The following is a 72,089-nucleotide window of genomic DNA, read 5'->3' as shown; positions in this document are numbered from 1 at the left end:
CAAATTCCTGCCATGATTCTTAGCATCCACAACAACATAAAGACATTAAAGCATAAAAAAAGACAGATAACAAAGCAAAACAAACTCAATTCCATCAAAAGGAGTTTGCTAATTTTGAAAAATTCCAACAATCTTTATGCAAATTTTTCCTACTTGAATTAAGTTAAGACTTCCAAAGTCCTTATTTCTTTTTCTGGTATGATCGATTGTCCTTAATTCTTTCCATTCTACCATTCACATTAACATTTTATTCTATAGTTTGTTTTAGGTTTTCAAAATTTATTGTTTTCTTTTCCTTCTTCCTTCTCACTCTTCTCTCCCTGTATTACTCTCCTCTTACGAAAATAGCAGCAGTACATTCACTATATTTTGTTTTCTGTCTTCCTTTCTGGCTACACACTGAAGAGTAGACTCATGTCTCTTTTGCTCATCATTATATCTCTATTGTTCCCATTATATCTCTAATGTTCAGAATAGTAGCTGATACATGGGAGACATCCAATACATATTTGTTGAATAGTTTATATGATTAATGCTTGATATTTCCAATTTAGAGCTTTACATTTTATTGATTAATTAAAATACATTTATATTTGATGCTGTGACAGTTCTTCTAAAGAGAAGAAAATATTACTTATGTGAAAGTGTCTATTTTCAAGGGAATCCTCCTAGATGGTCTCTCAGAAAAACATTTATTGAGAAATGGAGGTGATTCAACACTATTGGTATTTTAGAAGTGATAGAATTTTGTATTTCAGAGTATTAGAAAATATTGTTATGCATGTCAGTTTCTACTTTACTTAAGTATTTAATACACTGGTTATGGAAATTCAGATCCCGTGTGTAAGTGGGTTTAAGTGTTCATTCATATAATGTTCTCATGCTAAAAGTTAAGAAGATCTGGTCGTTAAATAAACTGAGGGCCCTATTATATTGGAAAATAATAGTTCATAACAGCATTAAGGTCAGATTCACGCTATAAATAACTTCATTCACAGTGATCCATTAAGAGTAGAGTGGGAATTTTATGATGATATCTATATCCTCTGCTGATCACTGGGTTTTGAAGATAGATCTTTAGACATTTGCTGACAACTTCTGTACAATCAGAATGACACCTTAAGATTTTGGGAAGGACTACTATTTTAAATAAATATAAATATTTTCAAAACAGTACATTAGTATCTAATGTGTTTTTGTGCCTTAAGTTATTTAAATAACTTGATTTTCTAAACAAATGATATGATATAATTGTTTTTAAAATGTTTAAAATTATATCCTATAATAGTGATAATTGTAATGAGTATTTTTAAACTTTTACTTCACTTCGATTTGGGTTCATTATTTTGGTCAGTGATTTTACTTTCAATAGTGTTTGCAAATGTTACAAACTCAGAAGAAATTGAGGTTTATGTATTCCTAAATAAATCAGACCTATCAGCATGTTTTTTAAATTAAAAAAAAAAAAAACAATTATTGTGGGTGAATTGCTTTTCCTAAAAACAGTATAATTCATATTTTTCTATCTAACAATCTATAGTCTTCCTGTGTAAATAATACTTCATTGAGAGGCATTCTAAAAAAAGGCTAGAGAGAAGTACAATTGCAGTACAAAGCAGTATTTATTTGCATCAAATGAATAAGGCAGATAGCATCTTTAGGAATCTAATTACCCACAAAACAGGAGTACAGAGTGGTATGTATGTCAGAGAGGTTGTCCTGAAACAGAGTTTTAAAGGTTAAGGTTAAAACAAATATGTAACTCAACATTTTTAAGTTGGTTTACTTAAGCTGTTAAATATTCACAGGGGTATTTTATCCTTCAACCATAAATCTATGCCAAGTAGAGTCCATAAAACTGCTTTGGGAAGTTCCTACTTGTCACCACAATGCATTCTTAGAAACCTTACTATAGAGCAGATTGTTATAAAATTTTTATATTTCCTTATAGGAACAGTGTTATAATTTGACATTATATGGTAGACCAAGCATCAAATAAATCATAGACATGACTGAAAATATGTCACGAAGTGAGATATACAAGTATAAATTTGTATAATAATTTTAAATGATAAATTTATGCTCCATGTTCTATGCAATGGAAATAAATGTAACTTATACTGTGATATTTCACAGGCCCCAGTGAATCATAAAAATCAAATATATGAAATACAGTCCTACTGCATTATAAATTCGCACTTGTGACAGGATTTAGTTAATTTAATTTTCCACTACTGCTTTGTACTTGGAAGATTGTACAAAATCGAGGTCTTTCTTTCCCTCCTTTTAACATCATTTTTTCATTCTATTACTGCGCCCCCACACGACAGTCACTACATTAACTGTAAATTGTAGTACAGATGCTGCTCAACTTCTGATGGGGTTACATTCAGATAAACTAATTGTAAGTTAAAAATATTATAAACCAAAAATTCATTTAACACACTTCACCTATCGAACATCATAGCCTAGCCTTCCTTAACTATGCTCAGAACATTTAGCCTACGGTTGGGCTAAATAATTTAACATAAAACCTATTTTATAAAGAAGTATTGAATATCTCACATAATTTATTGAATACAGTGTCCCAAAAATGGTGGCAACACAGTACACTGTAGAGTATCAGTTGTTTACCCTCACGATTGTGCACCTGACTGGGGCTATGGTTCTCTGTAGCTGCCCAGCATCACAAGAGACTCCTGTACCACATACTGCTAGCACAGGAAGAGATCAAATTCAAAATCTGAGGTAAGGTTTTTACTGAATGTGTATTGCTTTCACACCATTGTAGAGTCAAAAAATCATAAGTCGAACCATCATAAATCAGGGACTGTCCTCTCACTTAGAGAATCATTAAACAATGAAACTGACATGTGTCTTAGAGCAAAATGTGGCAAACAAGATGGACATTTGGAAATCCTTCTCCTAAATGGAAGAGGCTGTGCATGTGCTCTTTCTGATGTAAATTTGTATGCTGCTTGTGTGTTCATTGGCTTTTTGAACAGTAATGACATGGAAAAAAAAACTTTACGATAAAAATAATATGTGAACATATATTCATATCTCTCTCTGTTCAAGAAGGTGCCATTGCCAGATGTTAAGCAGAAAAAGGTAAGCTAAAGAAGTGTTGACTTAAAATATGAGAAATACTGGCATTCCAGTAATAGTTAAGAGATTTGCTGAGAACACCATAAAGGCTATTAAAATCAGGAAGTAGACTTGGTTGGAGGCTCTGAAGTACATGCAAAATTTCAGTGCAGCACTATAGGTGTTATACATACTGCAACTTTTAAAAGAAGCTCATTTTGAGGAAAGTTTTGTGTTTTTGAAAGAAATTTTTAAAAAGCTTAGTCTCAAATTATTTTATTAATTTAACTTAAATATTTCTGTGTGAGATAATGTTCGTTAAACAGAAAAGTAAAGGAATAGTTTATCAAAATGCTCTAGGTCTCATAGATAACACTGGAAACCAATCCTAATATTTCTGAGTATCTTTAATTACTATAAATAATTAATGTATTCACCTCAGGCTTCAGGTATATTTCAAGAACCCTTTAGTTTCTTTTAACGTGTGGTTGATATACTCTTATTTTTCATTAGCTCTTTCTACCTCTAATACATTCAAATGGAGTAACTATATTCTTCGATATTTTCTGACATCTATTTCCAGTCTCTCATTATCTTTAATTTCATTTAACTGAAGCAATTTGGCCAATAAGGATGCTCAAATTTCACCTATCCCATAAATTAAACACACAGACAGAAACTAAGTGATACTTTTAAGAAATCATCTTTTCACAGACACCAGTTCCCGTGTTTGGTACAAACCATCACGGGACATGTGCTGCCTCTGCCTTCAATTCCCACAGGAGGGGAGCATCATCCCTCTATGAGCTGGCTTTCTGTTGGAATTGCTTTCTCGAGTTTTGTTGTTTTTTTAAATTCATCAATTAAAGTCAATCACCAAGTCAACTGCCCTTTCACATCCCTCTTTCTTTCTCTCTTCTGGAACATTGACACTGTCCACACTTTTTTGAAATTCTGTAATCTTCTCTCCCAAAGTATTTTCACACTCTGCTTTCCATGCTGTCTCTCTCAACTTTTTCTTACTCTCTAACATGGGAATTCCATAAATTTCTTCACTTGTTTCTCTCTTCAGCCAATCATCATTAATGACTTAAGTACACACCCTGATTCTGGTTTCTTTGCAGAAATAGGCCCCAGAATGTCTTTTCTTAGGCTGACTTCTCCAAGACATACTCTGATGCCTGCTGGGAGTTTCCATCTAGTTATCTTCCTATAGCTTTCTGCCAGAGATTCACTTGCTTTCTTCTCAATATCTCAGTCTAAATCTTACCTGTTTTCTAAAACTCAGTTGAGATACCAACTCCACTGTAAAAACCTCTAGTTTAAATAAACTTTCCCTCAGTTGTGCTACATTGTACCTGTTTCTAGAATAAAACTTTTCTTCTTACACTTGCTTAGTAAAGGTGTTATAGCACTATAACATTATTGTTATATTTACTGAAGGAAAAAAAAAAACATTAGAACCATTTTATTTGTGTGCGTGCATGTGTGTGTATATGTCTAAAACTAAAATATAACTATTCAGTTATATATATATAAAACTATTCAGTTATATATATATATATAACCGTTTCTTATTACATTCCAACTTTTAGCATAAAACCATTAAATTTAATAAATTCCATTCAAAGATTCATTCAATAAATCTTAGTTTTCTCTTTTTCCTGAGTACTTTAGAAATTTCTGAAGAATTTCTACAATAATGCTTTCCTAAAGTTCTAGACCAGTTATAAATAAAATGGACCAGAATTTTTTACCTTTGTGAAAATGCTAATAGTGTTAAGATACAGTGACCTTAAAAACTCACAATATTATAAGATTGGCTTTAATTTGGAAGTATATATACCATCTGAAAAGGATTTTATTTAGTGCAGATGTTTGGTCTATAGATTTAAAGCTAAATCTCAGAATTCTAAATATTAAAATGTAAGCAAGGCACATTCCTTTAATACAAGAAGACCAACTCTCATGATCCATACACTTCACAGAAATTCTGTTATTAATGTTGCTACAGAATTTACATTTTAATAGCATCATAAGAATCAGAGTATGCACGAAGGTAGTCTCCATAAAAAATAGGTAACTTTATGTGGAAAAATATGGGGCTGTGTTTCAGTTCTCCCGGTTAAATTTATATCTTAGTTCTCTGATTCCATTTCATTGTTGTGAAAAAAAATAACAAAACACACATTGTGTTTGCTGCTAATTCAAATCTTCTTTCCTGTTTTCTTTACCATGTTAATTCATTATTTCAAAATGGTACAATATCATATACATCACTATTAATTGCCAAGATGGCATCTATATGTAAGTTCAAAATAAAGGCATCCTATCTTAATATGCTTTAATTCCAATTCTAATGATATTAATTTTCTTTTAACATACACATTATTGATATCACATTCTTGTAATAAATATGTAAATACATTATGTCCCCAAACAAATGACACCTCCTTAAATGTGACACACTTGTGCTAAGAGTATTTAAGAAATTTCCGAAGAAATTTCCACTTTTTCCAAGAATGGTTTTTAAGGTTCTAGCCCAAATATCAGAAATTTTTTTTTCCAGCAAAATGGCAGCTGGTGAATATTTTAAGATTTTCAGGCTTTACAGACATCTCTCTTGTGGCTACTAAACCATTGTATCTTAAGGGTAGTCATACACTAGGCAACATGCAAATGAATGGGTGTGACTGTGTTCTAACAAAACTTTATTTACTAAAAAGGCAAAAACAAAGCAGAGAGGGAATGATTTAGCCCATAAGCCATAGTTACTAACCCCTTGTTTGGTTCATATTATGTCATTTCTTCATTAATACTTGGAGGAATTATATTAGTTATATTGTTAGGCCCTGATCCAGACAAACTTGCATGGTAAGGCATGTTTCATTTAATTCTCTCTTTCCACTCAGTTTATGCTTCAGTCAGGCTGAAGTTAGAAAAAAATTACTTTCTGAAGGCCTTTTCTTCTTGACTATATGTATCTCTACATTTTTACCCCTTATCTCTGGTCGAAACAGCTAATTTTTCTTCCTTTCTGGCAGAAAATACATTCCCCCCCCCCCATTGGCATTTACTGTTTAGACACTAATTTTTTTACTTCCCATTTTTGTGAAAAAGTTTTATAAATCTGTTTTATGTAAGATGCCCCAAACCTTATTTTCTAAGCTTATCTTTAAAAAAAAAAATCAAATTAAATGTCTTAAGGCGCTGTTTCTTGTATTGGGGAGTACACAGTACCCATGCTATGCCTTTTGAGGCTTTGCCAGGACCCTATATTCTCATGGTCTAGCACCTTACGAATTTTTGCTCAAGCAAAATTACCAACCCTATTAGTTCCAGTGCTACTATTCTACAAAGCACCATTAACTCAAGTTTGAGGCCTGAAGCAATCTTTATAAGAAGGCTTTGGACCAAGGTAGATGGTCAACCATACATTATAGAACAGAAGTTAATTTAACTTTCATAATAATAATAAAAAAATCACCATCCTGCAGTTTCCCAGCCCTAGGCAGGGATGTATACCAAATTCCATCAATGTGAAAATAAAATTTATTTTGTCATTGTTAATAATGTTCTTTTCCCCAGGGTATTTGCTGCATCTTATTCTTCCATCAGAAAGGGTTATTTCTTTATTTTAGTCTTATTATGGATAAGGATTTAATGAATTAAAAAAAGGAAGTCAAACCAGTAATTTTCAATACGTATGAAACTACTACATGCAGAGGATCATAGTATCAAATAAAATTTGTTTTAAAAAAGATTTGTATATACCACCTACAGAGTATTATTGATTGCATAGATGTAAACAAAGGCATAATAGATATCTAATTAGCAATGACAACTTTCAAAGAATAAAATCAAAGGGAATACAATCTTAAGTGAAAATCAAAGCAAGATATTTTTTATTAGAATTTTTTGGTATTGTACTGGAAGGAATTCAAGGACTCATAAAAAACACAAAACAAGTCTGTAGTAGTTATCTCAGCATGACAGCATCCCTTAATGGACCTGAGGCAACATATGTACCAGCAGATCGGCCACCAGCCACCGTGATTTGGAATCATTTTTATGCGACACAACTCCTCCTCTTATTTTTTATTCTCTACAAGTGGTTATTAATCCAGACCATGTCACATGACTTGCTCAGCTGAATGTTTCTTTACATCTTTCATAGATTTGTACTCAGTTGCAGAAAATTTGTTCCCAAGTTTGAAGCACTGTTCATTCCCCAGGAAACAAAAAAGAAAAAAATGAAAAATACACAAACAGGAATTGTAAAAAATATGCCTGAAAAAAGTTTACGTCATTTACAATTACTATACAAACACCGATAATATAATAACATAACTTTTTATCTCGTATCTTTTCTGAAGCGAATATTAATGCTATTGGAAAACAATCAAGGTCTTTACTGATAAAAATTATTCTCATATCCAAGAATATAAATCTCAGACAAATGTATAGAATTAAGCAAAGTCTGGAAGAAACTTCCAAAAATGTAACTTTTTCAGGAACTTTCGCATCTTCCCATGTTCTGGCAGAGAATATTCAGTTGTCATTATTCTTCCTAGAAGTAGTAAAGAATATTCCGAAACTCAGACACTTTACAACAGGACACTGCTGGCATCTCCTTCTAAAAAGACATCATTGGCTTTGTAATTAATTGTTAAACTGTGAGAATAATGTGGATGCTAATGAAAAATGATTTCCATTTTCATGGACTAACTAGAGTGCTGTTACCAATAAGTAAAAAGTGACTCATCTTGCTTGTAACCAAAAGGCTGTCACAGCAAAATCCCAGATGTTAATTTATTGAACAAATACTTATTAGGTGGCTAGTATGTATCAAGCATTACTAAGGCTGTTGAGATGTATCAGTTAAAAAATGCATCAAAAACACTCTGTTGAAAGCTTCATAAACAAGCGAATGGTTGAATGTCAGTTTGTACATTATTCCTTACACTGTCAAACTTGTATGTTCTTCACTAAAGAATGAGAATTCCTTGTTTAGTTTATTGTCTGCTTTATATTTTGTGAATAACTATTTTTCAGTAATGTGGAGACGATTGACATTGATATAAATATTTCTACTACATAATTCATTCTATATGATTAAATGAAGTATATTTACATAGTCTTGCCTTATAAATTTCCAGATTAAATTTTAAAATGTTTATCGTTAAAGTGTATATTTTTTTTCTTTCAGCTGTCCATGTATGGGAACAAGAATTTTTTAAATTGGAAAATCCTTCTCTCTATATTTTCTATAAATATTTTAAGGACTCCATTTATCAGTAATATGTTATGCTTAATAGCCTAGCCTGATCATTGAATATATGTGTAATTTTACTGATTAAAATTGCTTTAGGTCAGAAATTCTTCCTTTCTGAAAATGTATTAAAGAATTTCTAATTAATAAATTCCAAAATTTGTTTCATATTCTGACAGAATTTTGCCAACAAAATAAATTGAGCAAAGGGCTGAAACAACCATGACTCCATGAAGCTCAGATGACACTTCTGCAAAACGAGCTTCAATTCAGTTACATTTATGAGTACGAATCAGTTTTCTGGCCTTTGGCTCCAGATGATGGACTCCTATAATTAGACTTTAAAGTAGTGAATGTGATTAAATCTGCAGGCCTTTGATTCTCCTCATCAAAATACATTATACACATTTCGAACCTCTCTCTATTTGCCTTCAAGCTTTTATGCTTCTCTCTTTATGTAATCTCAGAACAGTTTAATAGGACATCTATTTTGAATCCCATAAATATAAATACCTTGGGGAATTTTTTTAGAAATGGGATAAGAATTAGTATTTTGGTTCTTACTTTTTTTTTTAATAGGCCATTTAGGATACTTTCAAAAACTTCTAAGGTTTAAAAAGTAGACATAGAGGAGAAAAACTTTAGAGAAAGCTTACACTCTAAGAGGAAGTTCTTTTGGCATCAAGAGGTAAAGAAGGCAAATTGTCCTGCCAAAATTAGAAAGGGACAAAGCCAATAAAATATCTTTTTGTTATATATAGCCCCAGGCAGATTATAGTTGCTTAGGAGATCTTCATTTAGTTATAATTATAGTTATATGATATTATAATTATAGTTAATTATGTAATGATTATATAATTTACTATGATAATGAAAATGCCTCAGAGCTGGTGAACAAGTAATCACCAATATAAGATTTTCCAGGAGGTGTCTCCATTTCAAACATGTTCTTTTTATTTTCATGTAATATTAATTTTGCAAGAATGTGTGCTTCATAAAAGCAAAGGCAAATGTAATAAAAATAAAATTGCACATTCTACTCATGTATATGCTCTTAAAAACTTTTTGTGGTAAAATGTATTGACATAAAATTTACCATTATAATCATTTTTAAATGTACATTTTGATACAAATATATTCATATTTTTGTACAATTATCATTAATATTAATCTCCAGAACTTTTTTCATCTTCCCAAACTAATAATATATATATGTGTGTGTGTGTGTATATATATATGTAAGTTTCTCCTACTTGGAGATTGTACATATGTAAGTTTCTCCTATTTGGAGATTGTTGAATTTTTGGTAGGCAGATTCATGTTTTTCTTCACATATGAGAAGTTTTTGGACATCATTTGTTCAAACATTCTTTGTGTCTGCTTCTCTCCTTCCTCTATTTCTGGCACTCCCGTTACATGTATTTTGCTACACCTGATAGTTTCCCACAGATCTCTAAGTCTCTTCATTAGTCTGCCTTAATTTTTGTTCACTTCCTTGGATACTTCCTGCTGATCATTTTCAACAAATGCTCCTAGGAAAAGATGTTTTCAGTGAGCAAACTTTAAGTTAGGTCAAATAAAGACAAGCCGTATGTATGGGTGTTTCCAGGAACTGTCAGATAATCATAACACTCTGCAGATGAGGCTTTTGGGTAGCTCCCACACGTGCCACCCTTACTTCCAGTGGCTACTATACTAGGCTGCTGGTTTTCCTGAGCACTGTAATTGCAGGGCTATTGATTTTCAAGGCTCCCATTGAGCTGGTGTATAGATATAGAACAAATTAAAACATCACAATGTTTGTTCATTCATTTTTTTCTTGAATAAACACTTCTTGGATTATTGAAGGCTTTTGGTTAATTTTTAGGGCTGCGATAAAATTGATTTTGACAATTTTTGTAGTGTATGTTTTTTAAAATAACTTGGCGCACAAATCTTGTGATGTTTTAGTCATCATTAACAATATAAACTCTCAGTTTCTGATTAAATTTTAAATCTTAGGTAATGTAATTTTGGTTATTCAAAAGTTATAAAAGCGACATTTCCTATGCAACCTTTACTGAGAAAGAAAAAAGGGCAGATTTAGTAACACTAACAAATATAAAATTGACTCCTTTTATAGACATGGTAAGGATCACCATTTCTTAAAAAGTCATTGCAATTCTTTTTTTCATTATCAAAACCAGTGACAGAAATGCACAGTTTACATTTATATAAACAGAAAATCTTCAACTTATACTATTGTTTTTAGCAAACAGAAACAATGTAAGCTTTCATTACTGGGTGAGGATTTTTAACATTGGTAATAGCAAGCATATTGTGAGCATTGTTGCACTCAAAGTATTTTTCATAAAAAGAGTCTAGGGATTAAAAATGGAAAGATTAAAGCAGTTCAGGTAATTTAATTTAAATGTATTTATGATGGTATTATATCAAAGAGATTGTTTACTCAGCACAGTGCTAAAGTTGTTTCTTGTTTCAGAGAGAAAGAATTTACTCACCCTTAAGATTTACAGTCCCAGATATAGTAAAATACAGAAGAGAACTCAAAAATGGTTTTAATAGTCTGGATGCAATGTAGGGACCAAAATTTAATCTGGCTAGCCACGAAGCCTGATTTCCTGAGAAGTTTCTGCTTTCTCATACATGTCGATTCATCTCAGGAGTAAAAACAAGAGACAACATCAGCTTAAGGAAGTCTCAAGTTTCGTAAGTACTTTATAGTATAAGAAGAAGGGGCTGAGAGGTAGTGGAAAAGTCTACATAATGAAAAAATGCAATGGATTGGAGTCAAAAGATCAAATTTGGCTTCTAGCTCTGTTATAATTAGCTATGGGCTTAGGTTAGTGAGAAATATTTGTTTTTATAAGCCAGAAGTCTCAACTCTCAAAATTGAATAACAATAATAAAATGGCTAATATGTGAATGAGAGTATATGAGAGAGTTGGACTCTCATATGCCTTTATAAATAGTGTAAGAACTGTTTTTATGTCAGCAAAATTAATGTTCTCTTCAGAAAGCTTTATCTATTAACTGTGTTTGATTTTCAAAAAAATTTTCTAAATTACAGCTGACATACAATATTAGTTTCAGGTGTACAACATAGTCATTCAACATTTGTATACTTTAGGATGTGATCACCACAATAAGGCTAGTAACCAACAGCCACTGTACAGTTATTACAATATTGCAACTGTATTCTCTATGCTGTACTTATATTCCTATGGCTAATTTTGTAATCGGAGCCTTGTACTTCTTAATCCCCTTGATCTTTTCACCCTTACCCACTTCTCCTTCCTTCCATTCTACTCTGACAACTCATAGATACAGAGAACAAACTGTTTGATTTTGTTTTTCTCTCTTCCAACTTTCAGATGATGATTATATATTTTAATTTTTGCACACAAGAAATTTCCATTATAATAAGGATTTGGTATGTTAAAATGCATGTCCTCATATGTCTTAGATTATTTACATTACCACACGAAGCTCAGCTCAGAAAGTCTCTTCTGTGCAGGACAATGCTGGTAGAATATTTTGGATGCTGCTAGGGTAATTGGACTCTTCCTGAGAGTACTCAGGTGATGGCTTTTCACTATAAAGAAAACATTCTCTTTCAGTGTCATCAGCAGCCCATTTGTGGCTTGGCGAGAAGAAAGAGGATGTTAGGGAAGATAGTAATAACTTAACTTGCGACCCGCTGTTATGGACCTGACAGCTGAACAGATGCTTTTTCTCTGTAGGAGACTGTTAACCTGTACCAGCAAGTCTGATTCTCACTGAACCCAGTACAATATTAATGGAAAGCCACAGGAAGAGGAGAAGAGGTGTGTCCCAGGCCATGCTAGGCTGCTACTACTACAGTTAATTACCTCCCAGTTCATGTTAGAAGTCTCTCTTTCTTGCCTCTTTGAATCAAACAAAATTGGATTTGTTCAGGTTGTGACTATAGAAAAATATTTTAGAGTTCGAAACGGGGAGGGGAGAGCAAACAAAGAAGTTATCTGTTTAACTTCAAACTATTAACTCTCAGATAATAACTTCAGATAATTAGGGAAATTTATGAATGTTGAAGACGGTATTTGATAAAAAAAATATATTTATTTTGTTTTCTAAATTATTTTTTAAAGAAAAACTTGTTTTAAATTATGATAAAATTATATTTAAATTTATTTAAGATTCAATTAGAGAAATATATAACATAAGGCCTTATATTTATTAAATTCATAGTTTATTTTTAAGGAGGGTGTCATAAAACTAACATAAATGAGAACTTGTTTGCTTTTAAACTTTTAAACTTGCTTTTAAACTTGTTAACTTCTATAAAATCTCTTAGATTTGAATTCTTCCTTTGTCAGGTTTGCTTTCTCTATTTCTCTCTCTACCGTAAATCTCTGCTGTCAATCATTCATCACTTCCAAATATGCCAGGTAGTGCGTGGGCAGCTGGGGATGCAACAGTGAGCGACGAAACATGGTCCCTGATTCTGGGGAACTTACCTCAGAGTAGAATAACAGACATGAATCAATTGAATGATAAAATGTAAAACTTTAACTGTGACTGTTGAGACCAAAGATAGGTGCTGACTGTTGAGACTAAGAGGCTGGTGATGTGGGCTGTTGAGATAAGCTGCTGACTGTCAGTTAATGAGAACACTAGAATCACCTGCTTCACATCCAACAACTGATGCTCTCTGTCATAGACTACAGGCTGTGAGAAGACAAGAAATGGGTCCTTTGCTACTTTTTGTACCATGCTATTATAGGGATCATGTATGAACATAGAGTAAATTTTCCTTGCGTAAGCGATGAGATATATATTTAGGTGCTCACATCAACATGTGGGTAATATGATAGTTAATAAAAATTTGCTCACTATTATAGTACTGAACTATCCTTAATACCATTTCTCATTTATTTTACTGGATTTTTACATTTTGAGGTACTATTAAAAGAATTTTACAATTTTCTTAAATTTTGTATTATGGGGTTAATAATAATTAGATGTCCTGATTTCTTGTTAGAAAGTTGGAATAGTTTTGGTTTTTCAACAGTGACACCTCAGGTAGTAGACTATATGTAAAGCATTCAATAAATTATTTAGTATAAACCCTTGGCATATTACTGAAATATGGTAATTTATTTGCTTTTCCAAAAATATGAGAGAATCAAATGTTAGATTTTTCTAGATTTACTTGAATTACAAGAAAATTTTTTACCTTTTGGTGAGGCTGTCACCTAACGGTGCTTCATAAAATTCTATTTAATAACAATTTAGCTTTTCACCCTATTTTAATATTTCTCTTCTGTATTTAATTTCAAGATATTTTTGTATTTTAACCATTTCTTTTGTAGGTAATGCAATGAAAGCCTTAACATATTTGGTTAAAAAGTTATTTTGGTTTAATTCACACAGTTCAGCTTCATCTATATGAGTACTTTTTAATTATTTTGATTTCACAGTCAAACTTTGAAAATTTTCTGTCCTTTTACTGTTACCACTATCTGGTTGTGGGTCATGCAATTCTATTTAATAATAATTGGTCTTTCCTCTCTATTGTAATGTTTGCTCTTTTCTGTATAATGTATAAAGAGATTAAAATCTTTTGAGACATTTTTTTCTATTTAGTATTATTTTTTCCATTGTGGGATATGGTAATAGTGTCTTGGACCTCAAAATATTTTGTGAAAAAATCATACTAGATTAATTCAGACAATTTAGCTCTGGTCCATTTAGACTTATATCTTAATTATTTTGTGATTTCAGAAATATTTTGAAACTAATGTGACCATAGCTTTTCCCCCAGAAAATATATAGGAGACAAATTCACATACATTTCTGTATTTACAGAAGGATCATTGAATTGACAACTTTAAGAAACCCTGTAGACTTGTTTGTGTATGTACCTATATTGTAGAGATAACTGGGCCATTAAGAAAATATTCAGGATATACAAGTATATTATTTGAATAATAGGGGCTTACCAAATGTAGAACTAGCAGAAATGTCTTGTCCATGGACACCTAGGGTTTTGGGGAGCATGAAATGGAAGCTGGTGACCTGGGGATATGTTGTTGAAGAAATGAGGAAGAGGATGTAGAGATTTAGTTAAGAGAACTAGAGTAAATGAGAAAAACCTCATCTTGAATGCAAATTACATTTTACAGAGGAAATCTATTTATGGCAAGACTGACGCTACTCATTTCTGAGTTATCTTAGGGAGATTTCTGAATTCTATTTAGGATAAAATTAAGTTGTTCTGAGATTTAACAGCTGACATACCATCTAGAAATATGGGAACTTTATGTTGAAAGTATATTCTTAAAAACAATCGAGGACTTCCTTACTAATTTACATAAAAATTATTTTCTGAAAATTTAGCCATATTTCTTTATCATTGGTAATGGGGATTAGTTTTTTCCTTTTTATAATTTCCAAGGTATATGTTTTAGGGCGCCAAAGTAGCTTATTCAATGGTAGGCTCTGGACCAATATAATCCAGATGTTAATTTTAAATCTCAAATATTAAGGGGAGTGTTTAAAAGTTAAATGGTTCAATTACTAGGAAAAGTCCTTTAAGATTTGGAAACTAATTATAATCTGTATTTCAAGGCTCTAGAGGAATATGCTACTAGAGTAGGAACTCTTAGGTATTCCATATCCTTTAGACTTCTGTTGGGCCAATCTATATTTAGATTTCATTACTTCTCTCTAATAGGTTCATGATCAATTTGACTGCTTAAATCTACTACTAGAAGTAAGAAGACAGCTCTCAATTAATTATGATCATTAACTTTAAAAACTCTCAAAATAGGCAAGGAAACAATGATAGATTTGTGTATATTTTATATTCTATGTGCAATGTTAACTTTTTATTGAAATTTTTGAACAAAAATAGTGAAAATAGTATAACAAACCCATATCTACCCATCGCCTAGCTTGAACAATTATTAATAATTTGCCATGTTAGGTATATTAATATCTGTTTTTAGATATTGTAACATTCTCTTGAATAGATAACAGTTGTTCAAAAATATGCAGATGATTGAATAAAACAAAATATACTAGTAATTTAGCATAAACTAAAATCTGTGTGATCACCACCAGGGGTAAAACCTAGAATGTTGTTAACACCCAGAAAACTCTTGCTCCTTCCTCGTAATTTTAACCTACCTGTTTGCCAAAGTTCACCAGTATCTTCAATTTCATGGTAATCGCTTCTTTGCTTTTGATGATACTTTTATCACTAAAGCATGCATTTTTAATTGCTACAGTTTTCTCTGTTTTATAAACTTTGAACAAGTGGAGTTGCAGCATAGATGTTCTTTTGTGTCCGGCATATTTATTCAATTTGTTTGGAATATTCATCCATTTTATTGTATAACACTTTTTCATTAATTTTTATGGTTGTATAGTGTGATGCACCACAATTTAATTATCCATTTCACTTATAATAAACATTTTCAGTGAGTTTTAGTTTTAAAATATGATAAATAATTCTGTATATATCCCATTGTGCACATATACATGAATTTCCCATTTCTGCTGAGTGAAATCATAGGGTCTTTTTCTGTGTGTGTGTTTTACCAGGCTTAGGTATCAGGTAATAATGGCCTCATAAAATGATTTAGGAAGTATTGCCTCTTCTTTGATTTTTTGGAAGAGTTTGAGAAGAGTAGCTATCAAATCTTTGAATGTTTTGTAGAATTCACTGGTGAAACCATCTGGACTTGTACTTTTCAGTAGATTTTTGATGACTATTTCAATTTTCACACTGCTGATGGGTCTATTGAGATTTTCCAGTTCTTCTTGATTTAGTCTATGAAGGTTGTATATTTTTAAGAACTAGTCCATTTCTTCTGGGTTATTAAATTTGGTGTTATATACTTTTTCATAGTATTCTTGCATGATCCTTTGCATTTCTGCAGTGTCTCATAATTTCTGCTCTTTCATTTCTCCTCTTTCATCCCTGATTTTATTTGTGTCCTTTCTCTTTTTTCTTTAGCAAGTCTAGATAGGGAGCTTGTCAATTTTATTAACCTTCTTAAAGAATGAGCTCTTGTTGCATTTATTGTTTCTATTGTTTTTTGTTTGTTTGTTTTTAATTTCATTTAATTCTACTCTAATTTTGATTATTTCCTTCTGTTGATTTTAGGCTTCATTTTTTCTTCCTTTTTTAGTTTTTTTTAGATGAAATGTTAGGTGGTTTATTTGTGTTCATTCTTGTTTTTGGAGATAGGCCTGTAATGATATGAACTTTCCTCTTATGACTACTTTTGCCATGTCTCAAAAGTTTAAGTATATTGTACTTTCATTGTCGTTTGTTTCTATGTATCTCTTGATTGCTCTTTTTATTTCCTCTATGACTCAGTCATTCTTCAGGAGCACGCTGTTTAATCTCCATGTATTTGCAGTTCTTCCTGCTTTCTTTTTGCAGTTGATCTCCAGCTTCAAAGCATTATGTTCAGAGTATACGGTTAATATGATTTCAATCCTCATATTTGTTGAGACTTGTTTTGTGTCCTAGTATGTGATCAGTCCTTGAGAATGTTCCATGTGCACCAGAGAAGAATGTATAATCAGCTGTTTTGGGATGAATGGCTCTGTAAATGTTGATTATGTCCAGTTGTTCTAATGTGTCATTTAAGGATGTTACTTCCTTATTGATTTTTTGTTTGGATGATCTGTTCATATCCGACAGTGGGTTATTTAGGTCCCCTACTATGATAGTGTTTTGGTCTCTTTCTCCCTTTAGTTCTGTTAGTAATTGCTTTACATATTTTGGAGTTCCATGATTGGCAGTATAGATATGAATGTGTTATGTCTTATTGGAGTATGATTCCCTTTATTATGAAGTGTTCCACTGTATCTTTCTTTACCTTTTTGTTTTGAAGTCTATTTCATCTGATATTAGTATCACTACCCACACTTTTCTCTGAATGCCATTTACTTGAAATATCATTTTCTATCCTTTCACTTTGAGTCTGTATTTGTCTTTGGAACTGAGATGTGTCTCTTGAAGTCATTACAGGGTTGGGTTTTGTTTCTTTGATCTGATCTGCAGCTCTATGCCTTTTTATTGGTGAGCTTGGTCCATTTACATTTAGGGTGATTATTGAAATAGAAGGTTTTCCTATAGCCATTTTATCTTTTGTTTTCTGGTAGCTCAGTGTTTCCACACTGTTTCCTTGTCCTTGCATTTCTGTATTATTTTAATTTGGTGAGGTTTAGTAGTTTTTCCCTCTGGTCCTTCTTGTTTTATGTTAATGTGCAGTTACCATTAAGAATATGTAAAGGATAGTTTTATATGTACAGCAGTTCATTTTCTTCTGTGTGTGCCTTATCTCCATTTCCCTTTGCAAATTTGGATATTTAACGTCTCCCATTTCTGTTATTGTTGTCTCAAATTATCCCTACGTATGCTGCATATTCATTTCTAACTTGCAATAGAAATTCTCTCATTGTTTAAGCTTACAAAACCCTGTTCTTAATAAGGGTTGCAGTATCCTGCTTCTGTCTGCCTGCTAGTCATCTTATTCATAGTTATGTATTTTTTCATTATTTTGTTTCAGGTGGGCTAACCCTTTCAATATTTCCTGTAATGCATCCTCATAGTGGAGAATTCTCTCAAATTTTGTATGATTTTTATTTCTCCTTCATATCTAAAGGAGAGCTTTGCAGGATACAATATTCTTAGCAAATAATTCCTTTCACTTAATAGTTTGAATATTTTGTTCCACTCCTTTCTTGCTTGTAAGGTTTTGCTGAAAAGTTTGAAGATAGTCTAATGGTTTTTCCTTTATAGGTTGCTGTCTTCTTTTCCCTGGCTTCCTTGAGAATTCTTTCTTTGTCACTAATTTTTGATAATTTCATATAATATGTATTGAAAAAGGCCTTTTAGGGTTGAGATAATTGGATGTTCTGTTAGATTCTTAAATTCAAAGCTCTAGCTTATACCTTGGCTTTAGGAAATATTCATCAACATTGAATATGCTCTCTGATCCCTTCTCCTTCTCTTCTTCTTCTGGTGTACCCATTATTCTTATGTTGCCTTTCCTGATGGTCAGCTAGTTCTTGTACTTTCATTATTTTTTATTCTTAGTCTCTCTCTTCTTCCTTCTGAATTATTTCTAGGTATCACTGATTCTTTCCTCCATCTGGTCAGATCTATTTCCTAAGCTTGCTATTTCACTCTTCATCTCTTTTAGTGTGTTCTTCTCCAGAAGTTTTATTTGTTTCCTTTTTAAGGTTTCAATTTCCTTGCTAAAAACTCATTCTGCTGGCCTTTTTATAATTTTTCGAATTGTTGATCTGAATTATTTTGCCATCTCATTGAATTTTTACAGAAGTGCAATCCTAAATTCTCTGTTATTTAAATTATATATTTCTATGTCTTTAAGCTTATTTTCTGGAGATTTTTCTTTCTTTCTGAGCTGCCTTGTTACCCTGGTTGTTCCTAATGTATGATGGACTATTTCTCCACCTGTGCTTGAATGAGAGTGTATTTTGCTTCCCCTGCTCCCCGAAAGAAGATTTTTTAAATAGAGGTCTCTAGCCTTTTGCTAAGAAGTTATTAGTATTATTATTATTTTTATTTCCAGTAGGTGGCATCCAAGGCTCTTGAATATCTGCTTCGAGGTTAATGATGCCTTTTTCTTTTTGATAAATTAAATATTCAAGTCATGATTGGCTACCCTCAGTACTAACCCCAGTCAGTGGTACTAACAGTGGTTTTTGTTTCAGTACCAGTTGCGCAAATTCCCCTGGGGCTCCGCAGTGCTAGGTTTGGAAAGATATGAGGAGGAGAGAGGGCACACTCTGAGTTGGTACGTGTGGCCTGCTGCTAGAATCTGTGTCTCAGCCTCCTGCTTCACAACTGCAGCTGCTAAGACACACCTGTTGCCCCACTATACTTAGTTCCCACTCCACTTTCTGCCCTGATTACTGGGCTCGGCTGGATAGAACTCCACTGACCCCTCAGGCACGGCTGTTCTTGGAACCAGCAGTAGGTTCTCCCCTCTTCATCCTCCTGCAGAAAGCTCCAGTTGTGTGGGGCAGCTTCCTTGTTTCTCTAGTCTACTCCCTCGATTCCTGTGGTTCCAACTTCTGGAAGCTCTTATGAGCAGACCACTCACTCAGACGTGCTGTGTACAGGTCGAGTAGTGTTATTTGTTGAGTTTTAGTTGTTCAGCTTACTGTTATTTCAAGGGGAGAGATCTGGGGACATCCCTCACTCCGCATGCTTCTGATGTCACTATGAAATTGTAGGTCTTAACGTGCACAGATATGCATTTAGGAGAGGATGTCAATTATGGAAAAATAAATCAAGTTTGTTAGCCATATTTAAGATGTCTTACTTACACTTATTGATTTTTTTTTGTTTTTTTTGTGAAAAAAATTTTCCCAGCGTGGTTCCAGATATATCTATTTATTCTTTTATTTTTCTGTCTTACCCCCCAGCCCCTAATTTTCTGCCCTACCCCTGATTTTTCTCAGGAGTGCAGATTTATGGTCTCTAAAGATGACCCGTGATTGAATGTAAACTCCCCTGTGACTGTAGCTCTCAGGTGTTCTAAATTTTCCCAGTAGCCCACACGTGGCCTTTAGAAACATTTCCACTCTTAATTTGTTTTATTCTTGTGTTGTCCTGTAGGAAAGATTGTATAATGTTTTTGATTTTTTAAAAATTAATTTGCCAAGCACATTTCTTTGTTGTAATAGGATAATTTCATTTAGTATAACAAGAGCCATATTTTTGTTTAATATTTATTGTATATTATTCTTTTATTTTTCTTTTCTTTGTTTTTATAAGTATAGTTCAGTCGGCTTTCTTTTTTTTTTAATTTGGAATTTCTAAAGAATTCTTTCAGTCTACTAGAAATAACTTCTATTTTATAGTACATATAACTCACCATATATTTCTCTATTATCTTATGAAATTCTCTAATTCTATTTCTGTCTTTCATAATAAAATAACCAGACTGAATACTGGCTATTTTATTATACCTAGTCTCTTTATCTCCTCCAGTGAGAGTAGGATGTTTTTATTCTAAACTTTGTAATCTCAAAGCCCACTTAGGCATCTGGTTTTTCCTGAAATGGCTGTTACTTTTAATTCTCTGCTGTCATTAGATTTTCTCCCTTGCAGTATATTTCTTCAGAAATCCTTATTTAATATCTAAGCTTTGCGTTGGTCTTTATATGTACACACATATCTCAAGGCTTAATGATTTACTATTCCTTAATGTTTTCTCAGTTTCCTGTATACTGCACTATGGGTTCCAGTTTAGCTGTTTCTGTAGAATTATTTCTGGAATATTTTTCTTACATTTAGTATACAGATGGAAAGTGTTCAAAAGTTTCTTTTTTTTACTCTCAGGATTTAGTGATATTTTGACAACTGTGTTTGTAACATGTAGTCCTAACTACTCTGCAGTGTGTAGATACTACACCGTTCTAATATTTTCCAGTTTCCTAGGTGTGTATATGCCATGGATAGTTGTCTTTTAGTAATGCAGCACTTTTTTCTTTTGGGGTCCCCCCCACCGATATCTTGTAAGATTATATTCATAAATCCTATCCTTTTAGATCCAGAAATAAATGTGTGTATGCGTGTGTAGTGAGCTTGCATTTCCTCATTAGGTCTCTCTGTGTTATGGCAGTAGTGTTGCAATTGTGTCTCTTCAAAACTTTTTTTTTTAATAGATTCTGCCTTCTCTGTGAGTTCTGCTGCTTCTCGTTGAATAGGTTGTTAGTCTATTTAGCTCAGTAATTCTTCTAGAACTTCTCATTGTTCTCTGTTCTGCTAATGGGATTCATTAAGCAGCTGAAATCCTCTGGGAAGCCCGGAGCACAGGAGGCTCTGTTCTCCTTAATCAGCTATCATCTAGCCAGCAAGTTATCAGCTCCCTATATAGGCACCTTGTCAAAGTTCCCTGCTCTCTTTATCTGTAAGCTTTGGTATTTCTCTCAGCTAGAGAAACCAGTGAGTCCTCCAGGGGACACTTACGTGGTTAGTTCCAGTCACAGTTCAAGAGGGAATAATGGAGGTGAGCAAAACAGCAGAGTTCTCTACACAGTCTTCAATTTCATTTAAACTGTGGTTTGATTTGAAAAAAACATGATTTATATACAACTTTTTAGGCATCAGTTGATTCAAATGAAATATATCTGTAATCTGCTTGGTACATTATATTTATCAAATATATCATACTTTTATTACTTGGTAGAAATACTATTAAGTAAGAAGTTCATTCTCATTTCATGTCCTTAAATATTTACAGGATGCATTGCTGCCTATGCCAATCTATGATTAAATGTAAAAGAGAATTGCCTAATACTTGTCATTTAATAAAATTTAGATCTATGGACAAAGGAAATTGAAAAACACCAAATTAGATTACTAAAACTCTCCTTTATTAATGCTAGAATTGGAGAACTAAAATAAGACCTATACTTTAGTCTGTCTATGTTGTAATGAGTCTTTATATACTTCTGTCTTTATTATAGTTATGTTCATGAGTGATACTGTATTCTTGAATTATGTTGTATATAGAAGAACTTATTTACCACGTAATACAACCAAATACGTTACTAAATAAACAACTGAAAAAAAATTTAATGGCATCACATTTTTAAAGATAAATAAATATTTTTTTGATAAAAAATAAAATTGCATACATCTAACAATTTTGTTTTACTTCTGCATGTTCTTATTAGAATAATTCTTATGTTTCTTCTAGGATATTTTTTTAAGCAGAGGTGCTATTTGCAAATACAAGATATTATATGTGTCAGATTAATATGACTTCATGATACAACTTTTTGAAAACTATTTTAAGTGGAGTTATAGAAACAAATGTTTGCAATATTTGGGAAAAGTATACTTAAATGAGAATTACTTGAAAAAAATAACCTATTTTATAAAATCATTCTCATGACATGATAATTTTATAGAGACTTACACAGTTTCTTAAGTTAATTCTAAAGTAGAATCTTATTTTTTGTTAACTAAAAGGGCTTACTTTGGTAGGTACTTTTTCAGCTGATGGTTTGTCAGGTTTATAGATTAAAATATTCCTTTTATTTATATGAATTATATTGACTATTTCTCAAATGAGTTCTGTTTAACCAAAAAGTTACCAACTCTTTGCAATGCATAGTTTTCTAAATTGCTTTCTACACATACTTAATAGATGATACATTTAACAACAATAAACCATACTGGGATGATAATAAAGAAGCAGTATTGTAGAATATAAAATAAAATCTTGTTTTGAAAAATCAGACCTTTTATATATTTACCAATTTTTTTGTAGTGTCTTAATATGATCATATTTACTATTTGTAATAATTCTTTGAAGCCGTTACCCTGATTTACTAAAGAGAAAATTGAGGAACAACGAGGTAACCTAAGGAAAACTTGACAGAATTATACAGGTGGTAAGTGGCAAAAATGAACCCCTTCTGGGGGTCTATCTTCAAGGCCGTGTGTGCTGTGAGCATCCTTCCATGCTGCCTCCCCAGTCAAAGGCTGGCCCCTCATTTACTGAAAGTGGCAGCTCATGCACATTGCTTACCCTTTTCACGCTATGGTTACCTCAACTATAAAATAGAGATGATTTCCCATAAAATTTTTCTCATAGAAATGAAACAAAATGATGTATATTACTTAGCAGAGTACCTGCATTCTATTATTATCTATTACATCTTCTATTATCTAGTATTAGTTAATTTTGTTCAGCTGCAAGTTAAAAAAAGAAGTGAAATCTTTGGAAATATTGAATTATATTTGATCATAGTAAAACTTTTAAATATTGAGGTCAGAAGGGATTTTGGAAAAATAGACAAACTGCATCATATAAATGGCATTACATTTTCCACTTCATCTTTAATATTAGGCTTTCCCAAAAGGGGCAAGCATAAATCTTGGAAATTATACTGGTACATCTAAATGGCCTTCTTTAAATCTATTGTTGTATTTTTCTTTTTTAAATATACAAATCAATATCGATTTCAATATTTATACCAGAAATACATTTAAAAGCTTTTGTGCTGTCTGTAACAAACACCCTCTTCTACTTGTGTCACTATATGATGTTGGATGGAAGGCTTTCTAATTGTGTATGTTCCATTAGCCCCTTTAATTCTGTTTGTACTAGCTAAAGCTAGTAGTAAAAAATGTAAAAGCCGCTTTGATACGCAGTTATTAACTGGAGGGTACTCCAAACTTAGATTTAAAGCCGTGTATTGTATAAAGCTTCTGTCTAATAAAAAAATCCTCAATTACCTTAAGAGCTTGCCTTTACCATGCTATTACATTTACAGGGCTTACTCCTTTTACAAAATTTCAGCATCTATAGTGCTGAGATGATTTAAGCAATTATTTATGATGGTATTACCTCATACTCATTTTCTCCTCAGCAAAGTTGCATCTATGTCAAGACGAAGTAGTGTGAGCCAATTGAACTTGCTCCCCTTTCTTTGCTATAATCAATAAAATGCATTCCCTTGAGAGCACACTTATTTTTCTCCCTGGATTAGATGTAGTATCCTTTACCCTGCATGTAGAAAAAACAAAAAATAAAAAATAAACCAAAAAAAAAAAAAAAAGCCAAATTACATTCCAGGCCAGGATTCTATTTCCATGTTGCTAAATTTTATATTGTTTTATGATTAAGATTATCAACCATATGCAATTAGAGAGACACATATTTAGAAAGTGGGTTAATCAGTTGTTTTTTTGATAATGGGATATCAATCACTCAATATGAATTCTGGCAATACGAGGAGACAATGTACAAAATGCCCTACATCGCACATGCATTTCAACATTGAGATTTCTATTGTATAGTCTAAAGCTATTTTTCTCCAGAGTTTACCAGTCTCTCCTTTTCTGATAAAACTACTGAGAGACCACCAGCAAAAGTTAAAATCCAAATGAACTTTACTATATGTTTTGAAATTCTATGGCTTTTGGATAATAAATGTCTATTAATATAGCTGCTATGCATTTCCTTGTAAAGTTTTAGGAGTTAAAAATGAGGAGGGCAATTTAATTACATAGTTTATAGACATTTTTCACTACTCTATTCAAATATTTTAATCGAATCTTGCAGTTGGGTATCAAGTGTTAAGTATTATCCTTTATGACTAGGAATAGTAGACATCTAAATTTTATCCATTATGGCATTTAGTAAACTCACCACTTTGTGACAAATGTTTATTCTCTTAAAAAAGGCTAACTTTTGAAACCTCTGGGAGAGGTTGTCTACTTCCCATCTTTTTTTCTAATATAAAAGTTTATTACAATCTTTGGAGAAGAAGTAAAAACATTGCAGCTGAAATAAACCCAAGAATCTAAAAGTTTTATGGAAGTTCTAAACCTCACTGGGTACATGATATTGTTAAGGCCTGGGCAGTTACCAAGCTGACCTGAATACTTCTAACACGTTCATCCCCCAAACTGTTGAGTCACGTTCTCAGAAGGAAAACTGATTAGCTGTCTAAGCTCCCTGAAGCTCCCTGAAAAAACCTTGAAAAAGACTATAAATTAAGTTTAGAAGGTGCTGGAAAGACAGTAGAAATGTGTAGCTAAAAGTTGCACTTGGATTACAGAGGTTGGAAAGTTGAATAGTTGCTTGATATTTTTTTTATTATATAATGCTTAGAAAACTTTGAGATTAAAATGGAGATGAATCACTATAAAAATAAGTACCTCAAAAAAGTAAACATTTATTTATCGAAATCAGTTCTATATGGAAGACAAAGGGAAAATTAATTGCATAGACTGAGATCTAAACTGATATAAAATACAAGTTAGATTACATTTTTTAATCTACTATGGGATATGATTTAAAGACCACTTAGTGTAATCTAGAGATACCAGTGTAAAGATACTATTGAAATCTCTCCCATAAAGATTTTTGGATGAATATAAATGTAATTCATTAAAAAACACAATGTAAAATTTTCTCAATTGCTTTTCTTCATTAAGGTTATTGAACAACTATTTAACTCTGCACTTCCATATGTTTGTCTAGGTACAGAAATGCACTGCTTTATCAGTACTACCAAACCAAGACTGGGTACTTCTCTACATAGAATACCTAAACGTAATAGTGGATGACCTTATTTTTTCTCTACCATTAGTTCATGACTTCCACATGAATAATTTCTTTAACTAGTCTGAGATTTTTCACTTGTAAAATTTTCTCGTCTCTTTCATTTTCTTGCTTTCATAACTTCTGGAAAGTAAAATGTGTGTTCTAATCATTTCCAAAAATCTGCAAAAGAGGCTTCAGTAGTAAGATATTTTTCATTCCTAGTAGATACCAGGCAAATAATCGTTATTTTAACAAGAACATTGTGAGCCTTTTACCTAATGGACTGTTCCTTTTATATCCTTCATTATCCCTTCCTCCCTCCCTTCCTCCCTTCTACAGACATTTCATCCACCTCTTTCCAAATATTTTGCTGACACTTCTTTGGAAGTTTGGGCCTCGGTTGTAGAAATTATTGGAAAGAATGGATCTAAGTCCATGATCCTGACTCACAACACTCTATCAAAAATAAAATAACAGAATCAGCCATTCAAATTGGTGATTCCATAACACTTTGTATATATTTATATTCCAAGTCTAACTCTTTGCATTCTAGTAATATGTCTATTTCCCTGCCTTTTTAGTTAAAAAAAAAAAAAAGGCAAACCCCTGATATTTGGAGTTTTCCTATTCACCTTGTCATTTTTATTACATAGCAATTGACCAAACATTAATCACTGTTTGATTAATCTTTATTAGTAATATGAATGAGTGAATGAATCAATCAATAAACAGCTATTTCATTTGGATTTTAGGTAGATAAGAAATCAGTGAGTATATCTGGAAAGGACTTTTATCCATATAATTTACAACTGCTTCTTCTAGGGCTCACAGTAGAAAAGACATGAATTCCTGCAAGCTTGCTAAAATAAAAAGGATGTTGAAAGGATATGCTCCAGGAAACCAATTTGTCTGATTGACATATTGGTTCCTTCAGGGTCAGCATAAAATTAGTCCCTTGATTTATTATAAACTGCGATTATCAGAAATCTTCACTCTGTGGGTCTGCCCTCTGATGTAACAGTCTTGAGTTTCTTAAAAAAAAAAAAAAAAGATCAATGATCCTGAAGTAAATTGTAAGCAATGTTAAGGTGATTTTTTCCTGCTTCCATCATCTCACTTGTCTCTTCTAATACCTTGCTTGTGAAGAAACGAAACTCTTCTCTAAGGCTACAGGTTTTATCTAATTGGTGTTTAACCAACCTAAAATTCATATTCAGTTATAGGTTTGGTGTAGCACTTTTTGCAGTTTTTACTGATGCGATTGTATTTAGTTTGGATAAAAATAAGATGAAAATTAAAATAAAACATCAGTTTTTCTCTCAGTTTGAATAGCTGGGTGAGCAAAAGTCAACAGGTAATAAGCCTCCAATATGTGAGAATTGCAATGTGTAAAAATTACATAACAAAAATTAGTAAATTTGTTTTCAAATAATATATTCACCATTCATCGTCTGTTTGTCTTGCTCACCTTCTTTTTTACCTGTTCTTTTCCTGGTAAATATCTAGTCTCTTTCAGTTAAAAATGCTACAAATCTTCAAGATAAAGTTGCTATAGATATTTTACACCTATCCTTTCCTGAAACTTTATCTAAAATAATGAGCTAATTAATTTTTTACATTCCAGTTTACTATATTTATATAATCTCATGGTCTATTTCATTAATTAAAAACAACCCTGGCATATATTGCTTTCTTTTACTTTCAATAGGAGTTATCAACCAATTAACTTGCCTTACACACAGACATATACATGCCCTATCCATGCATGTACGTGCACACACACACACACACACACACACACACACACACACACACACACACACAGATTTTCAGATTTACTCTGTCCATATGTAGATTGAATTCTGTTTTTTAAATCTTTTTAAAGTTGAGCTACACTTGGATTTTTTAAACCTTTTTAAAGTTGAGCTACACTTTATCTTGGGTTTTTAAAATCTCTTTAAAGTTGAGCTACACTTTATCCCAGCATAAGAATTCACATGTTTTTGTGCCTATATAATTTTTTCTTTCTACTTTTAAATAAATTTGAATAATTAGAAATGTACTGGTAAAAAACTTCTTATGCTTTTAATTTAAAAAATAAAAAAATTCTGATAAAAATCATAAAGTTGTATTTTTTTTTGTCACACAACAACAAAAAATATCTATAAAATGATTAACACAGGCTTAGATAAAGGCCGAATCACAAAGTAAAAGTGAAAAAATTATAGTTCTGTAAGATTCAGTCAATTCAGTTATAATCTAAATATATATTTGATGAGTTCTAGATTATATATATTATATATATATAGCTTTTATTGGTGTTGCATGTGTACAAACTTAAGCATTCTACATATTTTAATAGAATATTAAAATATTTTGCTAGAAACAATTGTTCAACCTTCCACTCACTTCATGTGTTAATATTCTCCAAAAGCCCAGCTGCACTATTCAACTGAAAAATCACTTTTGTCTAGTCCTTTCAGAAGTGAAGATGAGGATAATTTCACTCTAGAGGATTCTTTCCATGAGTAATCGACACAGCCTCAGATCTCAACATGAGCTTCAAAAAAGCATCCTTACTAACCTAAGCCAATTGGATAACTGATAGGATCATTTACAATTTACTGGCAGAAGCATAAGAGTGAAAAGACCTCCCAACCATAATCTGTACACGAAATGAAGATAAATATTTTATTAGGATAAAAACGCACAAATAAGTTTATACCAGGGCAGCACTAGTCCCTTTGTCATGCACCTAAAGTGAATTGGAATATTGTGATTCATGGACTCTAAAGCCAAATAAGGTAGGCTTTTTATTCTTCCAAACATCTCTCCCTCATCTTTATATTATCATAAAGTTTAAGACCAATTATTGAGATTAAGAGTGCGAGTAGAGAAAGTATAGAAATGTAAATATTTATACTTTAATTAAGGATTCATGATATAATGCTCAGAGAAGGAAAGTTTTACCTATTGCTTTCAAGAATCAATATCAGCCCACATCAATCCCTTTACCCACTTTGCTTTTTGAAAAATCATTCTTAAGACTATGTGCAATTTATGTACATTTACCTGTTCTCTTGATTTTTGTCTTTCTCCACAAGGACAGGAACTTGGTCTCTTTTGCTCACTGGCGGATACTCAATAACTAAAATAGCACTTGCACTTTGGAGTTTGTTGAATAACATTTGTTGAATAAGTCAGCCAGGGAGTGAGCCCCAGAATAGTCATGGGAACAAAAGGAGTAGTGAATAGGGAGCTCAGAAGGAAGTTGACCAAAAAATTCCGATTCTTCTCCTCACAGACTTTTGCCATCTTAATAAATGTTAGAGACCAGATCTTTAGAGATATCTATGCCGGACTATGTCTAGAGTAAGATGTCCAAAGACAAAGGCGTGTATTATTAGAATATTCATGCCTCTGCCTCACTTTTGAGGCAGTTGAGGACTGTCATGTGTAATTCTTGCCTATTTCTACCTTTAGTAATGTAGATGTACACATTCATGTGCATGTTGATTTAAAGAGAATTTCGTGCTTGGAAAACAGTATCTTTGAATTTAGGAGGAGTTATAATAAAGCTGCGATGTTTATGCTATATAGCCCTCTTTTATGCCAAACTAATTATAAGGCAAAGGTTAATGTAGTATATTTAGAAAGAAAGAATAATGCTGAAATTTGCCATTGTCCTTCTAAAGCAGGTACAGTTTCAGGAAGAATTAACAGGAATTTTTTGTGTGCCAATTAATGATAGGAGGTAATTTAAAAAGTGTTCCCTTAACTATGCTTACACTTATTTAATTAGGACATTTTAACCTTATTTTAAATCCTGAGGAAAAAGCAATATTGAAGTGCTATAAGTTAGGTAGTTAGCATCTAAATCTTTAAAACTAATTAACCTAACGATGTGCAGTATTTTTTTTACTTTCTTTTGAACATATAATTTACAGTATGTTTATGTCAAAAACAATTTTATTTACTGTAACCTAGGAAAGTAACATAGTTTTGAGACAATATTTCTGAGAGAGATGAAATGCCTTTTTATCATCTTTTCATATATTCATCAAAATTGATTTGGCAAAATCAGCAGACTTTTGTTTTCCAGTTGGCACTGGCTATGCTGAATGTTTACCAAATGGATTTCATTTTAATGAGATTCTTTGGCCTTGCTGGTTAAGTGCCAGAGGCCTCGCTATGCAGCTAGGGTTGAACAGTGTCTGACATTGAGTCAGTTTGGACAATATAGTCACGTAGAATTTTTGGCCTGTAGTAGTTGTTAATGTCCACCTGAAATCATGGAGTAATGGCACATTTTCAAATTTACTTTTCTCTAAGGCACTTGCTCTAAAATGTAATCGGGAGTTCTGCCTTCATCTTTCTGCAACAACAAAAATAGTCAGGAATTGTCTGGCATAAACCTACATTCATATTGAGTTCGAAATGATCCGAGACAAATGATCTATGCTTTTTTTTTTTTAAATTTTAATCTTGGGTATCCTTTAATATTTACAGGAAGGTTGATTCAAAATTTATTCACAATGAAATTATTAATGTTAGACACACATTTTAAATGTGGTATCTCTCATTATATCTTTCAGTATCATAACTCATTATTTATTACCTTGCCTTATGTGTTTGGGCGAATCGCTTCAATTTTTTGAATCTCATTCTCCTCTTTTATAAAAAAATGAAGATTATATTAGAGGTCATCTATGTCTAGTTTATATTTAAAGATATCTGGAAATGGACATTTATGGTGCTAAAAGAAACTATCAAAATTAATTTTGTTTTGTCATATGTAGATAAACAGATCCTTAATCTTTAATGCTCCATCAAAGTGATACAGACATAATGTACGCTATACTAAATTTATAGTCTAAGAGAAATGTACATAAATGATGCCTTTCAAGAAAATTTCCTGAAATAAAATAAGATCAATTATCCACTAAATTTGTCTTTTAATAGTTCAGAATACTTTTGCTAACTTGAGAAGAGATATGTCGCCATACAAAAATAAAGGTTATGAATTCAAATTTTTTATAATTATTTGAAGAATTGTGACATAATATTTCCCATATATAGAATTAATTTAATATTTACTTAGACGTTTCTGAGTGTTTGGAGCACATTTGAATATGACATTTATTTAATTAAAATATTTAGAGTCATCTTGAATGACTTCATGTATAATCTGACTTCAACAGATAATTGCCAATTCTGTGCCTCCTTTTTAAAACTGCCTCCTAAATATAATTAATTAGTAAGCTTTTAAAAACTCCCACATCTCAAGGATGTTTTATAAAAAGGCAAAGTTAATGATTTAAAATGTAATTTATATTAAATCAAATTATTCCCCACTCTTGCAGAAAGAACTAATCTGCTTTAAAAATGGAAGAAACACAAAATTTAGTCACATGATAAACATTTCACTGGTAACCTTTATGCTGAATGATCTATTATGCCATTTAAGGTCATGATCTCTTATTTCATTTTTAGATAAAATGTCCAATTGCTCCTGTATCTGGAAGGATCTATTTAGAGGCAAACACTATCTAAATACTGTTCTGCAGAAATAGAAACATACAATGTCATGGTTCTTGGCAATGAACTGATGATACATTGCCCCAGCATTCAGAGACATCATTGCCATAAAACTTGTAACATTATAGTTCAGGGACTATTTAACCTTTAATACAAATCATTTTTATTACCCCAATAGAACTCAAAACATTTTCTTCTTTATATTTCTTTCTGGCACTGTGTACCAATTGCAATGTTTTCTGTCAGGGTGGAAAGAAAAGACGTTAGACCTCATCATGTGCATTATATCCAAAGAACTCCTTAAAAAATGAACACCCAGCTTCACGAGATAGAGCAACACAAAGATGTAACATTTGTCAGTGATGTCAGATTACTTATAAAATGAAATTCTCTTTCGGACTTCTGCTTTCTTTCTCTTATTTTTAAGATCACTTAGAGTTTGTTGTTGTCTTCTCTTCACACTGTCAGTCATGTGCTTTCAAGTAATTCTAATAGAACATTCTACAACATTGAATAGGAAAAATACCAGGATAAAAACTACTACTACAATGTTTATTTTTTTCATATTGTTGATTTGTTATTGTTTACTCTCAGGTTTATCTGGCAGAACTAATCAGAAAAAATATAACCAATTTATATTTAATTTTTAAAAATCTTTTGCTGGAATAGACTGAAGCTCATTTACATTAAAATACATTGCTTTTCAGAAAATTGGTTGTTCATCTTTTCCCAATTTATTTGCCTTGCAATGATGTTCCTTATTCTTTTCTTCTTTACAGCCTGCCAGAGACAAAATTTTCAGCAGGTTTATTGCAGGGAAAATGGGGAAACAAAAAGAAATACAATATAACAGAATAAAGTGCTTTAAATTCCAGTGGGAAAATAAAAATGATTTGTGTTAAAGGTTAAATAGTCCCTAAACCATAATGTTACAAGTTTTATAGGAATAATGTCTCTATATACTTGTGCAATGCATCATCAATCCACAGCCAAATACCACTGACATTGTATATTTTTTATCTCTGCAGAACAATATTTGGATACCACTTACCTCTGAGGCAGTTCTTCTGGAAATTATAAATATATTTCTTTCTAGGGATCAAAAGAATGCACATCAAAATGAAAGATGAAGTGTGGAATCTGAATTCACAGCTGTTTTATGCAATCAGGAAGGAGTGTAGGGTTTCTCATTTTAGTTCACTTCTCAAAGCTTTATAGATAGAAGCCTAAAATGATATATTTGAAAATTTTTAAAAAATATTCTTCTCTTCTCTGGCTGTGTAAATGATTGCAATCAATCAGATTTTCTTTGTTCAAGAAGAACCATGAAATTATAATATGAAATTTTTTTTTTCACATGTAATTTTAGTTATACTGTGGGCAATGACTGGCAGCTTAACAGTGTCCCACTGTGGCAAGAATATAATGTTATTTTGGATAAATATTTTTACTTAAAGTTAACTTACAATAAGTTAATATTTTAAGTCTCTTTTAAAAATACTTTTGAGGGTCACAAAACTATACTTGGAGCCATTATTTTACATTTATAAGAACTAATATAATTTTTAATGAAACTATTAAGATATATTCAAACCTTTCTAATAACAAAAACAGAAATATAAAGCAAAAATAAAATAATCTAGTTCATGTTAGTTTGTGATATGTAAGCATTTTCAGGGAAGTATTGATGCCTTTTCTAAAAGTACCACATTAGCTACAAAATAGCTTTTAAATATGGGAAAATAATTCTATTATTAAAAAATAAACACAATTGGTAGGGTAGGTTATAACCAAAACGATGAATTTTTCTGGCATTTGGAAAGAAAAAATGTGTGTATTCATCATAGGTTTTGCAAAAACATTATTCTCTGAAACCAACCTAAGCATATCCTGAATTTGCTTGAAGATTGGAAATGAATTTATTCCTAAACTGTAAATATATAGTATTTGATAAAATTTTTCTGTTCGAGTTGGCTTTTACACTGAAAAACTTTATCCTCAAAACAAATTTAGTATAAATGTCATGTGATCAAATATTATACAGATCTAAGACATTTTCTCCCCTGAGAAAAGCAGTTTTTCTCTCTGGATCATAAGATGAAAAATTTAAGTTAAAGATAAGGTAAAGTGTAAAAACAAAGCAGCATGCTGTTTAAGAAAATTTACAAAAATGAAACATTTTTAATCAAGGTTTACTTTTGCATAAAAACATCTATTTCCCATGATTGGAAAGAGTGCTGGTATTTTATGTATTCATTAACTCGAACTATTTTGGTTTGCCTACCATATGCCAGCTATGAATTATGTGCTGAATGATGAGTGGATAACAAGGCATTTGTGCTGTGTGGCTCATTGGTCTTTCCAGGTGTGTGTGTGTGTGTCTGTGTGTGTGTCTGTGTGTGTAAGAGTAACAAAAAAATAAACCTGAATTATATAGAGTTCAAATTGTGATAAACGCTATGTAGGAAATAAAAAAGTGAAGAGATGGAGTGTAATGAAGAAGACAAATATTAACAGGGTGTTTTCTCTGAAGGAAAGCCATCTGGTATAAGACTTGAGTCCTGAGAAGAAACCAGCCATGTACAGAGAATAGAGAAATGGGTTCCAAGTAGGGGAGAAATAGTGCAGACATTCCCTAAAAAGGAGAAAAGAGCTTGTTTGTCTCCAGGTGTCTGGAAGGAGGTCATACCGGCTACAGCGTTACAAATGTAGAGAGAGGCTCATGGCAGACAGTCCAGGCCAGACTGAGAGCCTTTTAGGTTCAGGTGTGGAGTTTGGATCTTATCTGATGTATAATGAGATGCTATTTAACAGTTTAAAGCAAATGATTATGTCTGTGTTTGAAGGTATTATATTCTGGCTATCTAAAGGAAATTATATAATTTATAGATATATAATAAAATGTACGTTCTAGAAAAATGAGCAAGCTTGGAAGCATAAATTGTGATAAATTGGAAAATGTAGATTTGACAGAAGAGCTCATTTATTGCTTGTTTGTTTTTAACATATTAACTTTAAAGCATCTGTGAGGCAGTGAATATCCTTTGGATTGGTGAGTCTATGGTAGAGAGCAGAGGTCTCAGAAGTGGAGAAAAGCTAGGTTTTACATATTTCTCTATATTAAGAGGGACAGAAATCACCAGATATGTAAGGATAAATCAAATATCTTGTAAGCATTTAAGGAGTCCAATGGTAGAAATTATTTGCTATATAATCATTTAGTGTTAGTTGAACTTGTAATATTTGAATTTAACAGAGCAGTAGGCATAGGACGCAGAAAACCAGAAGAGCACGGCACCGCCAAGGCCAAGTTGTCAGGGTTTCAATACCCAGTGGTTAGCTTGGTTAATGTTGAAAAATCATTTGGATTTGGCTACAAAGAGTCACTGTGACTTACAAGGAGCAGTCTCGGTGGAGCATGGGTCTAGGAATCATATTAGAGGTACAGAAAGGAATAAACAGGAAGTGGGGAAAGAGAAAGTGCCGCTGTGTGGGGACAAACAAAACAAGTAAGCAACACGCTTTCAGCAACCTTCCCTGTCTTCTCCTTAACCCTGTGAATTAAAGCCAAAAGGACTAAGATAGATCACTGTACTCATAAAAAAAAGTAAATTAAGGGAAGTTATGGATGACTCAAAGACACAAGTTATACCAAACACATAGTTTGGTGGCGGGATTTTGATGCACAATGGTCTCAACAGTTTGGAAAGACATAAAAATTGGTCAGCTTCTTTCGTGTCAGTTTTCCACATTTAATGACCAGGCCTCCTGCTATTGTTCTTGATATTTCAAGGTTTCTGCACATGAACATTCCAAAAATCTATCCTCATAATTCTCGCCCTTCTGAATGCTGATAATTTATCTTTATTCCACTTAAGAGAATACTGTCATAGCAGTAACAATAGTAATAATGGTTATCAGTTCTAGACTATCTACCATTTATCAGACAATAATCAATTTGGTTTATCTAATTTAATCTTCACAGCATAATGAGTTAAGATTTATCTCAATTTTGCAAATGAGGAAATTGAGATTCACAAAGTTAAATAAATTGCTTAAGCTCACATAGATCTTAAACCAAGTATTTATTCTTACCTCTAAAGTTTCACCTCTGAATCCCACAAATGCTCAGACTTGGATCAGTTCTCACTACTGTGTCTTCCTTCATATGTCAGGCTGATGAGTAAAACAGACAAAATCACACAGCTGGCTAGATGAGTCTATAATATACACTTTTTATACTGTAATGTTTTCTCTGAAATTTCACCACAGTGCTTTCCTTTCTTGGTCACATTCTCATTCTGTTCTGTCATGACTCAGATAATTCTCTGGCCTCGGCAAGCCTCTTGCCCAAATATCCACAGCAAACTGCCTCCTCCACAGCTAGTTCATCTTCTACTTTGCAGAGATAATTGAAGCCAGAGGATTTCAACTTGCTTTGATACCGATTTCTACAAACAAATGTGTTTTACCTATACCTATTCTTCTCTTCTTTATATTCCAGACTCAGAGAGAGAATGGCCCATGTAGAGTTTAAGTATTTTCCTTCCATGATATCTACTTGAAATCTTTCTTTGCATTCATTCTTTATTCAACAACTACAATTTGTGCTTCGAGGCCCTGCTTATGTTTTTCCTTTGTGAAATATTCTATGACACGAGTATTCTCTGCATGCTTCTCAAACATAGTCATTTTTCTATGGTGTTAAGGCTGTATCTTATATATACATCCATCATACTTATCCCTGCATGGGTATAAGAGGTGGTTTGCAAACCCAGCTGAATATCTGAAACAATAATTTCCTGATCTCCTTCCCCAGACAATCTAATTCTGCAAGACTGCACCAGGATTTAAAATTCTGTGTTTTATAAATATTGCTCTGTGTTATGATCATCCTGGGTTGAAAACCACTGAGTAGTGGAAAGAACATGCACTTGAGAGCAAAGAGAAATAGCGTTCAATTTCAGCTCTGAAACTTACCAGAGAAATGAATTTCTACAGATTTTTCAAATTCTCTGGCCTCCAGTAATGGATCTTTTTGTGTCTTCAAAATATATCAAGATTCTTACTAGCCCTTTCTGTGTCTACCAATCTCACAAGCCATCATCATCTTTCATATGGTTTTTAACACTCCCTAACTGATCTGATTCACACTTATACACCATGTTATGTATTTCTTACCCAGAACCTGTAGAGATTCCTTTATGGAAAAGTTATATAATGGAGTTCCTCTCCTTCAAATCTTCCAATGGCTTCTTTAACATGCAGAATATGATCCAAAATCTTCACAATGGCCCATGTGATTCTCTATTGATGTGCTGATGCAAATGTCCCTTTTCTTGCTACCTCTTTTAGTTTTTCTTGTACCTCCCTTTCACTTCTTCATTACACTTGCTGTCCCTTGAATACATTAAATAAGTAAAAGCCACAAAGCCTCTGGACTTGCTCTTCTCTCTGTCTAGACTGCTTGTCTCATATTCCCATGATTCTCTTCTTCCTTTCATTCAGACTTCTTATCAAAATCACTTCCTCTGAACAATGAGGTGATAGACAAAGGGAAAGGGGGTCCAGAGGGTTAAAAAAGTACAAATTAGTAGTTGATAGATGGTCACAGGGGTGGGGAACACGGCATAGAGAATGTAGTTAGCATTAATGTATTGGCTAAGTGGAGAACCAGAGAGAGATCGTTTTATAATTAGGGGAATCGTATAAACTATAAACTATAGTTTTATATAAATTATATAAATATCTAACCAATGTACTGTATACTTGAAACTAATAAAATTAAATTAAAAAAAAAATCACTTCCTCTGAGAGGTCTTCCCTGGCAATCTTAAGTAAAAGTATATGAATATCACACTCACTAATTACCACTTGAGATATTACATACTACAGGTTTTAAAAAATGTTACTGTTTTCATCACTTTCTCTGGCTGGATAGACAGAGAAACGTGGAATAAATTCAAGAAGGCAGAAATTTCTGGGCAAGGGGCGTATGAGTGTTTTAAATGATTCCCATTGGTTGATGGAAGCAACATTGGAGAAAACTAGCATTAAATCATGTTATAGCTTGCCCAATAGGGTCACTCAGTGATGCTAAGACTCTAGCAACAAGAAAACCAGAATGCCCTAATATTTAGTGCCTGTGGAAGTCATACCAGGAAGAGAGATACAATTTGCCTGGTTAACAGAGCCTCAATGTTTGCTCCTCTCTGTTTTATTTATGGAATGTTCAAGTTTTACTGATGAGAGAACAACTTTTATAGGGAATAAATTAAAACAGAACCTTTTTTCTCCATTGTTTAAATTTTTCCACATTGTCCAGCTCATTCCACATTAATATGCACTGTAATTAGATGGGGCACATTTTCTTGAATGTGAACTGGCCATAGTTAACCAGGGATACTATGGAGAAAAGCTATATAATATTTTCTCATTTCTAGTCTCTAAAACCATCTGGTTTCTGATACAGCTTGTCTTAAAGACAGAAAGTGTTTTTGAATGTAGTACCACTAAGCCTAAAATAATAACATAAATTATTTTGATTAAAAAAAGACCATGGCTCATTTTCCTCATAAGATTATGTCATAGTATTACTGCACATCTATTGTATTTTCTCCCAAATAAAAATGGGCTCTATGTGATTGCGTTCCTAGCATTGAATGGAAACATTTCAGCTTAGAAGCTTTGTTATTAGTTTCCCTTTGTAAAATGACTCTTGGTTAATTAGAATTTGTATCTGCCTATAAATATTTCATTGGAAATTTATTAAATAAGCTTTAAGCCTTGTCACTGAGGTGAATGGTGATTGTCTAATTTAAGCCTGAATTTTTATCTATAATAATGCCTTTGTCTGGTGACACAATTTTGTATGAGCTTAATGAGAGTGAGTTTAGCTTATTCCATTGCCTGTTTGTTGCATTGTCATGACAATATTTCACACATAACTATTTTCTTTTATTTCACTCTGTACCACTGTATTAGCCGTAGTACTGTTTAAATGACTTCTCCATTAAGTTCCACAGTGATCCATTGTACATTGAATTATGCCGCCACAAAACCAAACAAAAAAATCTAAAAATATGGCTTATTTTTACTTGTTTATATTTATTGGGTATTTATTTGTTTTAAATGTGAGATATTTAGGAGAGATGCATAGGAACTAGAGTTCTACCAGGAATTCAAAATATAGGACATAGTGAAGTGTGCTGAGAAACATTATCACATAGAAATAAATCCTTCAACATTTTAATGTCCTTAAATTTACTCTTTACTTTTGTACATATTGTCATGCTTTATCAAGTTTTTAGTTGAAATAAAATAGCTGTTTTTTCTCCATTGAAGCATCGTATGAAGCACACTGTGTGATTATAGGAAAATCACTCAGCGGGAGCAAGTGGTTCTGGATTCTTTCTAGTCTTGGCTAAAGCATTGACTTTCAGTAAGATCAATTTAATGTCATTTTATCTCAGAAGATCTGTTTTCTAACCTATAGGAGCTGAGATTTGGGAGTTCAATCATTCTTTAATTTTACATAAAGTCGTATATGTGATCACATTAATAACTTAATAGCTAATGGAAGGCCATACATCAAATTTTCAAAAGATATTAATTTACAATATCACTTAATGCATTGCCTTTTGTTTGTATATCATTGTATTTGCATATACTGTGCAAAAACACATAATTTCAAACTTGTATTCACACTCATATTAGTTGTTAAGGATGGAGAAGTATACAGTACACATACTGACTACAGTGTGACTATTTGATGGCCTGACATTTAATTTAACTTGATATTATTGGAAGAAAATAGGATTTGAAGATGAAAATATGCATTTAAATAAGATAATTATATTGCATGTTCCTCCCTAGTTTAAAATAATCATTTTGTCCAATGAAACAGATCCTTTAAAATATTTCTCGTTAAATATTTTGAGCTATTTCTCTTCTATTAAAAATAATCTATGAAATGTAATAGTGGCTATCTCTCTTGATTAAAAATGGATTGGTATCATGATATATTATTATACCTATACTCTTTTTATTTCTTTTTAACTGATTTCCTTCTAATTTATAGTTTAATCTTTACTAGGATAACAGAAACAAAGTCCTCAAGAACAGGTGCCTAATTGTTAAGGACCCTAATAATGCCACTTGCATTTCAAAAGACTTAAGTAAATCTACATGCCAAATTATTATTTTTTAAAGGTAAAAAAATGTTTATTGATACTTAGCATATCACAAAATATATATGATTTGAATATTGTTAAAAGGTCATGAAAATTAGGACTATGTTTATCTAGTTTGACAATTTATTTTTGTGTCATGATTGGGATCTTCAAAATTTTATAACCTAAACATTTTTCATAAAGAAATAAAATAACAGATTATCATAAGAGATTATTTTGTTATAGCTGCATATGAAAAATAAAATACATTGCAGCAGGAAGACTATGTTGGTGATGTACAAACAATCTAGGTTGATAGTAGGTGCTCGACCCTGAAAAATTTGTGCTAGGATTAGCAAACCTTTCCTACTCTTTGGATGACATTAGGGTCTTAGAGCTGAGATATAATCTTATTAAATTTCCAATGAAACATGTCTTTATGAAAGCAATTCTGTGTTTTCTCAATTTCTTGACACATTTTTATAGTACCATGAAGACATCTGTCTTTGAGAAGTCCTGGAAGACAGTAAAATAAAATCTCCTAAATTTCAACATGTCTCTATCTTTCCTTCCAACTGGAATTTACCAAGAGATATTTTGGATTGAATTACCATGAACTTTTAAAAATGCTATGTAAAAATAAAGTATGTTAGAATTTGATTGCAAACCAAAATTTTTTAATGCAAGCTGATTTTTACACCAGTGTTTCTCATGGTGGTGGTGGAGAAAGACAGTTTTACTGTCTGGAGGATATTTGACAATGTCCAGATACTTTCAGTTGTTCATCTGGGAAGTGGTTCTAGAATCTGGTGGGTAAGGCCAGGGATGCTGGTAAACATTCTATAATGCACACAGCCCCACACAACAAAGCATTATATGGCCCAAAATATCAATAGTGCTGAGGTACAGAGACCTTGTTTTAGACTAATCATTAAACTTTAAAGTAGAGGGTGATCAAAATATGTTGCTTGACTTGTAAAACTTTGAAGAAAAAAAAAACTGTATCCAACGATTTTACATTCTGACATCTGTGTTGCATGTGATTGGAGATTTTCTTTCTTCTAAATGTCTATTGTGTGTTTCAATCACTGCTGGGATAAGAGCTACTTGTTTCTACAGTAATTGTCATAGGAAAACTGCCAGATGGTAAAACTGAGAAGGACAGCATGAAAAAAGAAAAAAAAATCTATAAGTGTTTTCTTTCCCATTTTAATTTCTGTCTTTATAGGCCAAACTGATCTAATGTTTCAAATACTTCCTATCTTTCTTTGAGTAGAAGAAATGATGAGTCATTCATACAAATGGCACTCAGATATAGAGCAGAGATGACTTGTGAGACTTTTTTCATATACATGCTTATAATTTGTTTCTAGAGCCCTTTAACATTATTAAATGAGAGAAGATATTCTTTTGTCACTAAACCAAAATTTTGTTGGATCCCATGACTCTTACGTTTATTTCTAGGGATTCCTGTGGTAACTTTAAATCACAAAATGCAGTTTGAGATCAGCAACTCTGAATTTGATTTAAATCTCCATTATGATACATAGGATTGACTTGAGGCAGATTGCCTGCTGCCTAGGAATAGGAACAATCAGCTCCTTTTTTCTTTTCCATTCATTTTTTTTTTTTTTTCCCAAAGCCTTCTGAGTTTGTAATATGGGTAGTCATACAAAGTTTATATTTGACTGGTACTGCTCTAAGATGATTTTATATTCTCTAGATCTGGCAGATTGTTACAGCCCACTTTTAAGTTTTTGTTAGTTACTAGTTTAATCAAAGCTTTCATGATGTCTTTGGGGGATCCTTTCCTTGGAGTCTGCTCTGACATGGATTATGGGTTTCCTTCATCTGAGTATTACTCCCTGTAAGACCCTGGTTTTTAGGGTCCCCCTCCATGAAAAAACTCTTTGCTTGGGTCTCATTATATAAACAGATAATACTCTTAAGCAGGAGTCAAATTGACTTCAGGCTGCTTCTCTCTCCTCTCAAGTAACAGAATATTTGATTTATAGGAAACTCACAATAAGACGCAAATCAAGTCAAGGAAACACTTACTGAAATGTAAATCAAGGCAAGGGTGATTCTTTCCAGCCACTTCTCTCCCTAGGCTCCCCAACTGTCCAAATTTGGCAAGAAGTATTTGAACTCAGCACACCAGTAATTCTCTTCAAAAGAATCTCTCTGGATCTTCATTCTAAGTTACTGATATGTCTAGCCACTTTGAAAATCTGCATCTTTGTAAGTTTAACTTGGTTAACTGACATTTATTGTCGTTTGGAGCCTGAGTCAAAACCTCTAAGTGATCAGGCATGATTACCAGAAGAATTTAAGTTATAATTTGCTCATGACCCAAAATTTCATATTTGGTGAAATAATAAGTGAAGCCATATGGATACCATTTTACTCTTGAGTCCTTAATATAAAAAAAAAATGTAAAAAATATACAAGTAATTCTGTTACTGTTAGAGAGATTTACATCTTAAATTATGTTTGTGTCCTCAAAATGACAATGTCATGCTTCAAATTAAACATTGAGAAGGACAAGAATCTATGATTTCAATATCATACTACAGATAAAACAAAGGAAGGATCGTTATGTGATTTCCAATGAGTTGATGTGGGTGTGCGTATATATATTTTTTATTGTTAAATGATTTTAATTGTCCAATTTCTAATTTTGGTATAGAATATTAAGTAACTGGTGATAAAAAAAATCTAAGCTATCTTGAACAGAAATATTTTGGCAAGGCTAAGCTATCTAGCATACACAGCTTATATTATTCACATTTACCCTGCTGATCTGGAAGATAAAAATAAGATTTTACTGAAAGGGCTGCACTAGCTAGAACATAACACTGTTTGTAAGACCTATAATCTTGTTTACAGAGAAAAGTGATTCATAAAGGTAGAAAAGAGCATGAAAAAACATCCACCTCCAATTTTGTAGGAAGAGTATGAGGACTGCAGAAAGGGTGCTAAGTGAGATTAAGTAACTGCAACAACTGAACCAGAAAAAAAAATCTGTACTTCTCAGTTCACTCTTGAGAATAGAATATGGAGAAAATATGTCTGAGATAGTTTAGTGTGTCTTCAAGAAAAATTATATTTGTTTTTAAAATAGAAATATTTTTTTGCATTTTATATATATGTACATATGTATGTATGTGTGTGTGTGTGTGTGTGTGTGTGTGTGTGTGTGTGTATATATATATATATCATGGTATATACTTTTTTACTTTTTTTACTTTTTACTTGAATTTAATTCTGCAGCCTGTTTTGCATCAAGTGCTCAGGGTCTACACTCAGTTCTACAGTTTTTGTGATATTGTGAACTGCCATTTAGTAGTGCTTTTTTCTTAATTCTAGATAATGTAATTATTATTATGATGATGATTAGAAAAGATATTTTAGATTGATCTGTATTTTTACTAACTTCTTAGTTAACCTTTCCTTCTTGCATCTCAGCCTCTTGTTGAAATATTTTTTTTTCCTTTGAAGTTATGTCTTTTTATGCTCATTTATAGTAATATAGTGTTTGCAGTGGTAAAAAAAAAGTTTTTTTTTTCATGAAAGTGCATTTATTTTTCCTTCGGTCTTGAATAATTGCTTTGCAGAATAAAAATCCTACTTGCTCTTAAATCAGGGATTTAATTTGGTCATAGTTCTTTCTTGCAGAGAAGTTGTCTTGCTTCATCTGATGGCAATGAGGTCTTACGGCTCCAAAACCACTTTGGCTTCTTGAGAGACCCGTTTATTGTGGAGCCTCATGGGCAACTCCCACCAAGGACGTGAATGTTGGTATAGGTGATCTCTTCCACTTTAAGAAAAGAATGACTCTGGTTTTCCCAAGAGTAATTCTCAAAGGAGTATTTTAAAATTTTATTTGACCTGGGTTTTGAGCTATATTTTAAGATCATTGATATCCAATGAAAGATTTTCTAAATTGTAAAACATAAAAAATTATAGTTAACTTACTAAAAATAAATTTGATAATTTTAATAATATTTTTGAAGATTGTTAGAACATTTTTTTCCTAGCTCCTTTGTATGAGCTTTAGGCAATGGACCTGCTAAGTGGTAGAATGAGTTGTATTCAAGTTTTGTGCTTAAAGCATAATAGGTTAATGAATAAAAAGGTATAACAGATATTGCTCTCCAGATTGTTGCTTGATATATTTGGAATGACTAAACTGATATAGTAATACATAACTATGATTTTCAATAAGGAAAGCAAGAGTGAAATTAAGATTTAACACAGGAACTACTGGTTTATTATTTAGTAATAGAATTTATTCAAATTTACTACTCAAGTTTAATTTTCAAATCACAAATTAATAATTTCTATTTTGTTCTATACTCCCTTCCAATTTTTTAACATAAAATAATTTATACATAGTTACATAATGTGCCTCATATTTTGTTTGTCCTGAAATAAAATCATTTATAGTTAGGTTATACTTCATCACTAAAATGATCTCATTGATGAATCATCCAGGTCTCATCTTCTCTGTACAGACTTCCTGGCTCTATCTGTCATGGGTATTGGCCTTACTAATATAGCACCTCCTACAAACAAATTGCTTCAATTACATGAAAATATGAGTTATTAAGCCAATTGGAGATGATATAGTTCTTACCTCTCCTCACAGTACATCTGTAAAGAGAAATTCACATTTGTCAAAAAGGGTACCATAATATGTGTAAAAATACTATTTAATTTAAAATTAATATTTAGAAATACATATTTATAAATCTGTAAATACAAATTAATATTTATAAATATATTGTTAAATGATTCAGAAAGTAAATTATAATTAATGCACATTAAAAGTCATGTATATTTTATTTTTCTTTATGTTATTCATTTATGATTGCCTTGGTCAGAAATACAAAAAAAATAAAAGTCATAAAAGACCTAGTACCATATTACATATTAGAAAGAGAAGTTATTTTTGTTTTTTACAGCAAAATCTATCGATGTGATTCAGTTATACAGTTTTTTTCAAAAATAATGTTAAAATACATTTCATACAAAAATTTCAGTTAAATAACAATTCTTTTAAAAATATTTAAGATATTAGTAACTTGCTTTATGTAATAAGGGAGGTAAACATTAAGTATCAAGCTTAAAAATGTTATTTTAAAAATGCTAAATTTTTTTTTGAGAAAATATATTTAAATGTTTACCAATATAGAGAATTTCTTCAGTTTTCAATCATTTTAGTGCTTTGTAATCATACATTGACGTGAAACAGATTATTTCTAAAATAATGGCCTATAGTAAAGAAAGACTTTTCAAAAGTCTTTTGAAGAAGAAGTTGCCAACCATAATCTGGCTTTTTTATATTAATTTTCTAAATTTACAATGTAGCCCTTTGAAATTCTTCAAATGTATTTTAGTAATATTTTAAAATGAAATAATGATCATTGAGAAGAATTTTTAAAGTACTGTGAACTAGATGGGAAACAAAAAACTTGTTTTAGTTTTCTACTTATTCCATACACTGAGAACTTTGCAATGTCAGTGCCTTACTCTTATTTTTTTTCTGCTTTTTCTATTGAACCTATGAGAGTGGCCAACATAGAGTGAATGAACACTCCGTATGTGTTTATTGTAAGAATAGTTGAAGACATATATGAAGGATACCAAATCTCAGTATCAATCTGTTGTCATCAGTCACTTCAGAACCATAAATCTCTTTTGTTTGCCAGTATATTATCCTTTTAATCCTAACATCTAACTTTTATAATATACCTTTCTTAGCATCTTAGCTACATTTAGCCTTCGATTTTGTTCTTAAAATGCATACTATTCTTTAAAAATATGACTCAAAACCCTTAAACAATTAATCCTTTAAGATTCTCTGCCTGTCTGTTGGTTCGTTTGTTTGTCTGCCCACCCACCTGCCTGCCCGCCTGCCAGCTTGCCTGCCTACCTGCCATCTATCTGCATATATTGAGATTATCAAGCAGAGGCAAATTTTCAACCACCAAATAAAAGCTCTAATACCTGTCCTTAAAACCCAAAGGTTGAATACTAGGACTTAACTTTTTTATATTTTTAGATTGTCTTTCTCCCCTGCCCCTTTAAACAAAGAGAAAAAGAAGGTAGCGTTTTGATTAAACAATTCTTGTTTTATATTTTTCAGGGACATTTATACTAATCATGAATAAAAAGCATAAGAACCAAGAAAGTGTAGCTTGAGTCATCACCTTCTGTGGGAAGTTTAGGAACTTACCTGTTGCCAGCATGGGAAGATGACAGCAATGTTTCTTCTAAATAATATCCACAATTTTTTTTCTTCTCTTTCACATTCTTTTAATCTTGTTATAATTAGCAGTTGCAAGAAGTTTTGGGTCAGTTAAGTTACTTCCTAATGTTTGTGAATAGCCAATTTTCAAGCTCTTAACATCACAACTTTGAAAATACAAGCTATGAAGTTTTACTAAAATAAGTTGTCATGTTGAATAAATATACAAATGTGACTTTGAATTGTCTATGCAAGTATAAACACTGGGCTAAATGCATTCTTGTATTTAAAAATGAAGCATGATTCTTGGAAACCAGTGGAAATATCCACGCTCACACAATCTGGAGAGAAAACAGTGATGTCAGCTAGAATGACCTGTCGTTACTAGGGCACAATAATGGGGTGGGCAAGTCAGTGTAAATTTTCTAGAACCTAGAGTATGTCTCCAATTTTCTGAGGAAATTTTTCTGAATACCAGATGAGTGTGCAATACAAATGTGAGATACATATAATTATTGTATCATTAGCATTATTATTTAACATGTTTTGTAATCCCCCTATTGTTAGACATTGTGATAAATGCTTTAAAATACTTTATTTGTTTAATCCTTATTATAAATCTGTGGGTTTGGTATAAATATCAATAGTTTATAAAGAGAATGAAATGAAAACAGATAAAATAATATGATACCATGGAATATACATTCATATAAAAGGAGATGAGTTCTTTTAAATAAAGAGAACAAATTAACTAAAAGGAAACTGAATTTAAAAGATTGAATAAAAGTTATCAGGGCACAAAATAGATTAAAATATAGTAACTGTGTATTACAATTTTAAAATATATTATTTAAGGATTTTTATCTAAGTATTTGAGTTTTACTTCCTAAGTTTATAATGATATATCAAGTATGAGCGACCAAAAATATACATACAAATAGGCTTCTAAACATATCTACCTCACTGTTTCACCAATAGTAGGCATAGTTACTAATGGTCTAGAAAAACACACCTTGCCATGTTTTATTACAAAATAGCAAAGACTTATATTGCATCCCCAAAACTGACATGCCACTATGTTATTAATGGTGCTACTGAGGCCTTTTAAACTATACTATATGTGCATTTACAGTGGAGGGCACATTGAATGTAAAGCCTTCAAATTTTAATATATTTAATTTGGCACAGTTGGTACTGTTCTTTATGAACTGTTAATCTTTTCAACCAATACAGCAAAATGTCAGTGTCTTCATTTGCAGGATGTAATAGGCTTATATCCTGAAACAATAAAGTTATAATAGCTTGTCTGTTGCTTCGTGGGTCTCTACAAATTCAGCATGAACAAGCGGTTGCCTGCCCTACTTTTGCTCAAGGTTTTCTATAAATGCCCTTCCTTTCTTGTCAGGAACTTTAGCCACATTTACAATTATTTTTTGTTATAGAACCAACTACACAGATCAATTTTCTATTGCAATATAATTCACTTTAATTTTCCATTATTGATATAATTAGAAACTAAAAACATTTATATTTGTAATGCGACAAGAACATTAGCCTGGTTTTTAATATCATTTTGACTGATTTTTTTTTTTTTTTTTTTTTGGAGGGGCGGCAGTAAAGAAAAAAACCAAGCTTTGGAAGAGGTTCATATTTGCAGTTTAAAAACAGAAATGTGAATAAGGTCTTATTTAATATAGATTATTTGAACTTGGATTACTTTTTACCATTGGTAATATTCAACTTCATTCTTTAATGGAAGGGATGAATGCATTCTATTTGAATGCTTTCTTTTCTGACTGATTTCATTTCTACAATACAGTTGAACAAAGTCATACTATTAAAACAAAAACAAAATATTAACAGGTCACTTAATAGAGGATTTCATTTCTAAAAATCCTGCAATCCTATTATCAGTTCTATAGTGTCAAATATTCTGTTTAGACCTCTTGTTGCACTTATTCTCTTTATCATTAAAACAATTGAGGTGTAATTATTCAGAGGAGAAACTGTTACTCTAAAAGCAATTTCAAAGTATTGAAAAACCTCAGTAATTTTGCTGCTCTATTGCAGTTTTACTTCTAGCATTTCCTTTTATGCACAAGATTGAAAAGGACTAAATTTATGGCAGTCACCACCTGTTATCTTCCAATAAATATTTGCAGACTTAATAAAGCATGATTCTACAGGTAAACATTATTGAGTTCATTTTAGAAAGAATTGCACAAAATTAACCCATTTTGCAGTTGAATATGTTATAGGTAATAGCATCTCTATTTTACATATTTCTAAACTGAGTAAATGTAGAATGTGCTCCACATTAGGCCCAATTCATCACTTCAAACTTGTCAAATCAAATGAATTGGTATCACACACTGAACTTCTCTATGTTTAGTTATCTGAGATACTGTACTGGCATACCTAATGTTCTTTAAATAATTTGCTCAGATTTTGTTTCAGTTTTGGTGATTGTCCAGATTTCTGTTTTACCATTTGCAGATTAATACAACATTGGGGATTGCATATATTACATTTCAGACATACTCACAGATGATCCACACACATTGTCCTCGTACTGGATATTAATTCTGAAGCTCATTGACCAGTTTAGTTCTCCCTCTACCTCTGGGAACCCTGAGTATAATAGCTTAATCCATTAGATTGTATTATTAACTACAGATAATTAAATGTTTTTGTACTTGCTATAATATAGTGATTTGGGCTTACCAATTTAAATCATTCAAGCCTTGTTAAAATAGTACTAAAATTCCATTCATCCATGATACAACTTTAGGGGCATTTTAAGAAAAATAATGCATTTAGTATATTTAGTATACATTGCAAAGGATATCTTTTTTTTTTCTCCTTGAGTAGAATACCCTAATTCTTAACAAGAAACATCATTTTATTTATATTTCATATAAAATAGATGTTTCAACTATTTTGTGGTGAAGAATAAACCATTTAAATTTGCCAGCTCATTATTCTATTGTGACTTTTTTTTTAAATTGAATACTTCCAATATTTCTAAAAAGAAATATTTTATACCTGAATGATTCCATGCATATGCATGTATATACATACACACATATACTTGATATATCTCTATTTATCTATCTATCTATCTATCTATCTATCTATCTATCTATCTATCCATCATCTATCTATCTACTTACCTATTTACGTATCATTCATCTATCTATCAAAATGAGATCACTAAAAGAGATTTATGCTGAGTATGGAACTTCCATAAAGTTTGAAGTTTGTTTCTTACCTGTAACATAGGAATAATATTACCTTTCACATAATATTAGTTCTTATTTTCTATAGGGTGGTTGTGTTCTATTTAAAATCAGTGACTTAGATAATGTGTGCCATATAGTGGCTGCTTAGTAAGTGATAGCTTTCATTAACATTACTAATAAGGAAGTATTTGATGAAGATTTTGTAGCCAAATTATTCCTCTACTACTTAATAGCTATTTTTTTTAAGTCAATCATCTTCTCTGAGTCTCAGCTTGCTCCTCTATAAAACTGATATAAAATTTGCCTAAAGCTATCAGGGCAATATATGTAGTGTAAAACACCTAATAAAACTATAAAAAATATTTCCGTTTTCTTGTCCCACAGAGTATGCCATTTTTCAATGACTATTGGAGGTTAATTGAGTGATCAGAAGTGTTTTTAGAAAGAGAACTAAGAAATAGGTAAAAATTACAAAAGCCATCAGAAGTATTACAAGTGTTATTAATTCATGTTAGGAAATAATAATACATTTTAGAACTGTAGGAGTTGCAGGATTTATCTAACATGTAACAAGAGATGCTGAGGGAATACGAAAGTAAATAACTGAATTCTGAGTGTACTGGGCCAAGATGAGTGAGATATAAAAAAGGATATAAAAGATATAATAAAGTTTATTGGTATGGAAGCACTCACCTATTATACAGGAGGTACAAACAACCATGAATCCAGGATGACTCTTAGAGTGGAAGAGAAAGCCAACAGTATGTGAAGGAGCAATGCTTCTCTTATGGTAAAGGGTTAAAAATGGGTCCGGAAGTGTGGACTGTAAGGAGGAGTGTGGTTTGTTGCCCAGATCTCCCCTTAAGGACTGAGGCACTCAACCTCTAGCTGCTGGGAGTGCTGGTCGCTGATTACTCTAAGTCCCTCTCATGGAATCTTTGAAAAGTAGAGTAGCCTCATCCAGGTATATTCCACCTCCTTAGTAACAGCCTCTATCTAAAGTCTGCTGGATCTGAGTGAGGTAAATGTTCCTGTCTTTGTTCTCAAGACAAGTCAATTCTAAAGGGATGTCCTAGGTCCAGAGATCCCTGTGGAATTGACCATTGTTGTAGTTCAACACCTCTTCTGCCAATCCTACTTCTTTTACTCCCCTATAGACTTTGTTTTTCAATCCTTATTTTATTATAGGAAAGTATACATAACAAAATTTCCATTTTAACCATTTTTATACACACAGTTCAATAGCATTCATATTATGCAAACAGCGCCACATTCCATCCCCAGAACTTTTACATCATCCCAAACTGAAACTCTGTACCCATTAAACAGTACCTATCCATCCCCCTCTAACCCAGTCCCTGTTAAACATGAGTCTGTTTTCTCCCTCTATAAACTTGGCTAAGTACTTTATATATATAGAATCATACAGTATTTGCCTTTTATGTTGGGTTATTTCATTTAGCATAAAGTTTTCAAGGTTTATCCACTTTGCAGTATAAGTGAGAGTTTCCTCCCTTTTTAGTACTAACTAATATTCTATTGTATGTATATGCAAAATTTCATTTAAACATACAGTTGTTGACGGACACTTGCGTTGGTTCCACCTTTCAGTTATCGTGAATAATGTGGCTTTGAACATTGTTGTACAAATACCTTTGTCCTTTTAGTTCTTTGGGGTATATAGCTAGAAGTGAAATTGCTGCATCAGATGGTATTTCTATGTTTACATTTTTGAGGAATTATCATACTCTTTTTCACAATGGCTGCTGTCATTTTTTACAGTCCCACTACTGAGGCATATCGGTTCTAATTTCACCACAACCTTTCAAACACATATTTTTTTCTTTCATCAATAATAACCAGCCACTATAATGGGTGTGAAGTACCTTATTGTCATTCGCATTTCCCTAATGACTAGTGATGTAAACATATTCTCATGTTTGCATTGGTCATCTGCATATTATCTTTGGAGAAATGTCAATTTGAGTCCCATTTTTAAATTTAGTTGCTTGTTGCTTTTGAGTTGGAGCAGTTTGTACATTCTGGATATAAATCTCTTATCAAATACATAATTTACAAATATTTTCTCCTATGTGGGTTACCCTTTCACTATCTTGACAGTGTTCTTTAATGCACAAACATTAAAAATTTTGATATGGTTCAATTTGCCTATATTTTCTTTTGTTACCTATGCTTTTGGTGTCATATCTATTATATCATTGCCAAAATAAATTTTATAAAACTTCCCTTTTTTCCTATGAGTTTTAATGGCTTTAGTTTTTACATTTAGGTCTTTAATTCATTTTGAGTTAATGTTTGTATATGTTATAAGGGTCCAACTTCATTCTTTTGCTTTTGGATATCCAGTCCTCTCTGCTCAATTTATTGAAAAAAAAAAAAATCTGTTCTTTCCCCAAATGAATTGTGTTGGCACTCTTGTTGAAAGTCATTTTACTATACATTCAAGAGTATTTCTGGGCTTTTTATTCTATTTCATTTGTCTGTCACACTCTTGACTACTGTAGCTTTGCAATAACTTTTGAAGTTAGCAGGTGTGACTCCTCCAACTTTCATCCCAAGAAAGTAACCTAATGAAATTTCCGTATGCCAATATTCATCTTATAATATCAATATTTAATGACCAACTAAAACAAATTTAATTCAAATTATTGCATCAAGTATTTTTCAAAACTAAGCAAAATTTTATGTGGGAATACAAATATATATATAAATTCCCTATTATATGAAGGCTACCATCCTGTTAAGGGGTCTTAATCATCCAAATATCTAATGATTTCCCTTTTTACCCTAAACTTTTCTATTAACATTGATAATCATTCACTTCATATCTCAGAATTTTAATCCTAATAATTTTTACATCTTTCGTATCTTTTTTCTAACCACTATTATATTGATTGGTAACACTCTTTTAACTTATTTTTTTTTAAATTTTCTGACTCTTACATTTATTTACAATTACTCACTATTAGCTCATACTCTCATTTTTCTGCATCTCAACTCCTGTTAGAGGTTCCTTAATCCCTGTGTGGTTACTTTTCTCTGGTTTCTTCCCTACTTTCTCAGATGTCATTCATATTCCATTCATGTTGTTAGTTGCAAAAACTGAACTTGAATTCTTAACCACCATGTTGTCAAACTAACTGCAAACTTGGACCTTTTCTTTAATGTATTTTAGCCTCATTTCTTACATGTATGAATGAAAATGATAATTTTAATTTTAATTAAAATTTAATATTAATTGCTGCATCAGATGGTATTTCTATGTTTACATTTTTGAGGAATTATCATACTCTTTTTCACAATTGCTGCTGTCATTTTTTACAGTCCCACTATTGAGGCATATCGGTTCTAATTTCACCACAACCTTTCAAACACATATTTTTTTCTTTCATCAATAATAACCAGCCACTATAATGGGTGTGAAGTACCTTATTGTCATTCGCATTTCCCTAATGACTAGTGATGTAAACATATTCTCATGTTTGCATTGGTCATCTGCATATTATCTTTGGAGAAATGTCAATTTGAGTCCCATTTTTTTTTCCCCTCTCCATAACATTATCTTCATATCATGTATATATTTTTAAGAGCTTATTGCTCTCACTTCTTCATCATTATTTCTCCTAGTCTATCTGGCTTCTGCATACACTACCATGAAGTGGTGGCATGATTTAGTCAAAGGAACTATGGGCTCCGAAGTGTGCCAATCATGGTACACAACAAAACCTCCAAAAACTACCTCTTCAGTCCTAACTGCTGCTGTCACTATAAACATCAGCTATGTGGTGGTCAAGCTGACTGCTTGATGATTGATCGTTATGCCACACATTTGGTGAGTCCATGCTTTATTAATACTCATCCTCTTTCTCCAATACCTTAAGATCTATCAGATGAGCCGCTACCATGAAATGTTTTCTTATTGTCTCAACTAAATGAAATCCAGTCTCTTTAAATTCTACATACTAATATTTACTCTTTTACTATGTTCATCTTATTCTTCACATAGTGTATCTAGTCATGTCCTTATTTCATTACATTCTAAGGTAGATTGAAACTTCTTGAGGACAAGAAATATCTTCATTTTATCTCCTTATATACCCAAAACAATTTGCTAGTTCCATGATACTGGGAGCTTAATGAACACTTCTTGAACTTAATTTATTAACCCTTTTCCCGATAGAAAAAAAAGTGAAGCTCATGTAGGAATGCTGCGTTTTCTAGGATTTGACATTTTCAGTGATCAAACTACTAAAACCAGAATGCTATAAATAGAATTACATAATTTATTTCCAAAGACTATTGAAATACTAGAGTGATGTGAAAATAATACCAAAAGTGAAATATTTTGCAGCAGACTTTGGGGGACAGGTTAGGACTATAACCCACAAGTTATCTCAGTGCAAACTGGAAAAGGGTAAAAAACATTCTCTATGATTTTCCTGTATACATATTTATATTTTGTCTAAACAGTTTAAGGAGAAGAGTATAGAAACTATAACCTTGGCTAATATATACAAAAAGTGACTAGAAATCTTTTGAATGCTCTTATATGTCTGAACAGTCTGGTATCGAGAAGTTTAGGGCACTAGAGGAAAGAAATGTTGAAATTAGCGTAATTGTTAATAAAGCTCTATGGTATCATGCCTATTGGCTTTATAGCAAATAAGTAGGAATTAGTAGTCATTTCTGGGTTCAGAGGTGTATTTAAATTTTTAGATTTTAATGTGCTGTGAGCTTTATATCTTCTAAGGTCTTTTGCAGTGCAATTTTGCAAATATTAATTATTCTGAACTTATTCTTCTAATTTGTATTTTTATATCTGCTATCTCCTTTTGATTTATTGCTTTGATCTTATTTTTGGTTCAGCAATCAATTTCAGTTGAGGTCCTGATCATTTCAGTTAATTTAGTGAACTACAACATATAAAATTATTGTAAGGAAAATTTCCTCACATTTTCACAGTGGTAGGGGTCAGGAAGAGTTCTTACATGAAATATTTAAGAAACATCTGACTGTAACCCAACCAGCATGTGGGGAAATTACATTATTTCTTAGACTATTTTAACATCAAAAGTAGCTCTGAAGTGAAGGATAGTCATTAAAAGCCGAATTACTGAAAGTATATCTGGTTAGTGCACTTAAACACATTTCAGCAGACTAAAATAATTTAAAATCTGAAGTATGATCCAGAATCACATATGTCAATTATTATGTTGTCTGTGGTATTAAAAATGCATGCAACTGGAGGCTTTAATTATATGAGATTTTTCTGACTTAGAAATGCTTTGGCTTTTACTTTTTGAAAAAGTCACCTTTTCAGAAATCCAAGGGAAAACATTTGTATAATGCATATTGCCTTTTCCAATTACCTATTACTGAAAGGCAGAACAACACTAGAGAGTTATAAAAGTGAACTGAAAATAGAGTTTTGTATGAAATTTGATTATTGTTTGCTGACACCAATTGCCTGGGAAAGAGTAAATTTTTGAGTAGGACTTTTCTTTCCCATATCCCCATGTCATTAAAACAAATGTGATCTAGTATGTTTTGTTTTGTCCCACGGTAATAAACCAGGAGTTCCGCAATTACATTTTTTCAAGTGAATTTTGGACCTTTTTTTAACAAATAGGTGATATTTATTTTTCTTTCCCATTAATAATGTCCACCAAAATAAAAATAAATACAATATACATAAGTATATACACACATACATATGGATAATGCAAACTTTTTCATCATATAGTTTCTATATCATAAGATACTTTTATTATAAAATAATATTTGTTATTAGCTTATATGAAGTTACACGAGCAGGGTGCGGTAGCATGCGCCTGTAGTTCGGCTACTTGGGAGACGGGCAGGAGCATCGCTTGAGCCCAGGAGTTCTGGGCTGTAGGGCACTATTCCGATCGAGTGGTCGCAATAAGTTGGGCATCAATATGGTGACTTCCTGGGACCCGGGGAGGGGCGAGAGAAGCAGGGGCGGGCGGGCACTAGGTTGCCTAAGGAGGGGTGAATTGACCCAGGTCGGAAACTGAGCAGGTCGAAGAAGCTACATGAGTTGCCTCTACATATGTAACTAATAGATAAAGCATTATAGAAACATCACTAAAATATGGACCTTGAGAAATCATTAAGACAAAAATAAGTCCCAATAACGTGAATTGCTTTTATTTCTTAGGGTGATATTTGCAAACATTTATATGTCCTTAGGCATTGTCAGATAAGGTCTCATATGCAGACAAGGAACACAACATTCCTGAAATGTGTATTTTCTTTTTTTGCAAAATCTGTGTTATTTGGAGATCTAGTTCCTTTGATTTCTGTTTACTGAAATTTCCTTCCCTTTTTCTCCCCAGAATTCTTGTGCAATTTGCAGCTTTTCGCACTTCCCAAGTAAGCAAGCAAGCAGCACAGTGACCCAAACCACACTCAGGTGAGTGACAGTAGTTCACTAATTTAATGGTTTTCTCTTTTATAAATATTTTTTTATCCCTAAAATTGAGCCTGGTTTGACTTATGCTCAGAATCAAAGAGGGTGTTGGAGTAAATCTCTTTAAGTAGCAGGAGAAAATCAAATGTATCTCTCATTAAATAGAAAGTCAGTGTGAGTTTTGGAACCTTTCCTATTATCTACAAAACATGTCTTATGGGATCCAGCATGAGGCTCTGAAAGAAGAAAAGACCTAATTTTATAAAGGATTTTTCAAAGAATAGTTAGATAGAGTGCCATTAAAAGAGATCTACCAAGAGACAGGATATTGATATTCTTTACGTAATAAGGAAAAGTGACATTCTTTATACATCTATAAATTGTCTTTGACCAACATTCCTTTTATTAGTTTCAGGTCTTCGGGTCTTATTTTGCTCATAAAAATGTGAGAACATGTAGGAGTTTTGAATTGGATATTTATCTTAGTGAAAATTAGGACTTTCCCACTTAAAATTATGTACATCGCTATTCCTTGGATTGCACAGCTATTTGTGAACATGTTGAAGTGTGAAAGTCAAGGCCCCAGCGATGGTCTGTGACTCCCCATAGTCACTGTTGTGGTTCCAGTGTCTCCCCTTTTCACCTGCTTCCTCACCAAATGCACTTGATTTCTCATGGGTAATTTCTTAGGTAAATAATATTGCTGTTCTCCAGAGAACTTTAAACCAAAGTTTTAAGAACAATCAGTTTATTAATTTTCCCTCTTTCTCCCACCTCTGCTTCGGAAGTTGCCGTTATTTGAAACTATGACATTATCCCACAACAATTTTAGTTTATCCTTCTCAGTCAAATGATTGTATCAAGGAATAGCATGGTTTGGGATGGATGTGTGCCTGGAAAAGTAAATCAGGCCAGGGCTCTCTGGTCACTGCTTTTGCCATAGCCCAGGAGCAGGTTTTCATACACTTACTTATCAGAGATGTATTTCTGCAAAGCACATGTTCAAGCTTTGTAGCACTTCAAGATTACTGAAGACTAGGATAATGAAATGTTTCTGAATTTAAGAGATAATTTAATAAATTGATGTGTTTACTTAACATTTTGGGTTGGTAGTTTTAGAAAATTTATACATGAGAGTAATTCCTCTATTTTTGAATCATACCACTTAATGGCTAAAGAATATCTTGAAGCACATCCTTTTCTTAACCTATTTACCTGAAGCTAAATTAATTGAGATGTGTCCCAAGGATACTACTGCTGTACAAGAATGTATAGCATGTTATTGTCCCAGCTAGAGTTGTTTTCAGATCCACTATAATATTCTTTCTTTTGTACTAGTTTGTATTTTTTTAAAAAAAACAAAAGTGAGTTTGAGAGGGGGATTAGGAAAAATCTCTAAAATGTTAATAAAAAAAAGTAACTTCCTCACTCTCTTAGTTCATGTAGAGTTTAATTAAAATTACAATCACTTTGTCTGATTCATGTGCAATGCCTGAAGCAGAGAATGCCTGGAGCCCCATCCTCCCTCTCATAACATGGCATTCTGTGATGTGAAGCTGATAGGGCCTGGCCACACATGACCTACCTGTATATCTGGTAATCATTTATTGGATGTTTAATCTGAAGCCAGGCACTTAACCTCTTTGAGACCAGTTTACTGGCATATACAAAATGAGGGCAATATTTATATAACATTTATAAAATGTAATGTAAGATATCGTAGAATATCAAGGTTTTAATCATCAGCATAATCTGAGCAGAAATATGGCCTTGAATGTCACCCCACCTTCCACTATATAAGTGCCTCAGATTCTTGCTCCTTGGTGTACGTACCTAAAGCATTGGACATAAAATCTTTAAGAGTACAATTTTTTTCCAATACTCATTCTTAGGCAAATTATATAGTACTCTTCAAGCATTTTAGTGCCAAAGTTCAACTAATCAAATCATTGAGATTCCCTAAAAACAAATTTCTCACTGCTTTGCAATAGCCTTTCCACATTATGATAACAGAAATGCATGAAATGAGCTTCTACTGAAACATTTTAAGTTTCTAAGTATCACATCATAAAGGTATGTTTTAAAAACCTGATTCGGAGCCTCTGATGTGATTTCTATCATTCACTGATTTCAATACAAGGATTATCTTCTTAGAACTGATAAAACATTCATTCATGTTAATGGGTTCTACTGAAAGCATTAGGCTTTTGTCATCAAGTATGGAAGGAACATGCATCTGAAGAACTATTTCTCCTTCCTACTCTCCAGGCCGGTCGATGTTGCAAAGCCATCCTTTCACATATACACTACACATTTTCATATCATGTCATGATAGCACTTGTTCTGTGATGACCTATATTTCTCTAGGTTGTGATTTCCTTATATGTTAACTTGTTATTTCACATACACCACAGAAACACACATTTTGTTTTTGTTTGTGTATTTACTTATTCTTTAGAAATATTTAGGTATAGCTACTTTTTATTTACAAGCATTTTCACCACCTGTTTTTTTTAATCATGCAGACATTTATTTAATTCATGTAACCGGTGATAAGTCAGCACTTTTGAGGACCAAACATGTATTAGCCTGTCAAGGGACATGATTCAGTTATAAGGGGGTTCAAGCACACACTCAGCTCTAAACCTTAAGAGTATTCTCGATGGAAGCCACTGGACTACTACACAGCTCTATAGATAACAATCTAAATCATTATTTTTTAGAGGTTTAAATACACATAGTTATTATGACTTTATATCCTGTTTCAAAGGCTATAAAAAGTAGAGCCCCCAGATGAGAAAATGTGATTTTAAATCCCATGTGTACCCAGAAATATTTCTTTGTGTGGTTTGACATAGCACATTTATATATTAAGGACACTTCCTAATTTTCTGATTCTCTCTGAAAAACTAAATTGTTACCATGATAACAAAAACATTACACTGAGCATTGCATGAGAATTCCATGCCTTTATACAAAAGAAAGGTTCAAATATGTGCTAGATATCTCCTGAATATTAAGTTTTGAGTATAAAAATAGGTAAAGGAAGACAAAATCCATAATATAAAAGCTCTTTTTAATCTATAGTTATACAATTAATGACAAATTATTATTTGGAAATAGAGACTAGTGTCACTCTTTTCTTTCATATTTATCATTCTACTTGTTACTAATTGACATTTTCTTATTCATTAATTTCCTCATTGTCTCCTTTCAGAAAGCAGTGCCATGAGTGTTTGGACATTTTCCGTTCTGTCTAGTGCTCTCTTTCCAATAATCAGAAGAATGCCTTGTATATAGAGCTAAGTAAATATGAACAAATAGTTGGATTCCAAATTTTTTTGTATCTGGAATTTTCTCAAATTATATATTATTGTTTTGCTTTTCGAGGCCATAACAAAATTTCCTAAAAGCATTAAATACACACACACACACACACACACACACACACATGCACGCACGCACACATACACACACACATGAGAACATACACACTGATTGGTTTATTCCAAAAGAACACAAGCCAACTAGTTCCCGATGTCCAATACTAGAGTAATTTGAGGACCAATATAAATAGTGTTGAATTTTAACACAAAATATAAAACATATCCATGACTCAGTATGGTTATAGTAAGTAAGTGAGTAAGTAAATAAGTAAGTAAGTAAGTAAGTAAATAAGTAAGTAAGTAAATAATTTAAATAAATAAATAAATAAGTAAGTAAGTAAGTAAGTAAGTAAATAAATAAATAAATAAATACAGAAGCTGAGAAAATCTATGTGGGAGGAGAATTCTACATAACCATACATACTCCATCTTCAAGAAGGAGAAGCACAACTCTACCTTCTTAAGTGTGGGTTGCACATAGTAATTTCCCACCAAAGAGGACATTATAGAAATTAGATTATTTTAAAGATAACTTTATAGCAGAGAAATATGATAAATACTTCCTTAACCAAGTGATAAGTCAATATTAACAATCATAAATCACATTGCCAGTTTGTACCCTTGGTATGATGTGACGAATATGACATTTTATTTCTGTGACCTTCCTTCCCAAAGCCCATAACCCCAATCCAATTGTGAAAAAAACAAAGCCCGATAGAGGGGCATCTTACAAAAAACTTGGCCATTGCTCCTTAAACCTGTTGAGATTATCAAAAACAAGGAAAAATTAGCCAAAGGAAGATATAAGGACAGATGATACTTAAATTTAATGTGGTATCCTGGATGGGATCTCTTAACAGAAAAAGAACTTTACATAAAAACTAATGAAAGCTGAATAGAGTCTGAACTTTAGTTAATACATGTGTATCAATACTGGCTTACTATTTGTAACAAATGTACAAATCAATGTAAGAAGTTGTGATTCAGATAAACTAGGAACAGGGTATATGAGAACTCTATGAACTATTTTTAAATTTTTCTGTAAACATAACTTTTAAAAACAGTTTATTTATAAAAGGTAGGTTAAAAATTAAGATCATTATGAGATACTAAAATGTTATTTTGGAAGCTGAATCACTTGTTTTCTAAAATATTGATGCATAATTATTTATCCTAAGATCTGTGGTTCTATTCCTGAGTTGGTTATGAACTTAATAATTCTTCTTGTGCTCAAACTTGTAGAACACAATGTAGATGTTTTCTTCTAGACATCCCCACCCCACTCCTATCCCCATTAAGCATATTGCAGTTTTGAGCAAAGGACAAAAACAAAACTGATGTGAGTAACTGCCAGCCCAACCTTCTGGACCCCGTGGGGATTGGTATGACTGTGCTGGAATAGTGAGGTAGAACCTGCAGTTAAGTTGGTCCAGTGCTTGTTACAAAGTAGTCACTCAAGACATGTTATTTTAATTTTTACTGGTTAGGGCAACATCTGATACCAGCTTTGGCATGATGATTACCAAATGCAGAGGTTTGACTTGAAAAAATGTTTGTTGAATTCCTATTTCTTGCTAAATCCAGTGAAGATAAGTTCCCCACTTAGTAAAATGTATACCGCAGTAGTGGACTTTACTTACTACGTAATAAATGAGAATGAAGGAAATACTGTACTTTAGAGATTATACTAACGTGGCGGACATGACAGAAAAATGTCTAAATACAACTGAGGAAGAAGGATGGATTGATAGGAAGATAGTAATTTGTACTGAAATGTGATAGCTGAGTAGGACTTTTAAGAAGATATGGCATTTTAAATGGAAACCATAACATGAGTTAAATATCAGTGCTATGAAAATGCATACATTATTGGGGCAATGCTAGTTAAGTCTTAAGGTGGGAGAACAAAGTTTAGGAAGAGATATAGTTAGAAATCAAGTCAAGAATTGGGCCAAACTGTCTCTCCCTTTGAATTCTTAGTTAATCCATTTGGAACCTAGTTACATATACCAGGTAAACCCATTAAAAATGTTTTGATCTGACGAGATTTAGGGAGATATCTCTGACTTTTGCTGACTCAAAACTCTAAGCAACATACTAAGTTTCTCTTTTTTTTCTAAATTTCTGGCTGAAATTTCTTTAGCATAATATAAAATAACATGAAATTAATGGTGCTTTAAAAGAATGTGTGTTGTCTGCACAGAATGAAGTATTATTTGATACTTCAATATAGAGGTCATGAAAATAGAAAAACCACTTTTTCTTGAGTGGCCAGAACATTCCAGTATTGTAAAAGTTAATTATAATTTGTGTGAATTATACTTTATAATTACCAGGACAAGTACAGTATTAATATGAATTTAAAATAGTAAGAGTAAGATTAAAGGCGCATAATTTAGTTCAAATGTGACATCTTGACAACCTGCAAAAATTGCTAGAAATAAGTGATTCTTCATATTGAGAAATATAATAAGGATTGGTTGATTATTTAATAATTTAGATAATTTACATTACAGTTACTGTCACATGGGAACATTGTTCTTGGTAACTGGTTATATCGTGTGGTTGCCTCTGACTAGAATAAGTCAAACTAATTAAGTGGAGTCACTTTACTTTCTTCTTATGTGACAGATACTACTCTCAGTATGATGTAATGGTTGTAAAGCCTGATACTGTATTAGATGGGAAGAATTGTCTCTGGACTTCAGGGGATTCCAGGCTTAATGTAGTCATGTTATGCTAGCCCTTGTTATTATTATTTTTTTTTATCCTGCTGACTTTCTTTGGGGTCCAAAGCCTCAAGTACTAATTCAATCTTAGATTTGACTTAAAAAATAAAAAAGAAAAGCTATAAGAAGAGAATAGCATTAAAATATTATTTGATTACCTAAAACCATATCACCATATGTTCTAGAATTGGATTTAGGTGATGGAAATGTATTAATTTTAAGAAAATGTTTCTAGTTCAGTTATATTCTGTTATTCTTTATACTCATGAAATAACATTTGCGAAGGACTTATTCCCCAAGTTAAATAAAGGAAAATCATGTTTGCTTAGTTTCTATTTTAGTTTCCATCACATGAAATAGGAATGACCCTGACTTTGACTCCTTTCAAAAATTTTTTGAAAGAATCAAATAAACCACACTTCTCTTAAAAAAAAAAAAAAAAAGAGAAGAAAAGAAAAGAAAAAAGCAAGTTCAAATTCCTGAGTTTGGAAGTTACAGTTATTGATCAATATAAATAAGAAAGTATAAACCAACTTACTTAATGTGTCCAAGAAAAAGTATATTTGACATTCATATTACTTTCAAGGTGATTCTGGTTAATTATAAAACCATAACGAAAACGCAAAAGACTATGTTTTAATTGATCTTTCAAAGTTGTAAAAAATGTAATTAAATATCTAAACGATTTTCAATGTTTCGTTACTGTGGCTGTCTCTTTGATATAGGTGTTACTGAAGTATGTAAAACAACAGAAATTCTTAAATGCTTTTACAGGTGGTCTGGAAAATTATAAAGGTGTGTGAATGTAATTCTATACATATAACATGCATTGTTCAGCAATAATAAAGCATTTATCTATTTAAACAAACACAAAGAAACAGAGATATCTCCACGAAAGAGAAAAAAAGACCTGCCAAATTAAAAAATACTACTACTAAATTTACTTTTCTTCATCCTTACCTTTATAAACAGTATACTGTGTTATTTTCAGATCATACATTAATGTTTCTTTTATAATGTCAGCTAACATTTTCTCATGAGTTTTTATCATCTGTAAATGTGTAGTTGTGATAGAATTCTCTCCATTCATATTTATAAGATGTGTATACATGTGTGTATGTGTATGTATGGGTGGTATGTCTATCACAAATATCTAATTTTTCTTAAGTACTAACCATAACAATTATGAAAATATATTTTCATTAGCTTTTAATTTCAATAGTAATTTCCTAAAGTATATACTATATATTAGGTAATATACACTATGTCATATGTAATATAAAATATATAATTACAATATCTATGTTTGTTACATGATATATAATATATAATGTAGGATAATGAATGTTATGCTCTATATTCTGCATTACATATATAATTATATTGTTTAGATATAATAAATGAAAAAAACAAATAATTAAACATAATGAAAAGCTTACTTCATTTAGATGAAATTTACACTCTTGATAAACTTTGTTATAATAAAGATTTTATTTAAAAATATGGAGAAAAAATTGAAACAAAATAAGACATGCATCTATATTTTTATTTGCTTTGTAACCATCTATCACAAATTTGGAATATATTGAGAGCAAAGAGGAAATGAATCAAGTTTTCTCAACTCTTTTCTTCCCATATGTGGTTTGGAATCTCCTTCCTCTGTCCTTTTTAGGAATCTCAAGGATAGCCCCTAGACATTTGGTCATTTTAGTTATAAGAATTGTATCACTTTGGTAATTAAGACAACCGAAGTATAAAAATTAAATTAAAAAATTTAATATACAAATGAAAATTTCAATTTCATGTCAAATTATTATATTGTTTTCTTCCTCAGCTCAGGCCTACAGTGGAGAATGGGGAGGGCAAGGCACCAAAAATAAAGAAAGATAACAATAGTATGGGTTATAATCCATCGAATTAGAAAAATAGTTCATGAGTTCTTAGTGGTACTCAAAAGAAGAGGTTGAAAATTAGAAAGTTCTTTCTGAACAGAAAAATGTCAGCTAATAAATGTAGAAAGGCTAGTAGAATTAGAATATCAAATGAAATGTTTGATTCAGCAAGACTCTCTGTAAGAATACTCGCTAGGAAGAGATATTCCCCAAATCTCAGAGTATCTCATATTACTTACAGGAAATATATTCATTCAGAAATGTAGCATCATAGATAATAATAATACCTAACACTATGTATTACCTGATTTGAAGCAACATAGAGTATACCACATACCTATGTAGTATTCTTGCTGAAATACCTAAAACTATGTGAAAAACAAAAACAAGAACTCAGAAATATTCAGATTTTGTGGCAATCTGAATTATCACTGTATATTTTCAACAGGTTGAATTGTTTAAATATAACACAGTGTCAAAGTTGTTTTAAAAAGCCTAAAGACAGTTTGAGATTAAAAAAGATTTAAGTAACAATCTACTGTCGTTACAAGATCCTTAATTTGAACCTAGTTTGGGAAATAAATGCCTGGAGAGGACTTTTTTGGAAAACTTTTCAAATATATTTTATTATTTACATTTCAATGCACCCTGTTTTAGTTATGTCCTACAAGAATTCATGTATTATTCAGTTAAATATTTTCTAATTTCAGTTGAATTTTGTGTTTGAATTATGGTATATTCAGAGGCATGTGGTTTAAAATCGAGGCACATGGAGAATGTTCTTGTACTCTTTTTTTTTTTTTTAAATAGATATCTAACTTATTTACATTGTGGTTAGAGATATAAAAAAATATTCCAATATTTTAAATGTTTTATAATTTCTGTAGGGCCAGCTCTACAGTTTTGGAAATGTTTCATGGCAGCTTTGTCTGTGGTACAAAGTTATATATGTGGAAATTAAAATTTTAAAACTCTATCTAAAAAAATATATCTCTTCCTCATTTTCCACTTTTATCAAATATTAGAAGACATTTGTTTGTTAATGGTTCCCATTAAGATTGTGAATTGATTTCATCTCAGAGTTTGACTAATTTTTGCTATATATATTTTAAGATATGTACATAGAGGTTAGGATTTTGGTATATTTATAATTCATCATTATGAAATGTCTTTATGTCAGATACAGTTTTTGTGTTAGATTCTTCTTTTAATAGATTTGGGGAGCTTAGCCTTTACATGCTATATCATTTTCTAAATTTTCAACCATTTTGTATCTTTATCTTTACAATATGTCTCTTGAGAATAGCATAGGTTTAGGTTTTGAATCAAATTTAGTTTTATAATATTAATGTCTACCTTGCAGAATTTAGCCCATATTCTATGTAATAACTGATACCGTTGGGTTGTTACCTGTAATGTTATTTTGTTTTCTGTTTAACTTACCAACATAAGATCCTGTTTTCCTTCTATGCTGTCTTCTTTTCAAATAATAAATGTTTATAATTGCTCCATATTTCTGTTTAATAATTTGCCACTTTCCTTTTAATAATTATTCAAAAGATTGCATTATATACCGTTGAAAATTTTCAGTTTAATGCAAATATTTACCTAGTAATTCTAGAATGTTAGAATACATTATCTACCTCAGATGCTGTATCTCTGCTTTCCAATTGTCATGTGTTTCCCCTCTAAATACATTTTAAATGCCACAAGACATTACTGTTGTTGTTTTGTGGACTCATTATTCATATACATTTATAAACTTAACTCCTTTTCCATTATCTATCATTCCTCTTGAATGTTATGTTATCTTTGATTTATTTTCTTTTACTTCATTTATTTTTATTTTTTAAATTCTAAACTGCAGGTGAATAGTTACCTCATCTCTATTTAAGTATAAATATTTTTCTCCTTAGTTTAAATATTTTTCAATTTTAAAAAATATATAAACTCATAAAGGAACATTACTAAGTAACCAATACCTAGTAAAAATATCCTTTAAACTGAATGCACTAAATACATGCTAGTTTTGCCTGTTTTTGTACTGTCTGTAACTAGAAGTATGCAGTATATACCTGTTTGTGTCTGACTTTCTCTGCATAAAATTATGTATTTGGAATTTATAATATTGGCATGAACTTCTGTTAAATGATTTTTGGTTAGGTGTTGCTCGCTTCTTTAGCAATAATAAAAAAAATATTATTATCATTTGGCTTTTAACTCTTCTTTTGAGAAGTCAGCTGTTAGCCTTACTGTTGCTTATTGGAAGGCATGTGTATAAATTTGCTTAGGCTGCCATAGTGGGATGCCACAGAGTGGGTGGTTTATAGAATAGAAATTTATTTCTTCACAGATCGAAATCTAAGATCAAGGTATTAGCAGGGTTGTTTTCTTATGAGGCCTCTCTCAGTGGCTTGCAGATGGTAGCCTTCTTGCTGTGTCTTCACATGGTCTGTTCTCAGTGATTGCATATCCTCTGTGTCCAAATTTCCTCTTCTTATAAAGACACCAGTCAGATTGGATTAGGTTTCACTTTAACTTAATCACTTCTTTAAGGGCCTTATCTCCAAATACAATGAGTCACATTTTGAAGTGATAGGAATTAGAGCTTCAATACACACACACACACACACACACACACACACACACACACACGCATGCACGCACGCACGCATGCATGCTTCATGTGTGTTTAATGCTTTAAGATCTCTTCATTTTGGTTTTCTTAATGCTTTTAGGATGTTCCCTTTTGTTTGTGTTTATCAAAGTTTTGTATTCTTCATTTTCTCATTTTTGTGGTTTGCTGAGATTCTTAAATTTTTAGATTGATATTTTTCATTAATTCATCAACATTTTCAGACATTATGACATCAAATTCTGATTTTCATCCCCAACTTTACCTTGTTTTATTATTTCAATTATGTAAGTTTGGATTTCTGTGTGTATACCATTAATCTTTTAAGCTTCTTTCAACTTTTCTATTCTTGTTCTTCTCCGTGCTTCAGGTTGATTTATTTCCTGACATATATTCCATTTGTTAATCTGTGTTTTGCTGTTTCCAGCCTGCTACTCCATTTGCTAATTTGTATTTTGCTGTGTCCATTCTGTTGGTAAACCCATTTTTTTGAGTTCCTACTTTTAATTTTAATACATATTTTCTAGAAAATCATTTAATTTTTCCATAAATTAAAATTCTGTAGAGAATTTTCCACTCCATCACCAATCTATTTCATCCATATTTTCTTTGTTTTTGTAACAAATTTATCATAGTTGTTGTCTGCCTTCTCTTCTATTATTATTAAACAAATGAACCTATTTGTTTATTCCTATTAAAGTCTATACTTTCAGGCATCATTTCTATAGTTTGTTTATTCCTACTGCCTGGAGGTTTTTTTGTTTTGTTTTATTTTTAGTAGTCTTCCTTCATGTGTGTTTTTAATGTATGCTGATTTCTATGTATAAAAGAATTCTAGAACTTTTAGATTATGCTATCTTTTACAAGAGAGGGTTTATACTTTCTTCTCTTATCATATGTGTCTAAGGTGTCTCATCATAATTTAACCCAGGACTGAGCTGAGCCAAGGCTGGGTTTCAGTGTAAATCTAAATTTACCTGTTTAGATGAGTCTAAGTCTAGTTTTACTCCTGTTTCCAGAATGTGTCCCTCAAGAACTTTTAATATATAATTTTGTTGAACTTTGGATCCTTAGCTCTGAAAGACTATTGGTAATTTATGCCAATCTTTCAGAATATTTCATATTTTCTCTTTAGCTTACCTTTCCTGATTTAAAAAGTTGTCATGTATATTCAAGGGGTAACTGGCTGTCTCTTTAAGTTTAAACGGTTTCCAGTTTAGAAACCCTCACCACAATTTCATCTGATGGCTCTGTCCTTCAGTACTGGTTCTCTGCTGGGAGTTAAGCCTGTCACCTTGGCCTCTTACTATATTCATGTTAGCAAGTCATTCAAAAAAAAGGCAGATGAAATTTGTCATTGCCAATTCAACCCTCTCTACAGGTTTCAATTCCCTAGGACCACTCATTCCAGCAGGTCTTTGTTTATTATATACCATAGCACATAGAGAATCTTCACTTTGCTATAATCCCGTATCTTCTTTAATATTCTCAGAATTCAGTTAAATGTTTTTGGGGAAAATTAGTCGAGTTCAAGGGTCACCAAGATATATATTTTTTTAGCAGTCCTATGCAATTGCCAAAAGCTTTTCTCATTTTCCCTGCTTCTCCCTTCTCTCTCTCTCTTTCTCTCCTTCCTTCCCTCTTTCTGTCTCTCCCTCTCCCTCCCTCCCTTCCTTTCCCCCTTCCTCCCTCCCTCTCTCTCTCTCTTTCTTTTTCTTTCTCTCTCTCTCATGCACACACACATGCAGAGTAGTCATCTTCTCACACATGCAGAGTAGTCATTATCTACCTAGACTAAGCTTGCATTCTGAATATGTAAAAGCAACTAGGAAGTAAAAAGGAAAAAATGTAGCCATTAATCCTTACCTCACACTTGAGCAGTTTGGTTCCTATATAAATTGAACCCATCTAGGGCTTGTTGGTTTGAAAGCTCACTGATGGCTTTAAAAATATGATTTTGTAACTTGATCATTTATCTTGCTTCACTAGTTGATGACAGTGAGAGCAGTGGTCTGCCCTTGATCTACGGAACTTCACAGAAGCAAACCTCCCATATGCTTTTTTTCCATTATCCTTTAAACTTTGAGTACAAATAAACCTACATATATGAGTAGCTAGTTTATTGATCAAAAGGTAATACAGGTTTTAGGGTTGGTTATAACCTATTTAAGTGGATTTGAAACACTCTACATGTATTTCATGAACTTCAGAGACTGGCGAATATTTTGGAGAGATTTAAATTATCAAAATGAATATTATATATGTCTGCACATGTCTGTATATATGTGTATATGCATATATGTATGATATGAGCCTACATATGTATGATTTAATACATACAATTTTGAATTATAATAAATAATATCACTATATGAATATATAGATGTAGATTCACAGTTGTTATAAATAAACCCCAAATTATACATTTAGACAATAATGTTTTTTGACTGTATAGATAGATCATGCTTGAATCAAGGTAAGATATTACATCTTTATAGAAACTAATCCATAGATATGAAATAAACTTTAAAGTAACTTTTAAGTTTAATTAAAATTTAATTCAATAACGATCACCAGTTATTTTTGGGCCAACAACCCAATAAAACATTAGCATAGTCCCCCGATAGGCTGACAATTAGAAATAAGTGAAATTGCTAAGAAAAATTTATTTTTAACAATAGTATATGACTTTTAAAAAGTGCTGCATGAATCATATTGTATAAAAATTATCCATGATTTAAACACTTATCTATTATTTCACTTGTTTCTGCTGGTCCAAAGTCTCTGCATGGCTTAGCAAGGTCTCAGAAGGCTGACTTCAAGCAATCAGCCAGGCTGTGGTCTCTTCTGGAATTTTAACTGAGGAAGAATCCACTTCCAAGCTTAGTCAGGTTTTTGGCAGACTTCATTTCTTTATGGTTGTGGGAGTGAGAGTTCCAGATTTTTGCTGCCTGTTCTGGAAGCTACTGTCAGTAGCTAGAAGCCACTCACAGTTCCCTCATTTGTGGTCCTGTCTATAAGCTATTAGTGACATATTTGCTTACTTCCTCAAGGTCACCAGGAAAGCAAGAGAGTGAGTCCAGTAGCAAGATAGCATCACATAGAAGACAATAAATCATGGGAGTAACAGCCTATTGCCATATATCATTGTTTGGAGCAAATCATGTTTTTCTCACACTCAAGGGGAAGAATTGCACAGAGTCACACGTACCAACATGCTAGGATCATTGGGACCACCTTAGAGTTTGTCTGCCACAGTACCCTGTTCGGTGATGTGATGCTTCTAAATATATGGTTTCAAAATGAATTTGGGTCATTAAGAAAAAGAAGAAAAAAATCAAGTAATCAAAGATAATTAGTCTTGTCCAAATTTTTAAAATATGTGTACTTAAAGTGTTTTTATTTTTCCTTTTTCATGGGTGTGTAAATGTTTCAGAGCAAATACAGTTTAGAATTCTATTTCTCCAAGGAACTTTCATTGTTAACTTGAAAATTTACTCTTTAAGTGTTTATTTCTTTTCTAGGGATCAGAAAATATACTGTTTGGTTTAAAACTTGACTGTTTACTTGGGATTGCCTTCATCCTCAATGCCATGTATAACTTGTGTTTATACTAGTTAAAGTTTGCTGAAGAGAAGTCATAACTCTGAGAGACTATTTCAATAGCTTTAATACCTTGCAATCCACCATTTAAAATATTTTGAGCCTCAAGGTTTGTGTTTCATTTGACGGGTATCTCATTTTCCTCTTCTTACTGCCATGGCTGATTCCTTTCAACCCTAAGGACATTTATACTCCATCACAAGAAGGTAGGTGGAACATTCTGGACTATTATTCCTTTAGCACATCTGTACTTATTATGACCTGGCTATAAAGTTAGAAATTTGAATTTGGTTTCTATCATGATATTATAATTTTAAAAGTATAAAATTATATGAATATATTGATTATTTTATATAACTCATGAAATATATCCCATAGAGTAATTTCTGAAAGTTTCTTATGTAACTATTTTATTTATATCTAATAAAAAAATACACATAAATCAGATCCTTACAATCATTTAAATCAATGAGGCCATTGATCATTGTATTCTAAATTTCTATGTGAACATACTGATTGAACACTTATTCATAGTAAAGCAGAGTGCATTGTACAAAAATTAATAGCAGATAGCTTTACCCTGTCTAAATTTGGTTTTAATTTTCGATAATAAACTTAGCATTTATTTGACTGGGGCAAAAAATTTTTGTCCCCATAGATTTACAATGAGTAAACATTGAATTGACTTTATAAAATTGGGAGTAAACATTTAAAGTACATCCAAGTCTTGTCTATTGAGACGACCACACCACATTGAAATGGCTGATGGTTTCCTCTTTAACCATGTGCTGTCACTCACAATGGGTTTCTAACATAGAGTTTTGATAAGACTATTGAGGTTATTATGAAACTTTCATTCAATACTTGAACATTGGTGCTCTCGTACATTGGTGATGGGAATGCAAAATTGTACAGACATTTTAGAAAACAGATTAGCATCAGAGATAAAATCTAAAATTATATATGATCCAACAATCACAATTCTGAGTTTTGCCCAAGAACAATAAAAATACACATCCACATAATGACCTGTACATAATAGCCAAAATTAAAAATAATTCCATGCCTATCAACGGATGCTAACCAAATTTTGGTATGTCTATGCCGTGGAATAAACTACAATAACAAGGAGCAAACAGTAGGCACATGTAACAATCTGAATCAATTGTAAAAGTTCATGCAAAGTGAGAGAATTCAAATATAGAAGAATAAATATGTCAAGATTTTATTTATATGAAATTTTAGAAAATGTAATACTGACTAGAAGTAGATCAATCATAGGCAGAGTTCAGGGTTAAAGGGTTGACTGTAAAGGGGTTCGAGGGAACTTTTTGAGATATTGGTAAAATTTTATATCTTGGTTATGGTTATTATTACATGGATATGTACAATATTCTAAAACTCATCGAATTGCATTTAAAACAAATGACAATTACTGGATGTAGCATACCTCAGTAAAACTGTTGAAAAAATCAATAGAAGAAACAAACCAAGTCATGGATGGAGTAAGAGACCTAGTTCATACACTAAGTTAGCCACTAACTGTGCTAGGCTTTTATAAGATGTGTGTGTCAGTGAAAAATAAAAAATATTAAGTATTTATTTTTTAATGACCTGTGGGAGACATAAAAGATGCCTAAGACTAGGTCTGAGCTATCCAACATTTTATAATGTAATAAAAAATAATTGAAAACATGGCCGTCAAGGATAATGGTTAAGAGGGTTAAGAGTGCAGGTTCTGACATACAGAGTCTAAGGTCAAATCTAACCTGCGCCACTTAACGAGTAAACATTAAAAATTATGTAACCCCTCAGGATTTCAGTTTTCTTTCCAATAAAATGGAGAAAAAATAAGGTTTATTAACAAGTTTGATGTCAATTTCTCTACCTAAAGCACTTATAACAGCAATTGCCTTAGTTTAAGTAAACAATAAACATTATTATTAGAAACCATCCATGGCAATATACATGTTTTACCTAACCTACAATGTGAATAAGTAATGCATGAAAAAAACCCACATATATCTGATTTAAATTTATTTGATTTTAGTGTAGATACCAATTTAGTTCAATTAGGCCAATAAAGATTCAGTTTTTCTCAAGTATTTCATATTACTCAAAACCAAAGGCTATTATGTGGTTGTGGATGACCTTTTTTCATAACATTGGTCAAATCTCTAAAGTTTTCAAACACACGAAAAACCAAAAATATACTTAGAATTGAAAAAAAGTTCAAGAATGAATGGTATCATATAAATAATTGAGAATGTTTGTATTGCATTTGAGCATTAACCTTCATATTTCTATAAATGAATGTGCCTGTAGGAAAACATGTTACCTACCACCTAAGCCTTTAATATTTATATAAAGCAATTATTAACAAAATATAATATAATCCTTATGCATAGTTATAATGATGTTAAATGTGAGACTTGTAATACCGAAGACAGAATTTTTTTTAATGACTCTAAAATACTCAAATTAGATTTTTAATATTAATAGTCATAGGAAAAAAAGGCAAAATGATTATAAGTGGCAGAAACCTAAACTCAGGGATGAACTATATAGAATAGTTCTTGATTGTATAAAAATCACTGATTCCAAAAAGTCTGTTACTCTATAGCAACAGTAATGTTTGTTAAAATCAATGGGAATTTTAGAATGCAGCAAAGGGAATGAATTGAGCCTGAGTAATTAATTAAAATGACAAATGTGCGTAAAT

Source organism: Rousettus aegyptiacus, unplaced genomic scaffold (assembly GCF_014176215.1).
Source record: "Rousettus aegyptiacus isolate mRouAeg1 unplaced genomic scaffold, mRouAeg1.p scaffold_m13_p_11, whole genome shotgun sequence".
In the NCBI taxonomy this organism is placed as follows: domain Eukaryota; kingdom Metazoa; phylum Chordata; class Mammalia; order Chiroptera; family Pteropodidae; genus Rousettus; species Rousettus aegyptiacus.
This window is presented reverse-complemented; position numbering follows the sequence as displayed.